Source organism: Homo sapiens, chromosome 2, assembly GCF_000001405.40.
Source record: "Homo sapiens chromosome 2, GRCh38.p14 Primary Assembly".
NCBI lineage: Eukaryota > Metazoa > Chordata > Mammalia > Primates > Hominidae > Homo > Homo sapiens.
The window spans coordinates 192,479,199-192,551,287 of record NC_000002.12 but is presented as its reverse complement, the minus strand read 5'-3'; the positions used below and the strand labels follow the sequence as shown (position 1 = coordinate 192,551,287).

The window sequence follows — 72,089 nt, the reverse complement described above, 5'->3', positions numbered from 1 at the left end:
AAACCCTGTCTCTACTAAAGATACAAAATTAGCCAGGCGCAGTGGCACATGCCTGTAACCCCAGCTACTCAGGAGGCTGAGGCAAGAGAATCATTTGAACCCAGGAGGCAGAGGTTGCAGTGAGCCGAGATCACACCATTGCACTTCAGCCTGGGCAACAGGATCAAAACTCCATCTCAAAAAAAAAAAAAAAAAAATTAAGGATTCTTTTTGTGTGTGTAGCTATAATATCGTTCAGCAGACATCTAAATAATTTCTATATATTAATTCATGTTTCTAGTAAAAGTCATTTTAAGTGAAAAACTCACAAATCCACATATTATATTTAAATAGTTACATGTTGAGAGGCAGTATAGACTAATGGCTAAGAACCCAGTGTCTCAAGCTAGATCACCTGGTTTCTAAGCCACCTTCAGAGTTTAGTAGCTGATGCCCCTTGACCTCAATTTTCTTTCTGTAAAATCAAGATCAATAATAGTACCTAATTCATAGATCACAGTGTACGTTAAACAAGTTAAATATATAAGCCACAAGACTAATATTTGTCTCATAATAAGCTTATATTAGTATACATTATTATATTTATCCATTAATACAAAGTATTTCTTCCCTGAGGACTCTTATTAACAAAAACAACAACACTAACCAGAAAGGCCCTCAGAAACTAATTTAAAAACAAAAGACAGTAATTGTTTCTTCAAATTTTCTGTATAAGTAAAAGAAAGTTGAAACACATAGTGTATTATGCATATTTTTTATATATCCTTAATTTTTTCTATTTCTCCAAACCATTTCCAAACACAATCTGCCCATACATTTTTAGATTTTTTTCATTTTCTTATTCTTTCCTAAAAAATATAAAAAAAGGTTGCATGAATAGTTTATTTCCATCTTACCCAGTACAGAAAATTCTAACAGAACAGGTCCTTGAAAGTTCAAAGAATAATTTGGCCAAATCTTGTTTGAACTTTCTGGCTCCAGGAAAGAATGACACTGTCAATCCTATAGGAGGTTTATTCAACCACTTTCTGTGCTAAACTACGACATAGCTTACATTTGTATGTGATGACATGGCTTGTATTATTTCAAAGCCCAGGCTCTGTATATTTTAAAATATATTTAAATGCTTTTTGTGCTGTCAAATAGAAGAGATGGATAGCAGTAAGAAAAATTTTTTTTCTTATCTCCTTTGTTGACATTTTAAGTGTTCTGAGTTTGGTGGATTTTAGAATATGACATTATGAGGTTCATTTAGCTATTTGAAATGGTAATTAGGAAATTGGAAGTTGTACCAAATCATGTTATTTAACTTTAATTATAATTCTCACTGTCTCAACTGATAAGTTATTAGACTAAAATATTCCTTAAAATACAAAATGGAAAATACTTATTACTCTAATCTGCTCTTCATATTCCCAACTTGTCATTTTGGGGGAGGTGGAATTATTTGTAAGAGCGTCAACTGAGTTAGGGATGTAAAAAGACTAGGAAAATTAAAACTGGGGCACATGACAGCTAAGATGAACAGGCCCAGAAAAATTTTATTTCAAATGTTACTTCTTGCAAAGTAATTGTGTAAGGAAAACATTGAATCTCAACAAAGAGATTAATTTTACACTCGGTTGTAATTCTATAAGTTGTAAACTATAAGGGCAATTGCCACCAATCAGGATAAAGATTAGAGAATAAAAGGCCCAGGCCAGGCACGGTGGCTCGTGCCTGTACTCCCAGCACTTTAGGAGGCTGGGGCAGGTGGATCTCCTGAGGTCAAGAGATCCAGACCATCCTGGCCAACACAGTGAAACCCCGTCTTTACTAAAAATAAAAAAATTAGCTGGGTGTGATGGCATGTCTGTAGTCCCAGCTACTTGGGAGGCTGAGGCAGGAGAATCGCTTGAACCCAGGAGGCGGAGGCTGCAGTGAGCTGATATTGCGCCAGTGCACTCCAGTCTTTATGACTTTAAATTATGACTTTAAAAACTCATAATTTAAAAACTTTAAAACTTTCATAACTTTACAAAGGCAGAGTTTCTGGAAAAATAGAAGATAAGAAGTTGCTATGTGAAAATTTCACTGGCCTGTCTCTTTTATCTCTCCCTCAGCACCAAAGAATAATCTACTCCATAAAATTTCAGATTATATTTAAGGAGCAATGAATGTTGGATTGGTAAATGCCATTTCATCATTAGAAAACAAATCTATTTCTTAATTGAATAAAACCAGCCATTTATTTATTTAATCTCTAGAGGAGGTATCACAAACAAAGTTTTCAAAAATCAAATTAAAAAATCAATAGTTGGTGGGATCTGGAATACTGTCTACTATTTGTTATATATGAAAAGTCAAAAATTAATACAAACCAATGAGAAAAAACAACAGGAAAACTGCTGATTAAAGGAATAAATGAAAAGAAAATTATATTTTCATATCTATACAATTTTATATAGTCATTGTAATTCTTTTAAGAGTCATGTCCCCATTTTGATTCTCTCCTCCAAAAAATTCAATTTGGCTTATGCACCCATTTGCATGAAACTTTAGGGATCTTCACGTATTAATAAACTCTAGGTTAAAAAGTTCTTGTTTTATTTAAATGAGATGAAGGTGTGTTTCTACCTTCATCAGGGATGATGAATAAGCCCAATTCTCTGAAGACAGAATGTCATGACTGTATAAAGCTAAATTCATTGCAATCTGCACTTTGTGATATTTCTGTTCATATATAATAGAGGAGTTAATGTGCCAGAACTTCTAGGACCTTTTGTAGGAGAGAAAATATTTGGATTCATAAAACCTCAGTTGCTAAGATTCCTATAATCTGCTTTAATTTAGTGAGAGTCAAGACAAAATAACCATATGATAGGTTTTTAATGGACATATTCCTTTTAGGCTGATCTGTACATTATTTTACTTTAATTCACTTGCATAAAACTATCTGGCATATCATTGTGAGGGCAATGTTATCACTAGTGTAAGGTCTACTGCCCAGAAATTTTATAAAATTTTATGGAGAACCACATGGCTCTCTTTTCTTCACATTAAAGTATGATGTGGCCGTCTGAGAATTTGTGTTAATAGATGGTAGTACATTTGCCTGGGTCTTCTATAGCAATCAGAAATTGTATTAAATCTAGTAAAAAGCAAAGTTTTAAAAATTAGTTACAATTTTAAATGCAGCCCATTTTAGGCACTTTAATATGATGTACATTTTCTCCTCTGGACTCTGGAATCCAGCCACATAATACTCTTTATTATGTGCCTTGCAGTCAAAATATAATCTGGTAAAACTGCAGCAATCACACCTGTGACACCTATAACATCGGACCAGAGCTAAACAGTATAAATTTTAGTTTATCCTTGGCACTGTCTTTTTTTCTATATCTTTTGCAGCATTTTTTCTTTCTATGTGTTTCTCTATGTGACCCATTTTTTCAAAAATCTGTTTCAGAGATATGTTTAGAAAAATAAAGCATAAAATATCTATAAAAATAACTTATGACATATTTTAATTTTTGGACAGTTTTATCAAGTTAAAATTACTTTTTGACCTATCCATTGACAACATTCAAAATGGATGCTTTGAGAAATGAGAAAAAAATATGGTTTGCAAAAATCATAACCTAGGAGAAAATAAAGAGAATAAAACATGTTCAACATATTGCATTAGGTTTGCAGAAGAAAATTTTCAAAGAAGAAAATGAGAGGAAACAATATAAAAGTATTGAAATATATAGTAATTTATAAATTTTACACCACTGTAACTGTAGCCAACTATTATGCTCACTGGCTCTGCCAATACAAAGGTTGCTTTTCAAAATGTACATTCTTATTTGTCTCATTCCAACAAAAGTGCTAGTTGTTCCAAATAGTTCTAGAAAATATAGATGTTCAGGTAACATAAAAAATGTAGGTAAAATTAGTTACTGTCTATAAACACAAATTAAAATATATCAGCAAACCGTAAAAATGATCTACACATTTTCAGTGAAATCTTCAGTATAAAAACCTCAATTAAATGCCTGAGTATTTTGAATGTGTCAAGGTATTAAACCCTGCAACTGTATGTCATAGACTGCATTGTTTATTTCAGATTTCACTATAATGAGGATAATGATGTGAAAACATTAAAGAAATGTACTTTGAAATAAAAAATATATACAGTAGCTTTATATTTACCTGTGAAAACTCATTTCTAATACCTTATTTCAGTAACGCTGTGAAATAGAAAAGGCAACAGCTCATGAGGCACATTTTCCATCATCTTGAAACACCCTTTACCCTACTAATTTATTTTCTAGCTCTGCATGCATTTTAAATAACTACTTTGCTAAAACGTGAAAGATGTTAAAAAGTAAAATGAACATATCATGCACTAAAGAAGAATGTGGAGGGAAATTGAGGTCATTTAAATTGTTGGTCATTAAATTATTGGCTTATAACTCATAATGGTGATCATGACAATGAAAAGATGGCAAGGAAACTGGCAGGCAATCTTGGACAAGGTGATTGTATAGGAATGACGTCATTTCCTTGATTGGGCAACATAAACCCTGAGGAAGCCCTTGTCATTTCTGTAAGTTATATTTTCCAATGTCAAGTCAAAACACAAACCAATCATAAATTATCATAACAAGTGGTCGGTAAGAGCAAATTAAAATAATAAGACTTTAATTGCTCAAAGATTTTTTTCTAAATTAATCCTTTTGATATCAAAGTACACAAGTTACATTTTCAGAGAATTTGAATTGCCTAAATTCAGCTGTTCAGATGAAATTTAACTTATCATCTCGATTCCAAATTATAGAGGAATTTTTACTTATTCCTTTCAAAGTCTACTATTTTTACTTCCGCCCCAGAAGACTTACATGGTTTAATATTTATCACAGTGGTGTTTGAGCTTAAGAATGCTCTATGCTGTAACTCTGGAAAATAAATAATAAAAACGATTGTAGGACACACTGCAAACAAGGATATTTTATTAACTTGGATTAAACCAGTTTCTCACTGGAGTTCAAGCCACAGTATCAAATAACTACCCCATAATATCTACCTGAATACAATAATTCCAATAAATGTCATTTTCCAGGCCACTTAAAATTGAGACACAGTATATTAAGCAGTTTTTGTAAGGTGTTAGAATAAAACTTCAATAATATCAGAAACAGAAATGTAGAGGATGCATGAGGAACTTACTGGATTTTATGACTTCATCATTATGTTATTTATTACTTCTGATAAATAGGCTTGCTTCATCTGAATGCAAAGTAATATATAACCTGGCATTTTTAAAGTTTTTTTTGTTTTTGGCACGAGAGTATCACAGGAAATTCAAAGGTAAATTTAACACTTAATCACAGTAATTATATTATTAACTAAAATTTTTGATGCATCATGTTTTGATACAGTATTTCATACTTATTTGTTTTTCATTTATATGTGTGTTATAGAATGCAATTATGAATCTCTTGGAAAATAAATGGAAGAAATTAATCCAATAGCATTGTTTACACAACTTTTTGCTGCTATAATCTGGAATAAATATTAGGCAATTGTTATCATCACTGCCTTCCACAAGTTTAGAATTCTAAACATATCATCTTTCTGTCCATTATTAAAGAATAGTTACTATATTTCATTAAATTTTCCTTTATATGTAATGTACGTTTTTGTATATGGGTAACAATTTCTTAATTTTAAATATAATATAGGTTCAAATTTCAAAGAGTTGTGATTGCTGAAATGAATCTGAAAACATTTTTAAAAATTATTTCTATGTATATCATGGATTTGGAGCCTGCTGTCCTATTTTCAGCCACTTACACTTAGCCAAGCTCTCTGTATTTATATTCTTTAATCTTTTGTAGTGAATTTGTACCTCTATTCCTTAATCATATTTAGAATCTTTTCATAATTCCCTCAAATTTGTCTGTTCCTGAATCTGCATTTGCAATCAACATCAAAATGAAGTATAACAAATTTCTTATATCACAAACCCAGGACAAGTTTTTCATTTATTGGATTGGTTTTAATCATTGCCTTTGAAAAATCTCTCCAAAATACTGTCCACTCTGGTTACTTAGGTTTCTTTCGATATTTTTACTTATCAGGTATTTCCATTTACTGCCTATCTTTGCTTCCATAAAGATGGTTTTTATTTCAGCCTTAAGACTAATCATTTTAACTGCACTTTATATATTTATACTGTTATCTACTTATTTCTTAGTTTAGTAGTATTGCGTATTTTTGCTCTGATTATTTCTCCTACTCTCTCCTTCTAAAGTGGAAGACAACTTTTAAAATCCTATACAAATTACTTTTTTAATCAGTTGAAAAATATTTTTTTCTCAGCATTATTGATATCGCATGCTATTTTTTTTCTAGGATTCTCTAAGTTACATTGCCAAGAAACATGTTTCAAACTTGTCCAGGCATGGCTGTGAGTGAAGGAATTCCTGCATGCAAGTCAAAATACTGGCTGACTTTTAGATGACTGTACTGTTTTCCTGATCTTACTGTTTAATTCGAATCAGATAAGAGAAAAATAAAGACCCTGACTATCTCCATCTCTATCATTTAGGTTTAACTGCGTAAGAAACAACTGCAAAACCAGTGGCTAAAAACAATAAAGAATTATTAGGTAATGATGTGGGTTGGAAATTTTCCTGGGATCTGCTGGACCTTGCTTTGCTGCTGTTGCCTTGACTCACTTGTGCAGCGCCACTCTGCTTGGAACTTCCCTGATAAGCTAGCAGATGGCTTGGGCATTCAGGAAACTGAGCCATGAGTATCCAAAAGCAATGAGAAAGGACATCTACCAATGAGCAATCACTGCCCAAGCCTCTTCCTGTCACATTTAGAAATCTCTTATTATATAAGCCAAAACAAGTTACATGGTCAAGATTTGAGATGGGGAGCTCAACTCCACTTCTTGCTGGGAAGAGTGGAAAAAGTCATGTTACAGAGAGCTAAATCCTAATGAATAGTAAATAATAATTTATTAAATTGTCTTTGCCTCTTTTTTTTACCTTCTCTTTATTAGTCACCATCAATTTAGAGGGTGGTAGCTTTCTTTAGTAATTCAGTATGCAAAAATTGTTTGAAATTATAGCCCTGGCAATGTTATAAATATATTTAATTCATGTTATCCCTATAGGATAATATATTTAATCATGTTATCCCTATAGGATTACCAAGTCAGAACACTGCTTTCTATTTTCATCACAAAAAGAATAAAATGCATAATAATTTTTATCATTGAAATGTTTTTATTGACACATATCAGTTTTGTGAATGGGAATTTTATGTAACTCAAAACTGCATACTAGAAAATTTCCTACGTACATTTTAAAAAGATATTGTGACTGCCTTTAAAATTATTTTAATTGATTCAATTTAGAAGACATTTATTGATTATCTGCTCTGTTCAAGCAATTGTTCAGGCCATGGGGATGAATATGGGAGGAACATACCTGTGTATGTGGAGGTTGTTTTTTGGTAGGAGATTCAATCAGTAACAAATATTGAAAGAAACAGCATCAGGTTCTTTCTAATTATCATGCTATCACAATTAGAAAGCTTACAAAGTGTCATTAGCCCTTACAATATGTCTGATTTTTTTAGCCCCAAACACAACCGTGTAAAGTCAATTAAGTTATTAGATAAGTGATTTATGATACGAACCCCTTCCATCCACAGGAAACATGTTGAAGTGAATTGAAAAAAGAAACTACTGTTTATATGCTAAATGTTCAAAAATGTATGTTTAGTAATCCATCTCAGTGATTTAATAACTGGTTTATATTTGGAAATGATTGATCTAGTATCTTTATGTTATAATTGTACATGAGGCATACCTTCGTGCATAATTGAACAACAATAAAGCAAAGAGTTTTATTTCTTTTATCTTTCTAAAATTCAAAATTTGGCAATATGTGAATGAGAAGATTCAACAAATATATGCCTATCTTTTGTTGAATATATACACTTTTCATATATATCATGTTGAATATAATATATATGATAGATTTATGATAAATTAAAGGTAATAATACCTTCCGTGTTGAAAACTGTGATTTTTTTATTGACCCCATTTGTAACTGATGTAGGAAAAGTTGTCCATATATTATTTTCCTCTGAATGTTCATATATAATTACTTTTTGATTTAAGGTGAACATGAAATAACAGCTAACTTTATGAAACTGGTTGCTCTAAATTAATTTACTTTATTTTTAAGAAAAAGTCAAATGTAGCATAAAATACATATATAAATATGTGTTAGAGAAATAGTAAGCAGAGTACGTAAAGGATAGAATATACTTAGCATGAGTGCAATTCTCTTGCTATTTTTTATAAGCACATGTGTGGGGAAAAGAAAGAGAGATCAGATTGTTACTGTGTCTGTGTAGAAAGAAGTAGACATAGGAGACTCCATTTTCCTCTGTACTAAGAAAAATTCTTCTGCCTTGAGATGCTGTTAATCTGTAACCTTACCCCCAACCCTGCGCTCCCTGAAACATGTGCTGTGTCAACTCTGGGTTAAATGGATTAAGGGCTGTGCAAGATGTGCTTTGTTAAACAAATGCTTGAAGGCAGCATGCTCGTTAAGAGTCACCACCACTCCCTAGTCTCAAACCACTCCCTAATCTCAAGTACCCAGAGACACAAAACACTGCGGAAGCCCGCAGGGACCTCTGCCTAGGAAAGCCAGGTATTGTCCAAGGTTTCTCCCCATGTGATAGTCTGAAATATGGCCTCATGGGAAGGGAAAGACCTGACCGTCCCCCAGCCCGACACCCGTAAAGGGTCTGTGCTGAGGAGGATTAGTAAAGGAGGAAGGAACGCCTTTTTGCAGTTGAGACAAGAGGAAGGCATCTGTCTCCTGCTCGTCCCTGGGCAATGGAATGTCTCGGTGTAAAACCCGATTGTATATTCCATCTACTGAGACAGGGGAAAACCGCCTTAGGGCTAGAGGTGGGACATGTGGGCAGCAATACTGCTGTTTAAGGCATTGAGATGTTTATGTTATACATATCTAAAGCACAGCACTTAATTCTTTACCTTGTTTATGATGCAGAGACCTTTGTTCACGTGTTTACCTGCTGACCTTCTCTCCACTATTATCCTATGACCTTGCCACATGCCCCTCTCTGAGAAACACCCAATAATGATCAATAAATACTAAGGGAACTCAGAGGCCGGCAGGATCCTCCGTATGCTGAACGCCGGTCCCCCGGGCCCCCTTTTTTCTTTCTCTATACTTTGTCTCTGTGTCTCTTTCTTTTGCAAGTCTCTCGTTCCACCTAAGGAGAAAAACCCACAGGTGTGGAGGTGCAACCCACCCCTTCACACATGCCATCTTTCTTAGAGACCAAACACAAATGAAGCTAGAATTTGTGTTCTTAACTCTTTGAATATGCTAGTTTTATCTCCTTTTTCCCTTCTTACAAAACATGTGCAACTACTATGAAAAGAAATGATTATCTAGATCAAGAAAGGTAGCTCATGGTCTTTTCAGAAGCCAATGGATATAATTTTTAACTCCTTACATTAGAGTTTATGTTAAAGTAGATAATTTTTCTTAATATTTTATACAAGATGAAAATTCTATATCTCAGAGGGAACATAATTTTCTAAACTTATGGATGTAACTAAAAAGAAAATAATAAAATACCATTATACAAGAAATAAAAATTGGAAATTATTCAAATAAACAAAAATAGCGATAGCTTTCAATATGCCAATATGTGGGAGTTTTCAGATTAATAATTTCTTATTGTAATGGAACATTTCAGGCGAGCCTAGGTTATCATTATCTCTGTTGTCAACGTTTTTTTTTCCTGCAAGTGCATGTCATTTTCCTTGACAATACAAATAAAATTCTAACATGAATATCTAGAATTCACATGCTTTGAAATAAATTATGGTGTGATTTGTAATAACTTTTAATCATAATATAAATTTTCCCTGGGTTTTAAGTTATAACTCAAAATTTATTTCAAAAGTTCTGTAATCAGACATGATTAAAACAGCTGTTTAGAATTTCATGTACTTTTAACTTTCACAGTTGTGATATTATTCCTATATGTCTGGTTAATTGAGATCATTGACAATTATGATATAAGAAAATCCAGAGCAGGGAAAAAAGAGCAATATTTTATGTCTTGGAAGGTACTGTCAAATATTTAAATTATAAACTGAATGTGCACTTAAGGCAAGGTGTGGGGTAAGAACATGGGATGGGGAAGCGTTGCACAGAAGCAGATAGTCTAGAGAAAATCAAACATCTAAATTTGTTCACCTGAAATAATAATGTGGTTTTGATTTTTTTTTTTTTTTAGACAGAGTCTCATTCTGTCGCCCAGGCTGGAGTGCAGTGGTGTGATCTCGGCTCACTGCAACCTCTGCCTCCTGAGTTCAAGTGATTCTCCTGCCTCAGCCTCCCAAGTAACTGGGATTAAAGGTGCCTGCCACTCCCGGCTAATTTTGTGTATTTTTAGTAGAGGCAGGGGTTTCACCATATTGGCCAGGCTGATCTCGAATGCCTGACCTCGTAATCCACCCACCTCGGCCTCCCAAAGTGCTGGGATTACAGGCATGAGCCACTGTGCCTGGGCTTGAAATTTGTTTTAAATGTAGTTTTTTTCTTAGAGAAGTGACTATGTGGAATGCTTTTATCATACGTTTTAAATCTAATTTAAACAAACATATAAGAAAAAAACTAAAGATAAATAGTGAAAGCATTATTAGACCTAGGCTGTGACAATTTTAATTATCTAGAGAAAAGTGAAATTGTCTCTTTGACTTGTTACAACAAATACACAGCAGGTTTCTCCAAAGGTGTTTAAAATATACAGAGACAAAATAACCTACACACTATAGACAATGATGACAACTATTGAAATAATGTTTTGAAAGATCTTTCATATTCTTTTATTGCCTGAAGTTTAAATTCTCTACCATTTAATATCAAATCAAGAAACTGATTTTAAAAATGTGTTTCTAACTTTACCTCTTGGCCGTATTTACCTCACCTTTTCAAAGACCTCTTGGTAGGAATCCAAGGAGTGGGATATGCTATACAATTATTCATTTAACATGTTTTCCAGTTTTATGCTGGTCTGAGTTCCAAAAAAAACCTATTTCCAATATTATGTAATGCAAGTTCTTTCTCCAAAATAGTTGGTCATGACAATACAAATAAAGAGTATAAATAGTGTTATAGTTATCTATGGGTATACACTTGGGGTTGGTTCAAAGATCCCCCACACATACCCAAATCTGCTAACATATACTCATCCCCCATATATACCTAAGTCTGCACATACTCAAATTCTGCATCAGCCTTAGGAGCCTGCATGGAGGAAAGGTGGCCCTCTGTACATGCAGGTTTGCATTCCGAAAATACTATATTTTTGGATGGCTTTTGGCTAAAAAACCACAGCTTTGTAAGAGGACCGGCACAGTTCAAACCACTATTGTTCATGGGTCAACTGTGTCTGGTTAATTGAGACCAATGACATTTGCCCTATGATATGAAACAATTTTGTACTACTATGGGTGTAAAATGTTTATGTTAAAATTATATTGTGACTTTAGTGTTACTTTTATCTCTCTAATTTAGTGAATATATGATTCTAATATCTTTACGAAAAATCGAACAAAGAATGCCCATTTTCATGCTTTTTTAAACTCTTTTCCTAATCTAAATGTTTTGAACAATATGTTTATAGTTCAGAATGCCAACAGGATAACTGGAATAATTGCATAACGTCCTTAGTCACTGGACAAGTTGTAAATTTTTTTGTGAAATGTCTCGATAATGTGCTTCTAAAAATATGTATAATTATACATTCTAAGTATGTAAAGGCAACCTGTAGATACACCTTGTATATTAAAATGGACCCATGTATTTAAAAGAGAACTATATATCAATAGTAAACCATGAAACAAAAGAAGTTTCCCATTATTCTTGGAATACGAAAAACCCCAACTTCCTAAAGCCACAATAGTGGAAGTATAACTCTTGTAACAAAAGTGTATAATAGGATTAAGTTTGATGTGACATATACTTTACAAGGGATTCAAAATGATGTTTACCAAGAAGTCTTTATATCCTTCAGTACTCCCATCCCTCTATGTTACTCATTAAAAATTTATTTCATATGACCAGAAGCAATTTTAAATAACCTCACAAGACTAAGGTTGTGAGGTTCAGTGGCATGATTTTAATTGCTTTAATTCAGAGATAAGTCCTATTTCCTAGGAGTGTACTTGTTTCTATTACTTGATAAAAATGATAAATCTCTTCTATTAATTTGTATCATTGCAAGCAGCTATTTTATCAGTAATGTATCAACATATTATATGCTGTGCAACACAATCCTGGAGGCAAAACAGAGTGAAAACATTTATTTAGCAAATTTTGTTCTTGCTCTGACTTTCACAGCAATATGTGACTTAAATAATCTTGTTCATCATCAAAACCCTTTGGCAAAACAGTAACTAAATCTCAATACCTTCAGAAACAAGATTTTCAATTCATCATATTTAAAGAAAATAAGAATGAAATCAGAGAAATATATTTAAAATATGGAACTCTTGGCAGTAAAAGAAAATGCTTAGGAACCTAAGTTTCTGATATTGTTAAAGCTACATGTGAAATAATAAGACATTGGAAAAAAATCCAAGATAATTTTTGGAATCTTGTCTACAGAATAAAAATAGAAGTTCAAAAAATGGTAATAATATAAATAAACCTAGAAAATTTCAAGAAGAAAAGTGGTAGGCACTTGGTCTAAAAAGAAAAAAGCAGTAGAATATGGGAAAACTGTGATGGGAAGATATTCTATTTTCTAAAGTCTTTGGTGACATCCTAAAACTTTCCAAGATAATGGCCATACCTCAAATGCCTAAAGGGCCAGAGAAAAGACATGAATGAATGAATCCATCCAGATATAAGAGAGAAACATGGTATTTGTCTCTTGGCCTCAGAATCAACACAATAGATAGTTGTGGGAAGAAACTGGAAAAATAACTTCTTTTCTCAAGGGAGGCAGTTGTTACATTGCAAAAACATGCACCCGTTGTAGTCATGTTTTCTGATTTGCCAATGGAATTTTGAAATATGGATTTTCATGTTGAATATTTTGATTTTCAATGTGAGTAAAGTTTACTGTGTATATCAATATGAAACATACCTTAAGATGGACAGTTCTTAACTTTTGGTTTACACACTAAAAGTGGTCTGGGGAAGGATTACATGGGTTACTATGAGATTTCCAAGAATTTATTCTGATAAATTTTGTATAATATACTATCTGAAAGTTACTCAACTCTTTGGCTATGAGAAAATGTTTTGGTTCAATTCAAGTAGAAATGTTGGCTCCTTTAGATTTTCCAAAATAAGTTTAGTTAGTGACTTTGTGTGTGTATGTGTGTGTCTAGAGAAGAGAGAGAGATCAGTATTGAAATGATACATATTTCTCTTGTAAGTGTTTATCTGATGAATTATGGTGATATACATAAGATTCTAGTTCTTTTTTGTCTCAAAGATAGGGAATAATAGATATGAAATTGCAATTCCTGGGAAATGTCACTAAGCAATACAGTAATACCTGTTCTCATAAAACGGCAAAATTGCATTTAAAACAAATGACTGAAGACAAGTTGATGATGCTATCTTTTTCTGTTTTGGGATTAATATTCTAGAACACTTATTCTATTTGAAAATAACAAAATTAAATTTCCTAAGAAAAAGTCCACTGTGTTCTTTATAATGTATTAAACTTACATAATTGGAATTCCACTGTAAGTCATTATTCAGAGGTTTGTCCTATGCCAAGTCAATATTTGAATGAAGACATTTGCACAAAGGGTTGGGTCACGTGTTACATGGTATTCACTAAAATTAAAGCTCCACCAAAGCAGAGATCCTATTTCCTGAGAGAATTATAGGATCCTGTTGTAATGAAACCTCAATGATACCTCTTAATAGAATTAAAATAATACTAACTAGTGAGATTGCAGTACTATATTTAGCAGGAATTAAAATATAGCTTTTAATGTCTGTGCTACTCACACGAGAGGATAGAAAGCTCTTGCCAACAGGACAGAGTATATGTTTTATTCATGTTTCATTGTAGTAGTGTCTACCCAGCATAGAGTGTCCACCAGGTTGTGTGTGTTCAGATATGTGCAAGAGGAACAAAGACATGAACCTGAGTGAAAAATTGAGTCAGCAGAATACAGCATAACCCAATGCTAACTGGATGTGTGCATATTGATAGAAAATAAAACTGCATTGGAATGTATTTTCTCAAGATTATTTATGAATTGTCTTGAGTTACACAAAATTTTTAAATATTTAAATTCAATAATAATGAATATTAATCATATGCTAATTACTGTGCAAGACAGTTTGGTAGAGAATACAAAATCGAAAGACAGGAAAAATAATTGCTATTTCTGACTCCACCAGCTTTTTGGCTGTAGACGTCCTAACAGTTAAATTATGTAAACTGAACTTAATCAGATACAGAATGTGAGTTCTAAGCTCTCTCTCAGAAAAGTGTATGGTTGATTTTGAAATAGAAATTTTGTCTTTGTAATCTTATAAAGGTGTTTAGACATATGTACTAATCATTATTACACAAAATAAAATTTATGATTTTAAGTTTTAATTCTCAAAATAAATATTTTAAACAATAAAAGGCTTTTGGCATACAGAACTTCTTATCTATTATGACTCAGAAATTGCTGGAGTAAGGAATTAACTTAATCTTTAAAGCTTATTAGATTTCAGTGAGAGCATATGTGAGGAAAGGCATTATACAAACAAGAAACAATGTGAGAATGAGTACAGGGAAGATAACATTACTTGGCATATTTGCAAGTCTATAAAAAGGAATTCAAAGTCCTAAGCATTAAACATATTAAATTGTCTCCCATTAAACATACATGAAAGAAAATAATAACCTTAAAATAAGTCTAAACATGTCCAAAAAGTTTTGATAATAAACCTGATGCTTGTCAAATGTAAATTATCAGCTGCTATGATGATGCCCTAAATATATGCTTAACGTTTGACTATTTGATACTCCAGAACTGCATATTTGTGGTGCACTAATCACAGAATTGAAACTGCTGGATGAGTTTTGTAAGTATACACTGTGGATTTTTTATAAATAAGACTCTAGTTATTACTGCAAGTAAAGGGACCAGGAGCCTCAGGGAAAGAAACAGATTTACAGAATTGGAAATGGATGTCCAAAGCATGCATTACATCAGAAGCATTCCACTACCAGAGCTATTGATTTATTTTTTCAAACTTCTAGTAGATGAAAAGTATCTCTGTCCCTGGATTCATCAATTTCACATTTGAGTGTGAAAATGCACAACTTGAACTAGAGGAAAAACTGGAAGAAATATGTTTACCACCAAAGTATGACCTTAATGATGGCAAATACATTATAAATTACTAAAATAGAAACTCTAATCATGACTGAAGCTAATCAATTCATTTTTTCTTACTGGGATGCTAATGTTTTGTTAAATGTGACCTTACTAATTTAGCTGTACTTGATTATAATACTGCTACAGTTAGCTTAGACTCATACAGGCTACTCTCCAGTTCATTCAAACTTCTTTCTCCCTTAAACAACAACAATGGTTCATGTAGCTCTGGGTATTCTACAAGTCCATGAGTGATGCCTTACTTGAAAGACATTCCTTATGATTTGAATTAGAAACAGGATGCACTCGTAAGAAAGCCTTCATTCCTTACATCCATGGAGTAACTGCAATCATTTGTTGATAGCTTCAATGAACATTTTTAAAACTTTATTTTTAATTGACAATAATTATACATTTATGGGACATAATGTGATGTTTTGATCTATGTATACACTGTGAAAAGACACTGTGAAAAGACAGGCTTATTAACATATTAGTCAATTCATGAATTTACCTTTTTTGTGATGAAAACAGTAAAAATGTATTATTTTAGCAATTTTGAAATATACAATATTTATTCACAATCACCAAGATAAGAAGGCAAACTAAGTGTCCATCAATGAATGAATGGATAAAGAAAATGTCATACATATGCATAATGGGATACTATCAGCCTTAAAAAAGGATAAAATTCTGTCATTTGTGACATGAATGGTATTAGAGGACATTATGCTAAATGAAATAAGCCAGGTAAAGAAAGACAAATACTGTATGATCTCACTTGCATGAGGAATCTAAAAAAGTTGATCTCATAGAAACCGTGGAAAGGTGATTACGGTTACACATAGCCTTGACGAAATTTTTCTTTAGGAAATATTATTTTAATCAACACCTGATGGATGAATAAAAACTAACTTGATGAAAATTCAGAGGAGATAAACATTCTAAACACAGGAAAGGGCATATGCAAAGACATTGTGGTAGAGAAGGAGCACGATCACTCCAAGAACTGACTACAAACAAAAAAACATCTGTTTGGCAACAGTATGGAGAGAAAACGGCAGAAAAAGAGAGAAATTGACAAGGCTGGAAGATTCAATGCAATTGCACAAGTATAGAGAGTACCATTTACTACAGTGAACATGATCATGTGATTGTTGCACTCTGGATATGGTACATGCAATCTCCTGCATAGCTGCAATTCAGGAGATGTATATCTTCCTGAGATTTTTCCATATTGTTGTTTTGTTTTGTTTGCTCCCCATCACCAACAAACACATTCCAGAAAATTGGATTTGCAAACATGAGAAAAATTTTCAGGATATCAAGAAGTTATTGATTTTATCACTTGTCATTGCTTCTGGACACGGAGGGTTTGTCCTCGGCTATAGGAATTGTGTTTAACTCAAAATGCCGCTTTTCCTTAAGGACTAATGCTTACTTACAGAACAGGACTGCCAAGCAGTGACAGGCATTTTTTTCAGCATGAGTCAAAAATTTCACAAAAAAAACTATGACTATATATATTTATTTTTATGGTGGACAAAATTCTAAGATTAGGTCTAGATATTTCCCAACTGTGTTCTTATCCCCATAATCTTTAGCTCCAGGCAAAACCTTGGCAATTCAGTGCTGAATGCTCCAGCTTTACATCATCCAAAAGGTTAGAATTCACCCTGTATAATAGTTTAAATATAAACTTCACATAACATACAGTGAATTTTTTTCTGGAAGATATCAAAACCTCTGTTAAGTTTCTATGTTGATTCAGAAGTATCATTCCCAAGAAAGCTACCATTATTTCCAATTATATTTTTTTCAAATTCCTTTCATTTCCAGCTCCAACATCTGTGTTATAGTAGGAGTTGTGTAGAAATTACCTAATTTTTTTATATCACCATTATCTAGCTCTGGTATTGATACAGAGTACTACATAATTCAAATAAAACTTGTTGAGTAGATGAATACATGAAAGAATGAATAATACTATTATTATTATTATTTGAATAGATATTATGACCATGGCATTATGCTAGGTTTTGATTATGTAAATGTGACTCCCCTGATCTCTTCCTTTGAGATGCTTACAGTTTATTGGTAGGGACAGAAACATTAGCAAGCATTTTCAGTACAATTTGATGAATATTATAAACCACTCGATATGGGTTCCTGGATATACTTAGTTCCACCTAGAAGAGGGACAAGCAGACTAATAATAAATAAATACAAGGAAACAAAAACGGTGACTAGAATGAATCTTGAAAGAGAAGTGGAATTTGGAAGGACAAAATACAGAAAACATGATCTAAGTAAAGAAAAAAGCAGGAACAAAGGCAGGTCAGTAATATATATTAATGGAGAGAGCAAACAATTTACTCATATGCGAGCTTAAGGAAGGAGGACATACTGTCAGAGGAATATAAAGTTATGTTTTATCCAACTCTAATGTTTTTAATAAGGGGCAGCTTTCGTTTCAGTTGAGTTTAAGGAAATTATAAAAATGTAAGAGTATAGGTGAAAGTAATTTTTGATCATTTATGACCCCAACATGAAAAAATAATGTCTATTAACATTTTGAAATATTTTCAGTTTTTTGTGAGGAAGATGTTCACTTTACAAGGATATCCCTGGGTGTACCTATAAATGTATATATAGAGATAGTTTACCCGTATTGAATTATACTATATATAATGATACTATGTATAATTCAGTATCTTTTTTTTTTTTTTTTTTTTTTTGAGATGGAGTCTTGCTGTGCCCCCCAGGCTGGAGTACAGTGGCATGATCTTGGCCCACTGCAAGCTCCGTCTGCCGGGTTCACGCCATTATCCTGCCTCAGCCTCCCTAGTAGCTGGGTCTACAGGCGCCCGCCACCACACCCGGCTAATTTTTTGTATTTTTAGTAGAGACGGGGTTTCACCGTGTTAGGCAGGATGGTCTCTATCTCCTGACCTTGTGATCCACCTGCCTCGGCCTCCCGAAGTGCTGGGATTACAGGCGTGAGCCACCGCGTCCAGCCAATTCAGTATCTTTCTTACTTTCCAAAATGATTCTAATTTCATTTCATTAAAATTATTCAAAATACAGTTTTAATACCATGACCTTCTATTATATAAAATGTTGTTATTTACTTAATTTAACTCATATTTAACCAATAAAATATATGTATTTTAAAAGTTACAAAATACGGCAGTAACCATTTTCCTTAGAAGTTTGTGAGAAGTCAACAATAAAACTTTCTGTCTTCCTGACCTCCAATCTTCTTTGAGGCCTTTGATAGGAAGCAAGGCATAAAGTGAATGTCACAGAGCTGTTGTCATAATGACCAAGACGGGAGGTAAGGAGGGGTTGTACTCCCATATTGTACAGTAGCTGGCATCATTTATTTCAGAAAACACTGGGAATTCTCCAAGGCCAGAAAGTGAATAAAACAAAAATGATTATTTGATTTCTGCATCTGCTAAAGTGGACTCACCTGGTATTTTTAAGCCTTCTCGTATGATTTGGAGACTTAATCTTTAAAATGTGTATCCTTACTTGTGAAAGATTATGCTAAGTAATTAGCAAAGAATGCTATGTGCATCAGAGTGCAGAGTTTAATATTAATTTTGTTTTGTTTTTTTTGATCCTCCTGAGTTCTTATAGCTATTGGCTGAAATCTTTTAGAAGTCGTATAATAAAAAGAAGGATTGTCTTCAGAAACCATGCTTATTCCCTGATCCGATGACCTATCATATTTTATTTTACTAAAGGCTGAAACAAGTACAAGGCAAAACACTATCATATTTTATTTTACTAAAGGCTCAAACAAGTACAAGGCAAAACACTAATATACTAAATATTTGTTTTTGCTAGTTTTTTAAGTTAAGAATGGAAAATTATTTTTATTCTGTAAACACAATTTGACCGCAAAAAGCTTAGTTTATTTATTTATTTTTTTTCACAGTCTCACTCTGTCTCCCAGGCTGAAATGCAGTGGCATGATCTCTCGTCTCACTTCACTGCAACTTCTGCATCCCAGATTCAAGCAATTTTCCTGCCTCGGCCCCCCAAGTAGCTGGGACTACGGGCACACCCCACCACACTTGACTAATCTTTTTTTTTTAATTTTTTTTTGTAGAAACAGGTTCTCACTATGCTGCCCAGTCTTGTCTCAAACTGCTGAGCTCAAGTGATCTGCTTGGCTCAGCTTCCCAAAGTGCTGGATTACAGGTGTGAGCCACCGCACTTGGCTTTAGTTTAAAATTAAACTCAGTTAAGCAAAACCTGTTTAGAGAAGGAATCTGTTAAGTCCTATACACCCTCCCTATCATTTTATCTGTTATCATTTGCTGCATTAAAAATCACTGCCAAAACTTAGCAGCTTAGAAAACCAGCCATTCATTACATTCATCACTACCAGCTTATGATGTTGTGGGTCAACTGGACAGTTATGTTATGGTCCAAGCTCAGCTTGTTTCAAATAGAATTGCTCATGAATATGTTTTCAACTGTGAATCAGTTTGCTGATTTTGGCTGGGCTCTCCCATCTCTAAGGCTTGGCTGAGACAAAATGCTTACTCTGCTTTCCTCCATAAAAACATCTCAACCTGCAACAAACTAACCTTGACTTGATGTTTAAATGGAGCTGAGAAAGGTCTCAAGAGAACAGGCTATTCACAAACTCAGCCGGACTTCCAGAGAGAGAAAAATAAACTCCATTTCTTGATGGGTGGAGCTGCGTGTACCACCGCAAAGTGCAAGAATACAGAGGGCATGTTTGCTATCTGCCCGTAGCACTGAATCATATTTATATTTTACCTAAAATCCCTGATAATTCTTAAAGACAATGATGATTTTAATATTCTCTTTTATCCAATTATCATGAGCAATGCCCTGAGTATAGAAGGACAATATAATAAATTGCACAGTTAATATTGTTTCCCTTTTGGAAAAAAAGAGTAGGAATCATTTAGACTAATTTTTCATAACCAGCAGCACATTTCTTCTACTTCTTTTGTACAATGCACTAGAAAAGATCACAAATATGACTAATACATTGTTTTACATCTCAGTGTAGGGTCAGTCTTAAAGACATTTTCCATAACGAAGATATACAACCACCATATTGCCAAGAGTCTATTGTTTTATGCATTAAGCTTGGTTAGTTCTACCAATAGCAATCACCTTTACAATGCGTCAGAAAAAATCTTTTTAATACTTTAAGTTCTGAGATACAGGTGCAGAATGTGCAGGTTTGTTACATAGTTATACACGTGCCATGGTGGTTCGCTGCACCCATCAACCCGTCATCTACATTAGATATTTCTCCTAATGTTATCCCTCCCCTAGCCCTCGACTCCCCAACAGGCCCTAGTGTGTGATGCTCCCCTCCCTGTGTCCATGTGTTCTCACTGTTCAACTCCCACTTATGAGTGAGAACATGTGGTGTTTGGTTTTCTGTTCCTGCGTTAGTTTGCTGAGAATGACGATTTCCAGCTTCATCCATGTCCCTGCCAAGGACATGAAATCATCCTTTTTATGGCTGCATAGTATTCCATGGTATATAGGTGCCACATATTATTTATCCAGTTTATAATTGATGGGCATTTGGGTTGGTTTCAAGTCTTTGCTATTGTGAACAGTGCTGCAATAACTATACGTGTGCATGGGTCTTTATAGTAGAATGATTTATAATCCTTTGGGTATATACCCAATAATAAGATTGCTGGGTCAAATGGTATTTCTATTTCTAGATACGTGAGGAATCGCCATACTATCTTTCACAATGGTTGAACTAATCTACACTCCCACCAACAGCGTAAAAGCATTCCTATTTCTCCACATCCTCTCCAGCATCTGTTGTTTTCTGAGTTTTTAATGATCACCATTATAACTGACATAAGATGCTATCTCATTGTGGTTTTGATTTGCATTTCCCTAATGACCAGTGATGATGAGCTTTTTTTCATATGTTTGTTGGCTCCATAAATGTCTTCTTTTGAGAAGTGTCTACTCATATACCTTGCCCACTTTTTGATGGAGTTGTTTGTTTTTTCCTTGTAAATTTGTTTAAGTTCCTTGTAGATTCTGGATATTAGCCCTTTGTCAGATGGATAGATTGTAAAAGTTTTCTCCCATTCTGTAGGTTGCCTGATCACTCTGATGATAGTTTCTTCTGCTGTGCAGAAGCTCTTTGGTTTAACGAGATCTGATTTGTCAATTTTGGCTTTTGTTGCCATTGCTTTTGGAGTTTTAGTCATGAAGTCTTTGCCCATGCCTATGTCCTGAATAGTATTGCCTAGGTTTTCTTCTAGAGGTTTTATGGCTTCAGGTCTTACATGTAAGTCTTTAATCAATCTTGAGTTAATTTTTGCCTAAAGTGTAAGGAAGGGGTTCTGTTTCAGTTTTCCGCATATGGCTAGCCAGTTTTCCCATCACCATTTATTAAATAGGGAATCCTTTCCCCATTGCTTGTTTTTGTCAGGTTTGTCAAAGATCAAATGGTTGTAGATGCGTAGCATTATTTCCGAGGCTTCTGTTCTGTTCCATTGGTCTGTATATCTGTCTTGGTACAGTGCCATGTTTTTTGGTTACTGTAACCTTTTAGTATAGTTTGAAGTCAAGTAGCATGATGCCTCCAGCTTTGTTCTTTTTGCTTAGGATTGTCTTGGCTATACAGTCTCTTTTTTGGTTCCATATGAAATTTAAAGGATTTTTTTCTAATTCTGTGAAGAAAGTCAATGGTAGCTTGATGGGGATAGCACTGAATCTATAAATTACCTTGGGCAGTATGGCCATTTTCATGATATTGATTCTTCCTATCCAAGAGAATGGAATGTTTTTTCATTTGTTTGTGTCCTCTCTTATTTCCTTGAGCAGTGGCTTGTAGTTCTCCTAGAAGAGGTCCTTCACATCCCTTCTAAGTTGGATTCCTAGGTATTTTATTCCCTTTGTGGTAATGGTGAATGGGAGTTCACTCATGATTTGACTCTCTGTTTGTCTATTATTGGTGTATAGGAAAGCTTGTAATTTCTGCACATTGATTTTGTATCCTGAGACTTTGCTGAAGTTGCTTATCAGCTTAAGGAGATTTTGGGCTGAGACAATGGGATTTTCTAAGTATACACTCATGTCATCTGCAAACAGAGACAGTTTGACTTCCTCTCTTCCTATTTAAAAACGCTTTATTTCTTTCTCTTGCCTGATTGCCCTGGCCAGAACTTCCAATACTATGTTGAATAGGAGTGGTGAGAGAGGGCATCCTTGTCTTGTGTCGGTTTTCAAAGGGAACGCTTCCAGCTTTTGTCCATTCAGTATGATATTGGCTGTGGGTTTGTCATAAATGGCTCTTATTATTTTGGGATACATTCCATCAATACCTAGTTTCTTGAGAGTTTTTACCATGAAGTGGTGCTAAATTTTGTCGAAGGGCTTTTCTGCATGTATTGAGATAATCATGTGGTTTTTGTCATTGGTTCTGTTTATGTGATGGATTATGTTTATTGTTTTGTGTATGTTGAATCAGCCTTGCATTGCAGGGATGAAGCCAACTTGATCATGGTGGATAAGCTTTTTGATGTGCTGCTGGATTCAGTTTGCCAGTATTTTATTGAGGATTTTCACATCGATGTTCATTGGAGATATTGGCCTGAAATTTTCTTTTTTTGTTGTGTCTCTGCCAGGTTTTGCTATCAGGATAATGCCGGCCTCATAAAATGCGTTAGGTAGGAGTCCCTCTTTTCATATTTTTTGGAATAGTTTCAGAAGAAATGGTACCAGCTCCTCTGTACCTCTGGTAGAATTCAGCTGTGAATCCATCTGGTCCTGGGCTTTTTTTGGTTGCTAGGCTATTAATTACTGCCTGAAATTCAGAATTTGTTATTGGTCTATTCAGGGATTCGACTTCTTCCTGGTTTAGTCTTGGGAGGGTATATGTGTCCAGGAATTTATCCATTTCTTCTAGATTTTCCAGTTTATTTGCATAGAGGTGTTTATAGTATTCTCTGATGGTAGTTTATATTTCTGAGGAATCAGTGGTGATATCCCCTTTATCATTTTTTATTGTGTCTATCTGATTCTTCCGTCTTTTCTTCTTTATTAGTCTGGCTAGCAATCTGTTTTGTTAATCTTTTAAAAAAACCCAGCTCCTGGATTCATTGATTTTTTGAAGCAATTTTTGTGCCTCTGTCTCCTTCAGTTGTGCTCCGATCTTAGTTATTTCTTGTCTTCTGCTAGCTTTTGAATTTGTTTGCTCATTTCTCTAGTTCTTCTAATTGTGATGTTACTTTGGGCTGTATGGCCATTTTCATCTTAGATCATTTAGATCTTTCCCACTTTCTCCTGTGGACATTTAGTGCTTTAAATTTCCCTCTAAACACTGCTTTAGCTGTGTCCCAGAGATTCTGGTACATTGTGTCTTTGTTCTCATTGGTTTCAAGGAACTTATTTATTCCTGCCTTAATTTCATTATTTACCCAGTAGTCATTCAGGAGTAGGTTGTTCAGTTTCCATGTAGTTGTGCAGTTTTGAAGGAATTTCTTAATCCTGAGTTTTAATTTGATTGCAATTTGGTCTGAGAGAATGTTTGTTATGATTTCTGTTATTTTGCATTTGCCGAGGAGTGTTTTACTTCCAGTTATGTGGTCAATTTTAGAATAAGTGTGATGTGGTGCTGAGAAGAATCTATATTCTGTTGATTTGGGGTGGAGAGTTCTGCAGATGTCTATTAGGTCCACTTGGTCCAAAGCTGAGTTTGAGTCCTGAATATCCTTGTTAATTTCCTGTTTTGTTGATCTGTCTAATATTGACAGTGAGGGGTTAAAGTCTCCCACTATTATTGTGTGGTAGTCTAAGTCTCTTTGTAGGTCTCTAAGAATTTGCTTGATGAATATGGGTGCTCCTGTATTGGATGCATATATATATTTAGGATAGTTAGCTCTTCTTGTTGAATTGATCCCTTTACCATTATGTAACAGCCTTCTTTGTCTCTTTTGATCTTTATTGGTTTAAAGTCTGTTTTATCAGAGACTAGGATTTCAACCCCTGCTTTTTTTTTGCTCTCATTTGCTTGGTAAATATTCCTCCATTCCTTTATTTTCAGCCTGTTTGTCTTTGCATGTGAGATGGGTCTCCTGAATACAGCACACCAATGGGTCTTGACTCTTTATCCAATTTGCAATCTGTGTGTTTTAATTGGGGCATTTAGCCCATTTACATTTAAGGTTAATATTGTTATATGTGAATTTGATCCTGTCATCATGCTGTTAGCTCGTTGTTTTGCACATTAGTTGAAGGAATTTCTTCATAGTATCATTGGCCCTTATATTTTGGTGTGCTTTTGCAGTGGCTGATATCAGTTTTTCCTATCTATATTTAATGCTGCCTTCAGGAGCTCTTGGAAGGCAGACCTGATGGTAACAAAATCCCTCAGTGTTTGCTTGTCTGGAAAGGATTTTATTTCTCCTTCTCTTATGAAGCTTAGTTTGGCTGGATATGAAATTCTGGGTTGAAAATTATTTTCTTTAGGAATGGTGAAAATTGGCTCCCACTCTCTTCTGGCTTATAGGGTTTCTTCAGAGAGATCTACTTTTAGTCTAATGGGCTTCTCATGGTAGGTAACCTGACATTTCTTTCTGGCTGCCCTTAACATTTTTTTCCTTTGTTTCCACCTTGGAGTATCTGATGATTATGTGTATTGGGGTTGTTCTTCTTAAGGAGTATCTTGGTGTTCTCTGTACTTCCTGAATTTGAATGTTGGCCTGTCTTGTTAGGTTGGGGAAGTTCTCCTGGATAATATCTTGAAGTGTGTTTTCCAACTTGGTTCCATTCTCCACATCACTTTCAGGTACACCAATCAATCGTAGGTTTGGTCTTTTCACATAGTTCCATATTTCTTGCAGGTTTTGTTCATTCCTTTTCATTCTTTTTTCTCTAATCTTGTCTTCATACCTTATTTCAGTAAGTTGATCTTCAATCTCTGATATCCTTTCTTCTGCTTAGTCTATTCAGCTTTTGATACTTGTGTATGCTTCAAAAAGTTCTCATACTGTGTTTTTCAGCTCCATCAGGTCATTTATGTTCTTCTCTAAACTGGTTATCTAGTTAGCAATTCCTCTAACCTTTTTTTCAAGGTTCTTAGCTTCCTAGCATTGGGTTAGAACATGCTCCTTTAGCTCAGAGGAGTTCATTATTACCCACCTTCTGAAGCCTACTTCTGTCAATTCATCAAACTCATTCTCCATCCAGTTTTGTTCCCTTGCTGGTGAGGAGTTGTGATACTTTGGAGGAGAAGCGGTATTTTGGATTTTGGAATTTTCAACCTTTTTGCACTGGTTTTTCCTCATCTTTGTGGATTTACATACCTTTGGTCTTTGATATTGGTGACCTTTGGATGGGGTTTCTGTATGGACGTCCTTTTTGTTGATGTTGATGCTATTCTTTTCTATTTGTTAGTTTTCCTTCTAACAGTCAGGCCCCTCTGCTGCAGGTCTGCTGGAGTTTGCTGGAGGTCCACTCCAGACCCCTTTTGCCTGGGTACCACCAGCGGAGGCTGCAGAACAGCAAAGATTGCTTTCTGTTCCTTCCTCTGGAAGCTTTGTCCCAGAGGGGCACCCACCAGATGCTGGCCAGAGCTCTCCTGTATGAGGTGTCTGTCGACCCCTGCTGGGAGGTGTCTCCCCTCAGGAGGCACGGGGGTCAGGAACCCATTTGAGGAGGCAGTTTGTCCCTTAGCAGAGCTAGAGCACTGTGCTGGGAGATCTGCTGCTCTCTTCAGAGCTGGCAGGAAGTAGCATTTAAGTCTGCTGAAGCAGCAGACACAGCTGCCCCTTCCCCCGGGTGCTCTGTGTCAGGGAGATGGGAGTTTTCTCTTTAAGCCCCTGACTGGGGCCGCTGCCTTTCTTTCAGAGATGCCCTGCCCAGAGAGGAGGAATCTAGAGAGGGAGTCTGGCTACAATGGCTTTGCAGAGCTGTGGTGGGCTCCGCCCAGTTTGAACTTCCTGGAGGCTTTGTTTACACTGTGAAGGGAAAACAGCTTACTCAAGCCTCAGTAATGGTGGATGCCCCTCCCCCCACCAAGCTCCAGCATCCGAGATCCACTTCAGCCTGCTGTGCTGGCAGCGAGAATTTCAAGCCAGTGGATCGTATCTTGCTGGGCTTTGTGGGGCTGGGATCCACTGAGCGAGACCACTTGGCTCCCTGGCTTCAGCCGCCTTTCCAGGGGAGTGAACAGTTCTGTCTCACTGGGGTTCCAGGTGCCACTGGGGTATGAAAAAAAAAACTCCTGCAGCTGGCTTGGTGTCTGCCCAAACAGCCACCCAGTTTTGTGCTTAAAACCCAGGGCCCTGTTGGTGTAGGCACCCGAGGGAATCCCCTGGTCTGAGGGCTGAGAAGACCTTGGGAAAAGCACAGTATCTGGGCTGGAGTGCACCGTACCTCATGGCACAGTCCCTCAAGGCTTCCTTTGGCTAGGGGAGGGAGTTCCCTGACCCCCTGTGCTTCCCAGTAGAGGTGACATACCACTCTGCTTCGGCTCACCCTCCATGGGCTGCACCCACTGTCTAACCAGTCCCAATGAGATAAGTCATGTACCTCAGTTGGAAATGCAGAAATCACCTGCCCTCTGCATTGATCTTGCTGAAAGCTGCAGACGAAGATGTTACTATTTGGCCATCTTGCAAGCCACCCCATCCAGAAGATACTTTTAAATGGCTTCCATTTTTCCTCTTTTCTAATACTTGCCCATTTGCTTGTGATAAATGTAAACTACTTGCTTCTCTGTAATATTGTTTTTTTATCCCTCTGTTTTTTATTTGATTCTATCATTCCTTTTATTTCTTTGATTAATTTTATTTATATTTACTTACTTCATTGTATTAAGCCATCACTAATTACTTTACAAATAAAAAGTGAAACACTTTCAAGAAGAAAAAGCAAAAGATATATGTTTGGTAATTAAACTATACACATTAAAACAGATGACATAAACCTCTACAGCTCTTGCAAATATCCATGTATAGAAGCTCCAGGGCGTATCCATCTAACTTCCCATTTTTCTATGATGAAGCTTGCTTTCACTCAGGCAAAAAATCACAGCCAATTAACATTTATACTTTAATTTCTCTTAAATGCATTTAAGTATTTTAGTGTATTGTTCCATATTACTTAGGGATTAAATATGAATTTTGAAAAACTGAGATGAACTAGTATTTATAACACTGTTTCTGAATGATTCATGTATTAACGGCTCCAGTCATGACACAGTATTTACAGGTGACCATATAATCTACAATTGAGTTTTTAATTTGGGAGTTACCATAGCAAATACATTTTTCATTCTAAATAGTATTAAATTTTTCTTGGTATTACAATCTAGTGCATTCAAAGGTTAAATAATCATTGGCAAGGGACTTTGGACAAATGAGATGGTGAAAATCTTTTTCTCTGACATTTAGCAATGACAAGCAAAACTCAGTTTCAATAATCATGATTCATTTAATACCATATTTAGAAGACTGGTACTTAGTGGTTTGTCAACTGGCATTTGCAAACAGACCAATTTTCCCTCTTTTTTAATGGTACAACTTGAAGTAATCAAATTTAATTAAGATAAAACAATGAGAATACAAAATAAAAAAATAACTTACTGATAATTGAGGAAAATATATCTTTCCATGGAATAATTTGGACATTTTTCCACTAAAGTTTTTAATACATATAACCAGTTGAACTTATTGCTAAAAATTTTATTGCTACAACATATGTGGTATCTAATTATTATAGAAATTCTTAATTATAGAAATCCTTGATAATTTTTACACAAAATATTATAGTAGTTTACTTGGTACAATACTTAATTTAATTTTGTTGTTGGTACTCTGTTGAATAGAACAAGATGAAAGAATAATAGTAAAAATATAAGTACTAGTTCTGATTACAACATCAAATAACTATGTGCTTTTAGATAATATTTTAGAAAAATTCTTATCACATAATAATACTGTATCACAGTCTCATGCAAATGATATGTGGTTAAATTCTCTGCGTTCATCATTGTCAATTAGTTCTCATGTTTTCTGTGACTTTGTACTGCCTTTAATTTTGGCCAATTGCCTCATATATGTGCCATTGGCAATTATAGGGACAAAACAAGAAATGGGTTTAAGGAAATCAATCAGCACTTTAGGAGAAATAGAAAGGGAAAAACATAAAAGGATTGCACATTAATGAGTTGTTATGTATAGTCTCTATATATTTTTCTCTTTCTATACATGACTTGTATTACTTTCACAATGATAAATCTTACTGTTATATCATTCCTGAATGGAATTAAATCCCTCTGCTCCCTGAATAAATTTTTGGACTTCTTTGATCTGATGATAACTTTGACAACTGAAGAAAGTATTACCCTGATCGTTATGATTTCTTAGTCATAAAAATCTTTCTAAAACATTTCTACAAAATAGCCAGAATACCATATCTATTTTCTAATATTACTTCCCAGTTTTTCACAGTTGTCTCACAGAGTGAGAACTTCTCACTCTGGCAAAGACTGATGGGGTCATTCACTACATGTAAAGGATTTGAAATTCTCTGAAAGAAAGTGGGATTTTTTTTTTTTTTGGTATTCAACTGCAGACTTGAATTTTGAAACAGAAAAAAAAAATAGTCTATTTATTTATCATTGCCAGTTGATAAGAAAACCAGATCCCCAAAATATAGTTTTCAATCTGATAGCCACTGAACATAACAAATGCAGTAAAATCACTCACTATGGAAAGAATTTTATCCATAAAATTGTATACCTAGAGGATGTGTAATGACATTAAGACTGGGATCCAGTTAGAGCAATATAAGGCTGCCTACTGATTGATTAACTTTTGATTTGTAATAATATTTGGAATTTCTCATATTTTATGATTAAATTATATTGAATCTCCTTTCTTAGGATTTCAGGGAGAGCCAAGCATGGAGAAATGAAAACAGAAGTTCTGATCTATGATCTTGTTTTATTTAGAATGTTTCCTTATGTATTTAACTCAAGTTAGTTCAAACACATTCAATTCAGTAAACATTAATTGAGGGATTATGACTTTCTAGGCACTGATTTGGGGATTCAAAGCTAAAAAATTATTTCATCACTACTCTTAAAAAATCTCCCACTACTTCAGCATTGCCAACAAGGTAAGATAAAGACTTATAGTCACATTTGGGCTGGGCGCGGTGGCTCACGCCTGTAATCCCACCACTTTGGGAGACCAAGGCAAGTGAATCACTTGAGACCAGGAGTTCAAGACCAGCCTGGCCAATGTGATGAAACCCCATTTCTACTAACAATACAAAAAAATTAGCCAGGCTTGGTGGCACAAGCCTGTAATCCCAGCTACTTGGGAGGCTGAGGCAGGAGAATCACTTGAACCTCGGAGGGAGAGGTTGCAGTGAGCCGAGATTGCACCACTGTGCTCCAGCCTGGGCAACAAAGCGAGACATTGTCTCAACAACAACAACAGAAAGAACTGTAGTCACATTTGAATTAAGTGGTTATATCACAGGAAGTATATTTCAGATCAAGAAAATAGCATAAACAAAGGCACAGAGGTGTGAAGTTCCATGGCATGCTGAGAGAATAGTAAATAATCAGGGAGGCTGAATTGTTTCAGAAAATTAACAGAAGAAATATAATCCTAAATATGTGTTGTTTTCCTACCCTTGTTCTAGAGTAAGAAAGGTTAAAAAAATCTTTTAAATTAGTGGGTTAGATTTGTCATCAATATGATTGTTGAAGTGCCCATACTGTACAAAGTAATTTGAGGAAACTGGAAGCCAGGCACTAAAATAGGCAGTGAATATGGATTAATAAAACACAGAAATGCAAAAAGAATGTCAAAACCATATTTAACAGTTTCCACGGAGGAAAGACTGAACAGAGAAGTAATGAAGTGGAACCAGAAGTAAGCCACTTCTGGCAAGGAGTGTGTGAGATTTAAAGGACAGTGTCTTAGTTCTTTTGGCCAGGTTTCTAGGAATCAAGGCAAGAAGGTAAAGGAATCATTCTCTGCTTATGTAATTCACTGTGAGTACTAAAAATGCAATGGAGTGAGTTTAGAATGGAGATTAGCAAAAGTGGGAAAAAGTTCTGTGAGGAGTGATGGCTCCCTAAAATTAAATAAGAGAATCCAAAGCACAGCTAAAAGTGAGATTGCTCTTTTTGTGGGAGATTAAGAATCCTGGGGTAGTGGAGTAGAGAAGTGAGAGGCAAACAGAAAAGTGAGAGGAAATTGAGAGACAGCAGTGCATAGAAGACAGTAGTCTCAAATAATATTTTGGTTATTATTTCTCTTGAAGAAATGTGTTAACATTAGATGCCACTCAATTTGTCAGCCCTGGGTGAGTAATCTGAGCAAGATTATGGAAAGTGTACACTATTAGATTTTAGTAGAGAAATGATAGCTTCTGTAAATGACATAATAATCTAGGCAGGACAAACCCAAGGTAATTTAGAAATTGTACATATCTAAACTCATTCAATTAAAGGGGTATTAATATTTTTAAGGGCTGGCACTGAGCATCGGTCATGCACTGACAAGATGTTACAGTGTGAAACCAACTGACTAAACTGCTTATGAAGGGGTTACATCTCAAAATAAAATAACGTATCATGTAATTCATGAATGGAAGTTTAATGGGATGACACTCATTTACTATTATATATAGTTTTGTGATTTTTATGAACATGTGACTTTTATGGTATAAGCATAGCTTCTGAAATTGTTTTATTTTTTAAGTTTTGCTTCCCAGACTAGGCAACTTATTAGATGTTATTCTTTGACTAAAGTTTTTAGTCACTGAAAAATAGCAATACTAAGTAACTAAGTTATTTTTTTATGAGAATTTAAATATCTAGTTAAGAATTACCTCAACCTTTTAAGCTGTTACAATAAATAACTAAAAACCTATAATCCCAGATAACTTTTCTGCACTTTATAGTCAGAATGAACTGTTGGCATGGAGCAAGGGTATAATCCCAAAGGGATTTTTTAAATCATCTTGTGTTTTTCATTCTCCTTTAGTGTGAATAATAAAGTGCACTTTAGTTAGCTGGTTAGTCATCTTTGGGATGCATCTAAGAATGAGGAACATGATAGCACCAAATACGTTTCTCTCTCTCATAGAGGTAGGGTCCCATTGTGTTATACAGGCTGGTGTCTAACTGGTGGGCTCAAGTGATCCTCCTGTATCATGCCTCAACCTCCCAAAGTGCTGGGATTAGAGTGAACCACTGTTCATGGCCCCAAATAAATTTCTTGCAGAGATATATATGAGGTTATATGTATATACATGCTCATGCTGGTGTTTCTGTTTTTATTCACATTAGCAAAAAAAAAAAAAAAAAAAAGAATCAATGGGGCTGACATTTTAATTTGTTTCAGCTGTGATAACCAGCAATTATCCATTGCATTTTAATATTCCCAATATAGATTAAATGGTTTTGAATTAACTAGTAAACATTCAATTCAGTTATGTTCCACAAGCAGTTAATTACAGATAAGCTTAAAAAACGAATATTATAAGAAAGGGACTGAATATCTTTGTTTGCTTACACATCATCAGCTGTTTCCTTTCTTTCTTTCTTCCTTCCCTTTTTCTTCTTTTATTTCTTGCTTTCTTTCTTTTCAGTGTAATAATCAGTAATAAAACGAGTAGTAAAGCATTAAAATAATAGTTTTTGCAGAAATCAATTATGGTTTCAGATCCACTGAAAGTAGTAGAGAAAGTATCTGAGTTTGATTTTGTGTGTGTGTGTGTGTGTGTGTGTGTGTGTGTGTGTGTGTGTGGCCAGGCTGCCTGGGTTGAGTTAAAGGAACTTCAGTTTGTTTAGTTTGTTTTATAAAAATTATGCTTGCTCCTGGTAGAGTTAGAAATAAAATTTACTTAAGATATGGAAAGCTGTATTTCCAGAGACTAGAATAAAAGCTCTCCTAATACCCTGAATATTGAAAATACACACATTCATTCATATTAGAAGATTTCTACTACTAGTGTACTAATAAGCAACTGTGATATTGAGTTTACCATAGCATTGTAAAGGTCATGTGTGTACAATAAGTATGTAAGCCTCAAATTGCTATTATATCCCCAGCAAGCTAAGCAGCCAGATATAACTTCTGTTCATATTTTCTAATCCTTGTTTTGCCTATCAAAATTTACTTTTGCGTTAACATTCTGGGATTTGGGGGAAAGGGAAAATGATACAAATAATGGTTCAAAAGCATTTCAGTTATTTGACAGAGAAGCCTAAATCTCCAAAATATATTTAGAAAGAGAAAAAAATTCTTTCAGGACAATTTGTGATTTTATTAGGAAAAAATGCCACTTTTATGTCAATGCTTTTACCTTTTTTATAATAGTAATAAACATTTAAGCAACATGTTTAAATATCTTATAGTGTCCTATTGGTAGATTTTTGCATATGTTACGTAACTAACAGCACACCTAAGATGCATGAATGACATAAGGAAAGAACAAAGCAATAGTTCCACTGCCTGGTCAAAAGCACAGAACAGGAGTGATCTAGAAGAGAAGTGGGGAAAAGACTGGTAACCTAAAATGAGGGAGAAAATATTGCTCATTGTTTTCTTCATTGCTTCCTCCTTCTCTTCCTTCTTGTCTTTCTTTCCTCCCATGAAATGGTTAGATACATGTCTCTGGTGGCAGAAGAAGGGGGGATGAGTTGAGTACATTAGATTAAGGTGAATTGACAAATAGCCAAGGAAGCCAGAGATGACCAATGAGGAGGACAGATGCTAGACAGGCAGAAAGCAAAGCACCATAAGGAATGTTGGTACCAGCACCACAAATAATACGGGGAGGCAGTTGACACTCACATGAGTCTCCCAGTTCTTTTCAATAGCTCCCATATACCCTCAACCTCTTTCCTATCACAGCTTTTTGCTGGAACTAAAATTTGACTATCTCCTGAGACACTACATCCCTAGCACAGCCTTTTTCATTAGAAGCTGCTGATTCTCAAACACTCTTGATATGCCAAGATTGGGTAGTAAGTTGATGGGTTTCCTGCGCACTAATCGATGTAACTTCCGTTTCAAAATTCTATCTATCTCACTTCTTAAAATGAAGCAAAAAATTATTTTCCTTTTAGCCTTGTGCAATTTGACCCCATTACCTCTCCCACTTCCTGTTCCTGTTCATCACCAACCTAGTGATATTCCCCATTACTTATTAATAACTTTAGCAAATGCATTTCATTCTTCCACTCCACTGAAACTTCTGTATCATTCACGTTGCCCCTACCATCTACATGTTTGATCCATCCTTCACCATGACTGATCAGTTGCTTGGACTTTTTATTTTCACCAATTTTTAAACTATTCTATAGCCAGACCTAGAATTTCTCACTAGTAGAAACTGCATCATCTGTGAAATCATAATTTTCAAACATCCACCTGACCATCACTGGCTTCCTTCAGGCTCACTGGCTCGATGAGTTTCATCGATGAAATTCTTTTTTCTCATTGAGGTCCTTGACCCCACCATTTTTATACCACTCATCAATTCCTTCTTCGATTAACTTTCCTCTTAGATCAGCCTTGATTCTATGGTATAGGACACCCACACTTTGCAATTTCTTTTGACTCCTTCAACTCTCTCTCCTTCCATTTTACTGACACTGAATGAAAATTTGTATGCAGTTCAATTCTCACATAAAAACTGTTGAAATTTTCTGGAGACAATCATAAAACTAACATATATAATTTAATTTGTTAAAGTCAGGTATGTTGAGCTACAATTAACATATTTCCCTCCTGCTCTTTTCAACTTATCATTTTCCCCCACCTCAAAGTTCTTAGCAAGTGCCTGAAATATTGAATATACTAAGGGACAATAGTCAAACCATATATAAAAATACCATATATAAAAATAGAACTCTGACCCACAATCTGTAGCAAACAGTCCAGAAAGGTAAACCACAAACTCTGCAGCAATTGGCCCAAAACAGACAGAACTCAATTAATAACAAACATTTTTCTCTAATTCCCATCTCCACTGTAAAGATAGGAGCAGACAGAGCCAAATATGCTCCCTTAACCAATCATATAGGATACCCACTTCTAGTTACCCCATCTCCAATTTCTACATGCCCCAAACCTCCAATCAGGGATTACCTGAAGGCTTCCCTGTGTTCCCCTGTCTGCCTTTGAGTCTCTGCCAAAATCAAGTGATGATGGCTGACTCTCTTGCTGTGGTGAAATCTGAATAAATGGGCTCTTACATTTTCCGTTGGGTCATCTCCATTTATTTCAAGTGTTTTCCTGGAGGTCCGATGGAGACAGCATGGTAGCAGAGCCCAGCCTTCAATCAGGTGCATACTCTCCAAGGCCCCTTGTGTCTTTCTGCTGGAGTCTGCACTGATATTGTAACTCAGCACTGCGTCTGAACTCTGCTTTCTTTGTATTGATATACTTGACTATTTTTTAAGTTTAGAACCTGGGTTTTGTTATTGGCTGCCATTTGTTTGGCATCTTTGGTAGAATCAGGCTACTCCTTTATACCTCATTTGCTGTCTTTTGTGTTATCGTTTTGTGTTGGGGTATCCAATCATGTGTTTGTCATAATAGGGAATATTATAGGGTAGAAAGTACGTATCAGCCCATTGTTCAAGCTAGCTTGACAGATGGTTACATTTGGACTGGCATTCACTTGACAAACTTTTGTATGAGTCATCAATGAAACTGGATGAGGTTCTCCTTCATCCACAATTTGTGTCCTGAGAGCTGAGTTTTCATCGGCAGAGAGGTTTCTACCTGCTGGTGGGGTGTAAAAATTGTTGGGTTGGGGGCCTGAGACACAAAGTGCATAAGCCTTACATTCCTATTGACCTTTGCCAGCTCTCATGGGGTTGTATACATCTAAATCTTTTCCTCTTCCAGAAAAAAACAAACAAACAAACAAAAAAAAAAACCCTGCTCTTACTTGGACATTCATTACAATCCTAAATTTTGTGCTTCTCTTTCTAAATGGCATAATTCTACCAAGGATGATTTGGGCCTACACTAGCAACTCCGGGGAACACTTGATTTGAACAAAATTGCTCATTCCAGAGAATCTTTAGAAAAGAAAGAAAATAATTTGCCAGGCCCAATGGGCAGCATTTTCTGCAGTATGTATGCAGAGGCCTCCAAATAAAATTCTGAATCAAAGATAGCTTCTGCTAAATTTTTTCTAGTCTCCACACTTGACCTCATGGTTTCTCATGCAGTGGAAATATTGCTAGTGACTGAGAACGCACAACGCTTTTCGGCCAGCTGATCACCCTTTTACAGGATGCAGTTACTCTCTCTCTTTAACGTTTGTATTCATCAACACAACACCCTGAATCCTGCCCCTCTCCTGCCCCTACCAGAAGGAGAGGACCATTATGGTTGTCTTACCTCAGTTATAAAACTTTCTGTACCTCACTCAGATTTATTAGAGATGCCCATTAAGAACTCCGACAATATTATCTGCCACTGGATCATAGCTCAAAGTGGACTTTATCAATCAATTATAGAGTTGAAACTAATCTAGTCTTTCCTTTAAAAGTCCTCTACCTGAAATAGAATTCATATACGATAGCTTTTATTTGTAGCCCTTTTCTCTTAACATAAAATGCTTAAAATTTATTTAAAGTTTTGGAGGTATCAGGAGTCCTTTTATTCTTATTACTAAGTAGTATTCCATTGTATGGATATGAAACAATTTGTTTATCCATTTATCAATCAATGAATATTGGTTATTTTCATTTTGAGATAATTATGAAAACTTATTTTCCCACAAACTCTTGTACACGAATGTTCATAATAACCTTATTTATAATAGCTGAAAACTGGAAACAACCCAAATTTCCTTCAAGTTGATACATCTTTACGATATAATACTACTCAGCAACAAAAGAAATTCTCAATACAATTGTTAATGCCATAATTTGGATGACTCTCAAAGAGGAGAGTAAGGGACAGGGCAATCTTAAGGAGTTACGTAAGGTAGAATTCCACAATCCCTAAATTGTTGGGGATGGAGGGATGGAGAAAATATTTGTTGTTGCTGGGAATCAGGGTTGGGGGAAGAGTGGGTGATTATTAAGAAATAATATGACAGAGTTTCCCTGTGATGCTAGAATGGTTCTACATTCCAATTGTATTGATGGTTACTTAGATCCGTACATGTGATAAGAATTTTCTGAAACTAAACGCATGCACACACACACACACACACACAAAGTACAGGTGTACACTGGTGAAATCTGAATTAAGCCTATGTCTTACTCTTTTTGCGCTGCTATAACAAAATATCAACACTGGATAATTTGTAAACAATAGAAATTAATTTATTATATTTGTGGAGGTTGGAAAGTCCAAGATCGAGATGCCAGCAGGTTTATTGTTTCATGGGGCTACTGTCTACCTCCAAGAAGACATCTTGCCTCCAGAGGGGAAGAACACTTTCCTCACATGGTGAAACGGACAGAAGAAACAAAAAGGGGGTGAACTTCCTCTGCTAAGCCCTTTTATAAGGGCATCAGATGCCATTAATGAAAATGAAGCCCTTATGACTTAATCAGCTCCTAAAAACTACACATCTTAATACTGTTCCATAGGGGATTAACTTTCAACATGAATTTTGGACCGGACACCCTCATTCAAACAATAGCAGTCTGCATTTGATAGTATTGTACCACTGTCAATTTCCCGGGTTTAATATTGGGTTATGATTTCATATAATATTATCATGGGAAGCTGGGTAAAGAGTAGATTGTATCTCTGTACTATCTCTGCAACTACATATGACTATTAAAATATTTCAAAATCAAGCATCATTTTAAAATAATAACTTTATCATTTAAATATTTATTATTTTCAATTTGAAATGTAAATACTGTAAGCTATATTATTTATAATATATAGCTGCTTAGGAAGGATTTTCTTCCCAGCTGTGGGGAGTTTCGTCGTCAGACAGCCTCCACCTGTCAATTGCTTCAGAATGTGAATCAGCTGCAGAGAGCTGCCTTATTCGAAAACACACTCTTTCCGTGAAGGCCACTCCCAGTGGCTGAGAGAAGTGGAAATATGAAGGAGTCACCATTTGCACCATTTGTGGGACAACTCTAACAAAGAATACACACTTCAGATAAACTCACTCAGTTGAATGAGGTTTTGTGGGACTGCATTAGGGTGTGACTTCTCCTTCCCAGGCTTAATGGCTCCTCTTTTTGTTCACATCTTACAACCCAAACATCATCTGTCTGCTCCTAAAGTACTCAATCTGTAACAGTATTTTTGTGTCATTTTAAAAACTTACCTCCCCGTAACTCACCAATAAAGTTATATACAGTTTTGGTTATTTCAATAGGTATTGCTTATACAATATTGAATATAGAAATGTACACATAAGCTATATAGAATGATAAAATTACATCTGCATTTGCTTGATCTTTTTATGTATTGTTATTGAATAAGTCAGGGTCCTCCAGAGAAAAAGAACTGGTAGAACCATATGTATATATATATATATATATATTTGAAAACATAGAATATATTACTCTTTAGTATTCTTATGATAGTATATGATTATAGTATTATAGTATATATTATACTATATTATTCTTATAATATTATTTTCATGTGCGTCCCTGTGAAGAGACCACCAAACAGGCTTTGTGTGAGCAACATGGCTGTTTATTTCACCTGGGTGCAGGCGGGCTGAGTCCGAAAAGAGAGTCAGCGAAGGGAGATAAGGGTGGGGCTGTTTTATAGGATTTGGGTAGATAAAGGAAAATTACAGTCAAAGGGGGCTTCTTCTCTGGCGGGCAGAGTGGGGGGGTCACAAGGTGCTCAGTAGGGGAGCTTTTGAGCCAGAATGAGCCAGGAGAAGGAATTTCACAAGACAATGTCATCAGTTAAGGCAGGAACAGGCCATTTTCATTTCTTTTGTGGTGGAATGTCATCAGTTAAGGTAGGAACCGGCCATCAGGATGTGTATGTGCAGGTCACAGGCGATATGATGGCTTAGCTTGGGCTCAGAGGCCTGACATTCCTGTCTTCTTGTATTAATAGGAAAAATAAAACGAAATAGTGGTAAAGTGTTGGGACGGCAAAAATTTTTGGGGGGTAGTATGGAGAGATAATGGGCGATGTTTCTCAGGGCTGCTTCGGGTGAGATTAGGGGTGGCGTGGGAACTTACAGTAGGAGAGATTAAGCCGAAGGAAGATTTTTTGGTAAGGGGTGATATTGTGGGGTTGTTAGAAGAAACATTTGTCTTGTAGAATTATTGGTGATGGCCTGGATACAGTTTTGTATGAATTGAAAAACTAAACAGAATAAGAGAAGGAGAAAAACAGGCATTAAAGGACTAAGAATTGGGAGGACCTAGGACATCTAATTAGAGAGTGCCCAAGGAGATTCAGCATAGCCTTGCCAGTAAAGATTATTTATTTACTTTAAGAGTTGAGAGTGGTGGTTTGGGGATAGCACCAGGAGATATCAGCTGTGATGACTTGGAGAAACAGTGTAAACTGGCAGTGTAAACAAGAGCAGGGCACGTATGAGTAGTTGAGAACGATGAATAGGAGTATGACTAGACAGAAGATAGTAGGGATGACAAGTTTTTTGGGGCACAGTCTAAATTGGTCTGGTGTGTGGAATGAGACTGGGGCCTAATAAAAAGGAGCATCTATACAGGAGCTTAAATGGGCTGTACCTTGTAGCATTCCGAGGACAGGCCTGAATTCTGAGAAGTGAAAGTGGTAAAAGTATTGTCTAGTCTTTTTTAAGTTGGTGGCTGAGCTTGGTGAGGTGTGTTTTTAATAGACTATTGGTCTGTTCTACTTTTCCTGAAGACTGAGGACTGTAAGGGATATAAAGGTTTCACTGAATACTAAGAGCCTGAAAAAATGCTTGGCTGATTTGACTAATAAAGGCTGATCTGTTATCAGACTGTATAGGGGTGGAAAGGCTCAACTGAGGAATTATGTCTGACAGAAGGGAAGAAATGGCTGCGGTGGCATTCTCAGACCCTGTAGGAAAGGCCTCTACTTATCTAGTGAAAGTGTCTACCTGGACTAAGAGGTATTTTAGTTATCTGACTCGGGGCATGTTGAGTAAAGCTAATTTGCCAGTCCTGGGTGGGGGCAAATCCTCAAGCCTGATGTGTAGGGAAGGGAGGGGGCCTGAATAATCCTTGATAAGTAGTAGAATAGCAGATGGAACACTGAGAAGTTATTTCCTTGAGGATAGATTTCTACCATGGAAAGGAAATGAGAGGTTTTAAGAGGCAGGCTAGTGGCTTGTACTATACATAGCCTGCCTTTGCTGGTGTGTGGCGATTAGGCCTGGTGGAACTGCCATCAATAAATCAAGTGTGACCAGGGTGAGGAACAGGAAAGAAGGAAATATGGGGAAATGGGGTGAATGTCAGGTGGATCAGAGAGATAGAGTCATGGAGGTCAGGTGTGGTATCAGGAATAATGTGGGAGGCCGGATTGAAGTCCGGGCCAGGAACAGTGGTAATTGTGGGACTTAACAAAGAGTGAGTACAGCTGAAGGAGCCGGGGAGCAGAAAGTATATGTGTCAGGTATGAGGAAGAAAATAGATTTTGGAAGTTATGAGAAATGTAGAGAGCGAGTTGAGCATAGTTTGTGATTTTGAGGGCCTTTAAAAGTATTAGGGTGGCAGCAGCCACTCCACGGAGACATGACGGCTAGGCTAAAACAGTAAGCTCAAGTTGTTTGGACAGAAAGGCTACAGGGTGCGGTACTGGCTCTTGTGTAAGAATTCTGACCACACTAACCATGCCTAGGAAGGAAAGGAGTTATTTTGTAAGGGATTGAGGTTTCGGGAGATTAATCGGACACGATCAGTAGGGAGAGCACGTGTGTTTTTATGAGAATTATGCCGAGATAGGTAACAGATGAGGATGAAATTTGGGCTTGACTGAAGTAATGGGGGCTGTCTGTGAAGCCTTGCGGCAGTACAGCCCAGGTAATTTGCTGAGCCTAATGGGTGTCAGGGTCAGTCTAAGCGAAAGCAAAGAGAGGCTGGGGTGAAGGGTGCAAAGGAATAGTAAAGACAGCATGTTTGAGATCCAGAACAGAATAATGGATTGTGGAGGGAGGTATTGAGGATAGGAGAGTATATGGGTTTGGCACCACGGGGTGGATAGGCAAAACAATTTGGTTGATAAGGCGCAGATCCTGAACTAACCTGTAAGGCTTGTCTGGTTTTAGGACAGCTAAAATGGGGGAATTGTAAGGAGAGTTTATAGGCTTTAAAAGGCCATGCTGTAACAGGCAAGTGATAACAGGCTTTAATCTTTTCAAAGCATGCTGTGGGATGGGATATTGGCATTGAGCGGGGTAAGAGTGATTAGGTTTTAATGGGATGGTAAGGGGTGCATGATCGGTCACCAAGGAAGGAGTAGAGGTGTCTTATACTTGTGGGTTAAGGTCGGGGGATACAAAGGGAGGATGTGAAGGAGGCTTTGAACTGGGGGAAAAGGTGGCAATGAGGTGTTGCTGTAGTCCAGGAATAGTCAGGGAAGCAGATAATTTAGTTAAAGTGTCTCGGCCTAATAAGGGAACTGGGCAGGTGGGGATAATTAAAGGAGTGCTTAAGAGAGTATTGTCTAAGTTGGCACCAGAGTTGGGGAGTTTTAAGAGGTTTAGAAGCCTGGCCGTCAATACCCACAACAGTTATGGAGGCAAGAGAAACAGGCCTTTGAAAATAAGGTAATGTGGAGTGGGTAGCCTCCGTATTAAGAAGGGGACGGATTTACTTTCCACTGTGAGAGTTACCAAGAGTATCTCTGATGGTCCTGTAGGCTTCTGAGGTGATCGGGCAGTGTCAGTCTTCAGCTGCTAAGCCGAGAAGATCTGGGAAGGAGTCAGTCAGAGAGCTTTGGGCCAGAGTTCCAGGGACTCTGGAAGTGGCTGAAAGGTGAGTTGAACAGTCCAATTTTCAGTGGGGTCCTACACAGATGGGACATGGCTTAGGAGGAATCCTGGGCTGTGGGCATTCCTTGGCCTAGTGGCCAGATTTCCAGCACTTGTAGCAAGCTCCTGGGGGAGGAGGTTCTGGAGGAACCCTTGGCAGCTGCGGTTCAGGCGTTTGGAGTTCTTGTGTGCTGGAGATGTGGCTGGGGTTTGTCTCACAGTGGAGGCAAAGAATTGCAACTCAGAAATATGTTGCTACTTGGCTGCCTGTATTATTGTACACCTTGAAGGTTAGGTTAATTAAGTCCTGTTGTGGGGTTTGAGGGCCAGAATCTATTTTTTGGAGTTTTATTTAATGTCAGGAGCAGATTGGGTAATAAAATGTATATTGAGAATAAGATGGCCTTTTGACCTTTTAGGGTCTAGGGCTGTAAAGCGTCTCAGGGTTGCTGCCGAACGAGCCATGAACTGGGCTGGATTTTTTATATTTGATGAAAAAGAGTCTGAATGCTAACTAATTTGGGAGAGGTTGGATAAAGAAAAAGGAGCATTAACCTTGACTGTGCCTTTTGCTCCAGCCACCTTTTTAAGAGGAAATTGCTGGGCAGGTGGGGGAGGGCTAGTCGCGGAACAAAACTGTAAACTGGACCAGCTGTGAGGATGTGTCCGGAATTGGTGGGTTCTTGGTCTCACTGACTTCAAGAATGAAGCCGTGGACCCTCGCGGTGAGTGTTACACGTCTTAAGGTGGCGCGTCTGGAGTCTGTCCCTTCTGATGTTCAGATGTGTTCGGAGTTTCTTCCTTCTGGTGGGTTTGTGGTCTCGCTGGCTCAGGAGTGAAGCTGCAGACGTTTGCGGTGAGTAGCTCTTAAGGCAGCGCGTCTGGAGTTGTTCATTCCTCCCGGTGAGCTCGTGGTCTTGCTGGGCTCAGGAGTGAAGCTGCAGATCTTCGCGGTGAGTGTTACAGCTCATTAAAGCAGTGTGGACCCAAAGAGTGAGCAGTAGCAAGATTTATTGCAAAGAGCAAAAGAACAAAGCTTCCACAGTGTGGAAGGGGACCCGAGCGGGTTGCCAATGCTGGCTCAGGCAGCCTGCTTTTATTCTCTTATCTGGCCCCACCCACATCCTGCTGATTGGTAGAGCCCAGTGGCCTGTTTTGACAGGGTGCTGATTGGTGCATTTACAATCCCTGAGCTAGATACAAAGGTTCTCCACGTCCCCATCAGATTAGTTAGATACGGAGTATCGACACAAAGGTTCTCCAAGGCCCCACCAGAGCAGCTAGATACAGAGTGTCGATCGGTGCACTCACAAACCTTGAGCTAAACACAGGGTGCTGATTGGTGTGTTTACAAACCTTGAGCTAGATACAGAGTGCTGATTGGCGTATTTACAATCCCTGAGCTAGACATAAAGTCTTTCCACGTCCCCACCAGACTCAGGAGCCCAGCTGGCTTCACCTAGTGGATCCCGCACTGGGGCTGCAGGTGGAGCTGCCTGCCAGTCTCGTGCCGTGCGCTCGCACTCCTCAGCCCTTGGATGGTCGATGGGACTGGGCGCCATGGAGCAGGGGGTGGCGCTTGTCAAGGAGGCTCAGGCCGCACAGGAGCCCACGGAGGGGGTGGGAGGCTCAGGCATGGCGGGCTGCAGATCCTGAGCCCTGCCCCGCGGGAAGGCAGCTAAGGCCCGGTGAGAAATCGAGTGCAGCGCTGGTGGGCTGGCACTGCTGGGGGACCCAGTACACCCTCCGCAGCCGCTGTTCTGGGTGCTAAGCCCCTCAATGCCCGGGGCCAGCAGGGCCAGCTGGCCGCTCCGAGTGCGGGGCCCGCCAAGCCCATGCCCACCTGGAACTCCAGCTGGCCCACAAGCACTGCGTGTAGCCCCGGTTCCCGCTCGTGCCTATCCCTCCACACCTCCCTGCAAGCTGAGGGAGCTGGCTCTGGCCTTGGCCAGCCCAGGAAGGGGCTCCCACAGTGCAGCGGTGGGCTGAAGGGCTCAAGTGTCGCCAAAGTGGGAACCCAGGCAGAGGACGCGCCGAGAGCAAGCGAGGGCTCTGAGGACTGCCAGCACGCTGTCACCTCTCAAGGAGGGGAGGTGATAAAAGGATTATAGGGTGGAGGAGCAGAGGCTGAGGAAGAATTGGGACCTAGCTCAGCCTGGCAAGGAGGGGAGAGGTCAGATGGGTCTGTAGAAAAGGAAGATTAGAAAGGGTCAGTGATGCTTGGGGTTGGGACTGAGGGGACAGGCAGGAGGGAAAGAAGGAAGATTTGGGACTAGTTGCATTGGGAAGAGAGACTAGGGAGTGACTGATGTGTAAAAGAGTGCCTGGACGTCAGGCACCTGAGACCATTTGCCTATTTTTTGACAAAAATTATTTAGGTCTTGTAGGATGGAGAAATCGAAAGTGCCATTTTCTGGCCATTTAGAACCACTGTCGAGTTTGTACTGGGGTCAAGTGGCATTGTAGAAGAAAATAAGACATTTAGGTTTTAGGTCAGGCGAGAGTTGAAGAGGTTTTATGTTCTTTAGAACACAGGCTAAGGGAGAAGAAGGAGGAATGGAGGGTAGAAGGTTGCCTATAGTGAAGGAGGCAAGTTTAAAGAAAAGGGAGAGTAGACACACGGAAGGAAGCGTTTCAGGGGTTCTTACCCTCCAGAAAAGCGGGAAAGGGTTCGGGGCGCAGAGATACGAGGTCGGGACATGGAAATAAGGGATCAGGGTGCAGAGCTATAAGAGGTGGGGGCATGGAAATAAGGGATCGGGGCACAGAGATACGAGGTTGGGGTACTTGCCCCTCCCCCAGAAAAGCGGGACTTGCCGCTAAGGGTGAAGGAGAAGGGGTTGGGGGTTTCTTGCCCCCTAGAAACGCGGAGAAGGGGTAGAGACATGGAGAGAAGGGTTTGGGGTACTTGCCTCTCCCGCAGAAAAGCGGGACTTGCTGCTAAGGGTGAAGGACTAAGGCAGGCGTCCCTGAGTGGTCTGACACCTCTGAAACGTGGGTGAATAATCAGAGAGGCATCCCTGCAATGATTAAACACCAAGGGAAGGCTGCCTTCCCAGTCAGTGACCGGCACCGGAGTTTTGGGTCCACGGATAAAACGTGTCTCCTTTGTCTCTACCAGAACATGAAAGGAATTGAAATTAAGAGAAGGGAGAGATTGAAGAGTGGAAAGGAGAAAGTGGTTGAGGGATGGTGAGAGAGGTTGGAGAAGAGAGGAAGAAGAGGCTGCTTACCCGATTTAAAATTGGTGAGATGTTTCTTGGGCTGTTGGGTCTGAGGACCTGAGGTTGTAGGTGGATCTTTTTCACAGAGCAAAGAGCAGGAGGACAGGGGATTGATCTCCCAAGGGAGGTCCCACAATCCGAGTCACAGCACCAAATTTCATGTGTGTCCATGTGAAGAGACTACCAAACAGGCTTTGTGTGAGCAATATGGCTGTTTATTTCACATGGGTGCAGCTGGGCTGAGTCCAAAAAGAGAATCAGCAAAGGGAGATAAGGGTGGGGCTGTTTTATAGGATTTAGGTAGATAAAGGAAAATTACAGTCAAAGGGGGCTTGTTTTCTGGCAGGCAGCGTGGAGGGTCACAAGGTGCTCAGTGGGGGAGCTTTTGAGCCAGGATGAGCCAGGAGAAGGAATTTCACAAGACAATGTCATCAGTTAAGGCAGCAACAGGCCATTTTCACTTCTTTTGTGGTGGAATGTCATCAGTTAAGGCAAGAACCGGCCATCTGGATATGTATGTGCAGGTCACAGGGGATATGATGGCTTAGCTTAGGCTCAGAGGCCTGACAATTATAATCTTATATGTATATAAGATTATGTATATAATACACACACCTATCTATAGCCCAATAAAGTTGAAACCTAAAATTAACCATCACACTCACTGTGGCTTGATTTTCTATGTGCTTATCACTAGTTCATGCCCAAACACTATAGAATAATTACCCAGCCACATTAACGATGTTTAACTATAAGGAGCAACCATGACATTTCTATAAATGTCATCTATCCTTATATTTGAGTGATAACCAAGTATAGAATACTAGTTTGGAAATTATGTATTTCAGAATTGGAAAGGCATATCTTATTTTCTTCTAACACCTGCTGTTATTGTTAAGAAGTTAATGTCATTTAGATACTTAATCCTCTTGATGTGCTTATTTGTTTTTCTTTGTGGAAGACTTTGGCATCTTTATTTCTAGTGGCTACAATTTCATAATGTATCTTTGTGTGGATAAGTCTTTTTAAAATAATTGTGTAAGGTATGCACTAGATGCTTTCATTTTAAAAAATAGTTTTATTAGCTTTTACATAATTTTCTTCTATTCTCTCTTGTAAACTAATATTATTCATCCCCAAGATTCCATTTTTATTTCTTCATTTTTTTCTGCTGTGAGCCAATTTTTTACCTTTTATTTTCTGGGAGTTTTCTCAAATTTATCATCTAACCTTGCAAAGGACTTTTTATTTATACTGTCATATTTTAGATTTCCAAGAGAATTATTACACTTGGGTGTTTTTTATAGTACTAGAAATACATGAATGCATTGCCTTCTCCTATCTCCTAGGGGATATTGATTATAGTTATAGTTGTTTTGAGATTTTTCTTCTGATCTCTGAATTGTTTATATTTTATCTGTGATAACTTTTTTCATTGTTTTAGTCAATATATTTGATTGAAGTTTTTCTTAAATATCTTGTGGTCTTATTTTTTAAATTTGTATTTACATTTAAGAAGGAGCTAATTGAAATCTCTCAGTTCTTGGATGGAGTATGTTGAAGGTTAGGCTTCAAAGCAAATTGATAAGACAGTGAACTAGAATTTTCACTGAACAACTGACTTAATATCCCCACAGAGGGATACTATAATGTCCTGCATCGTAGGAGGGGCAGGGAAGAATCTCCATGTCAGCTTTATGGGACCTACTGGGGCGCAGAGGTAGTCTCATTGATGAATATGTACACTTTAACATTCTGAATCTGTGTTTACACACCTCACAAGTTTTCTCAGTTATGCAAACGTTTTCAAAAAATAAACTTCCTAGCTTCTATTAAGGGATCAGCAATCTTCTGCTATGTTAGGTTTGAAAAGAGATTCAGTCACTTAACACATATTTACTTAATTCTGATTATATGCCAAACACTGTTATAGGTAATTGAGATAAAACAGTAAAGATAACAGACAATATCTCTAACCTAATATAGCTTACATTCAAAAGGATCCAGGGGCTAAATACTCTTCAATCAAATTTTGAAACAAACTTTGTTTTCGGCCTCAACCTAAACCCCCAACTTTGGTGATTTTGATCCAAGTCATGAGCCTCTGGGAGTTTCTGCACTGAGTCCATTTGCTTCACTTTGACTTTCCTTCCTATAGGCTTAAGTATCAGCTTTCACTTGCGAACTATGGCAGGTCACATTTTCATCTATTTACATGTTCCATGAAATTTGGCTAAAATTCTTGTTGTGGTTATCCCTAAACACTTCTATGTTGTTTGATTTTCTAATTAAAATCTGTTTAAAATATTATTTGAACTAACAATTTATATACAATACATCTCTAATTGTATGTCTCCTTTTTACTGATGGATGATATATAACTAGTTCATAGATAAGTGATGACTTTTTCAAAGGGCTAATTGCAATTTCTCTGGATTTACAAAGCTTGTAATTTTAAGAGCCAAGTTTTAATTTCTGCATATGATTATATTAATGGGATTGTCCAGTGAAGAGATGAATGCTAAATCAGACTGATTTGAATTAGTTTTCAAAAGGAGAGTGGAGGCAAACTTACACTCCAATCTCATTTAGAATACAAACACAGAATTCATTTTCAGATTGATTGTACCAGTTGCAACATTGATAACTTTACAAATTTACTAACATAGATTTCTCTCTCCATGAAGAGTTTTGTGAGTTGCTTTTCTCCCCTGAAATCCATTTTCATTGTAATGCATTCTTCAGAATGAATAATTTTAACTTAATACAAAAAAATGGTGACACTTCTGCCATCTCAGGACTTGAGTCAACCAGCTATAGTCAGAGGCTCTGAATCAGTAGCACAGCAAATGGATATGGTGAATTCATTACCTTTGATATTAATTTATAAATAGTAAACCTTTAATATAAATTACATTTTTACCAATTTCTAAAATTAGGATAATTAGAAATAAAAAAATGAAATATATGAAGTAGATTAGATAATTGTTCACAGATGTCCTTCTTCCTCCCTTATCTCCAGTATGTATGTATTTCCCCATTTTTCGACTTTGGGTTTAACAGTGTGACTTGCCTGGACCAAGTGGATATTAGAAGCTATGTACTAAGCAAGATCTTGAAATATGTTTATACAGTAAACTTAGTCTCTTATATTTCTGCAATATCCATAAGGAGATGATCCCATAGATAGTTGCTAATACCTCATGTACACCCCAGATGGAAATGCATCCTGCAGTGTGAAGCGTTGCCAACTCAACATCACAACTGGAAGCAGACCTACAGTTTTTGGTATAAAACAAACACATATTTTGTGTCACTAAGATTTTAAAGATATTTGTTATCAAATTGGAAGGAAGATGTGTGGCACAGCTGTAACAAAAATAAAATATGTAGCATTGGTTTGTGATTGACCAATGAGTAAAGAGGGCATTCCTATAGGAAGCAGGAGAAAATGACAAGAGAGCTGTTACAAAAAATTGTGACCTGAATTGTAATATATTGGTAAAGCATTTGACAGACTAAACACTGCTGTACCTTGTGAGGCACAAAATGTGCCTTTTGAACTTGTAGACTTGGACAAGATGGTTTACAGAAAGGATATTAAAAGTGTGTACTGGATCTTGTTATCTGTATTTTGATAATGTACTTCCCAAAGGACAAGCCAAATTAAGTGTGAATATAGTAAGTCCAGATATTCTAGGATTTTTGAAATTGGAAACAAAGTAGTTTCTCATCTCCAAAAATGGATTTTCAAACCAAAGGCAAGGGGACAAAGCTGGAGGACAGAGACCATTTCCATGACGCTATCCAGTAAATACAGTCTGAAGAGTTAAGAACAATTTTTTAAAATGTGAATATGACACTTTTTATGAAGATCTAAAAGTAAAACAGTTGGTTTCTGGTACACCCTTTTAGCCATACAAAAGGACTCCTACTAAAAAATACCAATAAAAGAGAAAGGCATGAGGCATGCCTAAATAGCAATTGGAAACATAGCTTATGGCACATTGACTTGATGAAACCAAACAGACTGAAGAACCGCATAGCACTAAGAAAGCTTCATCAGAAAAAGTTTGGTCAGCCTGTACTGAATTAGACCGACATGTATTTAAGAGAAGACAAGACATCTTGGCCTACAACTTTATATGGGCAACTTTCAATGGGCAAGTGGGCTTGGAAAGCTGCTCAACATCACACTAAAAAGTAAATTTTATAATGCCCTCTTCAGGAGCAGCCAAGGATGAATATGAAAAATGAAAAAGCTTTCAGAGAGCAAAGCCAAGAGTCACGGAGAATAATCTACTACTGGGTTACTCCCACAGAGCAGAACCAGGGTAGAAAGACCTAATAATACATGGTTAATGAGATTTCAGAATTGGTATGGACCATTCTCTTCCTTATAGCTCCTGCTTTTCTCTTTTTCTGATTTTCTGATTTTTTTTCCCTAATTCTATCCATGTTTCACCATTTTATGTTGAGTATGTGGGAAAACAAGTAAGGACAAATAACTAGATTTGGGGTTCAAAGTACTCCAGAACCAAAAAGGGCCACATTTGGAATTCCTATAAACCATAAGATTCTAGAATTTGAGTCAGATGACATCACTGGCTGAGACTTTGGGGAATCTTAGGATGGAGGTAGCATGTTTTTTGCATTGAAGGAATGTGAATATTTATGAAACGTGTTAAGACTAGATTATTGTTGAAAAGTATTTATTCTTCCCCATCTCCCCAACTTCATGGGAGTTATATGCTTCCTGTCTTTTGATTTGGGGCTAATTCATATGACTTGATTAGCCAATGAAATGTTAGCAGACAAGAAAATAGCTAAGGCTTGAATTATACCTTAATGTTGAGATTTGTTCTTTTGTGCAGCTGCCATTACCGTGAGATGTCCTAGAAACGACAATGCTGCCTCAACTATGGCCCTGGGAATAAACACCATGGGGCAGGATTCCTCAGCCATGGTAACTTAAAGCAGAAGCACTGTAAACAAATTAAATGTGCAGGCATGAACAAAATAAATGCTTATTGCCTGCCTCCAAAATGATATGAATATTGGTCATATAGCAATAGTTTGTGATCTAACTTTAATTCAAATGAAAAATTTTTAAAAACACACAACTCATGTAAATGGAGAAAACAAAAAATAAGTAAATTGCCAAGCTATTAATGATGCTCATATTTAGGTATAAGGGCATGAATCATATTTTTCTTTGATATAGTTTACATATATTTTACAGACTAGCATCTGCATAGTGTTTAAAAGTATAAACATTCTCATACAAATCTTATTATTTGTGTGTGTGCTCCACTATCCAAAAGTTCTATTTAACTGGTAATACATCTTTTGCAGTAAACCAAATACTGATATTATTCACATGAAGAAATTTTGTTTTACAATTTTAATTATGTTTATGGGATATTTATTTAATGACCTTGAGGAAAATATTAAACTATTACACAAACAATGACTATAAAATCCTATGATCTTGTGATTTTTATTTACTTTGAAGCAGGATATTTCTCTGACTCCTTGGCATGACTCATGACAAGGGTGCCTCATTTACCCAGCCCACAGCTTTCAACTCCTCATGCGTGGGAGGGAATGTGTGAGAGAATGAGGCAAGAACTGGAGTGCACGAACACTGGAACCAGCCAGCTGCTTTAGCACTGGCAGGAGTGAACTCCACTCACTCAGACCCTCTGTGCTCCACCCCTTATGGGGTGGAGCAGGCAGCTGAATGGGTGCAGGAGCTGGGGCAAGTGCTTTTGGGTGTTAGCAGGAGCATACTCTGTGCAGACCTCACTGTGGTTTCTGGCAGTGGGCAGGGGATGCCCACAGCCCTTGAAGCCCCAGAGGGCATGTTACAGCATTCTTTTAGCTCTGCCATCCATGAATGGCTTATGTGTTAACAGCTCACATGGGACCTTTTGTATCTGCACTGGTGGGTACCAAGCTGTTGTCCAGCATCCAGGAGAAGTGAGGTCCTACGAACTAATTGAAGAATAATAAATGTGGGAGATTGTATTGCTGATGAAAGTGGCTCTCAGTGGGAAGGGGAGCTGAAAAGGAGATGGGGCAGGAAGGTAATCTTCCCCTGAAGTCCAGTGGTCTCCAGGCGAATTTTTGTCCAAAGTTATATCATCAAGCTGTCCCTCTGAAGTCAAGCGGCTTCTCTCTGATGTCCAGCCATAGTCTCCATCATCCAGCTGCTTCTCCTCTCTGCTGACTGAGTCTGGGGTCTTTATAGGCCTAGGGTGGTGGGGTGGGATGGGGTGGGCCATGGGTAGTTTAGGAAAAGGCAACATTCAAGCAGGAAAACAGGGACAGAAGTTCTGAATTTGGGCCGTGGTTTCAGGCTTTTCAGTCTGAGGGTGTGGTTTCGCCAGGGAACCCATCCTTCTCTGCCTACAATTTCTCTGCCTCCTGTCCCTATCAATTCAATTCTATGCCACAAGCTGACCTACTGCCTGTTAGAGCTTTTCATGTTGTTGTTGTTGTTGTTGTTGTTGTTGTTGTTGTTTAGTTTGGCTATAGTCTTCAAAAATATAATTACTCAAAAATTATTTTTGATAATGTTTGAAACATTCAATTGAGGCATGCTCCAAAAGGTATAAAAAATGTGATTTTGCTAAGAAGAGGATTTCAAAAAAGAAAGCAAAACAAAACAAAAAACAGATACTGTTTTAATCAATAGTACTTCTCACAGAGTATATTTGGGACTCCATTTTCCAAGTATATGATAAGATTTTACTTTTAAGCTCCCTGGGCTTGGGTGGAACTGTGCAAGTGATTCTGGCCAATGAGATTTGTGCACAGTGATATGTGTCATTATTAGGAAAGACATTCACATGCTGCCTTCAGAGCTCCCTCTTTTATCACTCACATGGCAACTGGGAATATTTGAGATGGGGTCTGGTCTGCAAGCCTGTTGCTCTGTGTGATTACCATAAGCAGATTTCCCTGATGACTCATGATTGTGTAGTGTGAGTAAAAAACATAAACACTTTGTAACTTTGTAACAATTGTGGTTTTGTTCTTGCAGCATAACCTGGATTATTATGATTTATGTCCCCTATTTGATACCACCCTCCCCCCAAAAAGAGTGATAAGAAAGGCAATTAGTGGTTGACCATAAATATGTGGAATTGCATAAAAGGTAGTACATTTATTAAAGGTAGTACATTTATTTAAAAAACAAAACTAGTTTCAAGACACCATTCCATAAAAGAAGTCAACTAACCAGGTTATCCACTTTTAGCCTTTAAATCCCTGAAGTAACATCTTACCTCAGAGAAGGCTTTCCTGATAGCCCAATTCCATCATATCAAGTTATTTCCTCCAAGTTATAATAACCAAGTTATAATTGTCCTTTTATTTTCTATTTTCCCTTTACTACTGCAATATCCAGTTGGGCAAGTGCCATTTCTGCTTATCCATGCGTGTATTCTAGCGTCTAACAAGTTCCTAGTGTTGTGGGACTTTTTCCTTATTTCAGCTAAAGACGTGGGTCCTTACCACACGGCCACAAAAAATTAGGCTCATAGATGATTTGAATAGTGAGTAAGGCAGGGTTTTATTGGGTGAAAAGGGAAAAAACAGGAAACAGGGACCCTCAAGAAGCCAGAGTCCTTGCTCGTGTGCTTCCCGCTTTGCAGTTTGAATCCCAGGTTCCACACAGGAAGAGGAGGGGCCAGGCTCCTCCCCATTGCAAATGGTGTGAACTTCTGTGGCTCCACCCCAGTGTGCATTCTTCCCGGTGCAAAGCCCAGCTGGAGTTTTGCCGGGGAGCCGTTTCAACGTGGTCGTCTCACTAACACATAATACATTCTTCGTGTGTGAGTGTGTGTGTGTGTGTGTGTGTGTGTGTGTGCATGCGCAGGCATGTGCAATTGATTTCTATATTGTCAATGGGTGCTTTTACCTCATAACTGCAGAGCTGTGTAGCTGTGTTAAAAACTGTATGACCCTGCAAGGCCTAAAATATTTGTTATCTGGCTTTTTTACGGAAATGGTTACCTGACCTCAGCTCTAAACAGTCTGAAACAAGACAACTAAGAAGGATGAGCTGAAACAAAATCTTTAGGAAAGGCTATGAGTGAAAGACTGGGAAACCAAATAAAAACACCATGTTTAAAAATCTAGGGATGGATGTGAATCTTTAATTCAGTAAAAGATAGGGGCAGCATTAAATGCAATCAGAGCAAAAAAGACAGAAGACATGTCCAATATAATTGCCTTAATTAGTTCTGAAGAAATGAATCCATGGTGGATAGATAAGAAAGGATGAAGGATGATTTAAGAGACAAAACTGTTTGAAAATGATAGTATACTACTTGTTGTCTCTTTTTGGGGATGAAAACAAGAAGAAATAAACACCTTCCATATTAATTATCCTTTCGATACCTATAATAAATGCCTTCTGTCTCCTAGACTCAATATCATTGAATCATTGATCTTTATTATTTCCTCTTTGTTCTAACAAACACATGGTGTGTGTATGTGGGTGTGTATGTGTGTGTGAGAGACAGAGAGAGAGAAAGAAAGAGAGAAAGAAATGTTACAAACATACAGTGTTCCTTTTGTTTTAATATTGATAGTGCCTCATGTTTGCTCCAGTAAATTAACATCTCCACCTTTACTTACTTGACAGGAAATACAAGTAACAATAGCAATATGACAAGAGAAGATGGAGGCAGACATGTGCTAACAAGGAAGAGAGGGGTGGAAAGATTTATAACTCATCAAAATATGCACACTCTTTCTACTCTATAAGACGTGCTAAGACCACCTGTCTGAGTTATGCAAGTTAACAGCTTTCCAGAAATATAGTTTTACAAATGCTGAATAACATTTTCCTAGCCCTTTAGAAATGATGAGTGGGAAATCTTAAAAACTTATTTTTATTTTTATATAAGTAGTAAGCTTTCTGTGAATTTGCTAATTTGAAGGATTTTGCTAAATTCCAGCACAGACCATGATAAATTACAGTTTTTGCCATTACAGCAACCTAATACAGTATAGGTATGTATTAATTGTAACCCACACATATGTTACAAAGGTATACTGTAACTTCATGTAATATAATTACATGTGTCAATTGAAAAAAATATTTTTAGCAAAGAAAGAATTATGTTTAGGTGCTAGTATAGAATTAAGACACAAAGAAAAGATTGAACAATACCAATAGAGTTAGGGGGTAAGGAAAGAAAGAATATATTGAAAGATTAAGTCAAGTTTCTTTAAAGAAGTACAAATCCAATTTCTGAAACTCTCATTGTGTTCACAATCTTCTATTCTGCTGAACTCTTAGAGTTGGTTCCTAAACTATCTATTCAGAATTTTTCTGTACAAATGTGTTATGTGCATCCACTTAAAGTTGTGTATAAATGAGCCTGGTAACTCCAACATCATTGAAAATTTTGAGTTTATATTCAGTTTCCCACACTCAAGGGTGGGAGAAGAAGTCTCTATTGACTAGAAGTTCAAGTCACTGTTCTCTAAGGCTATACTGAGTAAGAAGTTCAATTGCTCTTCTGTACATTTCCCAAAGATACAGCTTAGCGATTTTCTAATCTGAAATGTATATAAGAGTGATCATTATCAAACTGTTTTACACATCTATTTTGAACTCTCAATATGTTCAGAGGAGAAACTGTAAATTATGTTTATTTTAACATTAAGAAGGTTTAATGTCTAAACCTTCAATCAATCCAAATGCCTTCAGTTTTGGTAGGAATGCTTCAATAACAAAATTCGAAAGAAAAGTCTGGGAGAACATAACTAAACTGTGATATCAAACCATGTTTCTTACTATAGGGATAAATAGAAATGCTTTAATCAATTTGCAACTTGAGGTAGCTATGAGGGTTTTTTTTGTTTGCTTGTTTTTTCCAAATAGTCTGAATCATGTCATATTGGGTAGTTTGGAAGACATTCAGAAATTCTGAAAACCTCCCAAAACATTATTGGAAAACATAAGTTGGTTAAATTTGTGTTTTAAATATGTCGAATGCTAATAGGACCTTAGAGCCTCCCTCTGCTTGTGAGTAAAACTAATTCCAAAGAATCGCATATGTTTATTCAAAAGATGTATGCAATTTGGCAATATTGCTTATATTATTTCTTCATGTAACACTCATGGAAATATTGGTTCAGAAAAGTGACATATCAGTGTTTATCAAAAACATATCTAACATTCAGTATGCCTAATAATCATTACCAGAAAACTACTAAGTATGATGATGCTTTAAAGCATAAAACATAACATTTTCATTTCCTTTAAGTGATAGAAAATATAAAGGGCAGATGCAGCCAGTGTTTGAATAAATAATTACCCAACAAAGGATTTTAAATATTTGTATTCTCTTTGCCTTAGTCAGTTCAGGTTGCTATAACAAAATATCATAGATTAGGTAGCATATAAACAACAGAAATGTATTTCTCACATTTCTGGGAGCTGGGAAGTCCAAGATCAAAGCACCAGCAGATTCAGTGCCTGGTGAGAACCCGCTTCCTGAGTTATAGATGGTGGCCTTCTCTCTGTGTCCTCATGTGGTAGAAGGGCCAAGAAAGCTCTCACAGGTCTCCTTTTTTAAGGTTATTAATCCCATTTATGAAGGCAGAATCCTCATGACCTAATCACCTCCCAAATACCCCACCTACTAATACTATTACATTGGGGTTTAGGTCAACATATGAATTTTGAAGGAACATAAACTTTCAGTACATAGCACTCTTATTGTGGAGCAAAAAAAAAGAAAAAAGAAGAATGCATTTAAGAGACGGGAGAATAGAAGATGTGGGTAGCAAAGCTAAGGTGATGTTTTTTGATGTCCAACCTTTGAAAAATTTGAACTGAGTAAAATCAAAAGAATTGTATCAAAAACTGCTCAGTCTCAAAACTGAATCCTACCTGCTAGGAAGATTTGGCACAATGTAGGTCCAGGGATTGATTCAGGTCAGAGTGCCTTGGTAGATAGGTTCCGGGGGGACGCCCCCAGTAGGAGGAGAGTGCCATTAAAAGCCCTAGATTTCACTTAAACTTTATAACCCTTCATTCTGGGGAGAAGGAAAGCAGGAACTTTTTATGCACAAGAAGGCGATTTCTTTCAATATGGAATTCAAAGCAAAGATTACCCAGTGTTGTTTTTTGTTTGTTTCTGTTTTTGTTCCTGTTGCTTATCAGAAGCTTCAGAAACAAAGGAAGACAGGAGCAAAGTTCTTAGATTTCAGACACTGTATGATTCAGATCGGATTTTGCTTTTCTTTACACCTTCAATATTAATTGAGGGCGTATTAGGTTTTGTATATAATGATAATGAGAATAGGAAGAGGATTATGAAGTTACCATATTTAAGCAGTTTCTATTTTACAACTTTGATTTCTATGTTTACCAATCATTTATTTTAACCATTACCTTATTTTTCATTTGCTATAATGTGATTTGAAATGAGAGATTTAAAACACTCATGTGAACATTATATTTAATTATTTGAATGTAAATGAAATTCCTCATTTCCATCTAGAAGGGGAAAGGAATTTAAAAGAGGAAAATATTGTCCCCTTTTACAAAAACAATATGACACATTCATATAAAACTTATGAATATAAATTGGTGAGGCTATGTTAATTAGCTTGATCAAATCTATCTATAATGTATACATAGATCAAAATATAATATTGTAACTCATAAATATATACAATTATTATTTGTCAATTAAAAATAAATAAAGTTATGACTATAAGCTATATAGTTTAAAAATCTTCACTACCATATATTGGCAATGGAATTTTAATTGATTTTTGACACATAAAATTTGAACATGGAGGAAAAAAAGAATGAGAGGGTCAATTACTATAATATGATTCTCTCGGTTGGAACCAAAAATATTTATTTAAAGAGCCACTAAACAATATCATCCTTGCCAATCAATATATGATGACAGTTCTATTGGCATCAATACACTTAGTATTGAAAGTGTGCCTAATAATTTACATAGTTAATTTACACTAGCAGTTAGCCCTCTGACTTATTAATGTACAGAACATCTCCTTAGTGATTAAAATCAATTGGTATATGAACAAATGGATTAGGAAAGTACATTTTCATATAGATTAAAATATCTGGTTAAAGGCAAATTTTTATAGTTTCAGTTGAAAGTATTTTTAAGAACAATTATTTTTCCTAGTAAGTAAATTTGAACTGGTAAGAAGCCCAGAGCTACAAACATACATTATGTTGTTTCAGTGACCTCTATATGATGATAAATTCTTTGCACCTTTGTGTGTCTTTCTTTGAAACTCCTTGAAATCTTCTAGGAAATTGTTCCAAAATAAAATGAGGCTATGTGGTAGAAAGCTAAAATATTGCCTGTTTTAGTTTCTCACCTCTAACATAAAAAACATTTTATGTGACCTTTTATTGTTTCCCATAGGAACCATGGACCCAAATTCAGTGTTGTTTTTAAAATATGGTTGGATAGTATAGCATGGAAATATTCAAATACAATGCAAAATATGCTGCAAATATTTTGAAAGAAATATGTTTTTTCTTATGATTGTAAATTCATATAGTAGCTTCATTAGGCAGCACTATTTTTTTTTTTTTTTTTGAGACAGACTCTCACTCTTGTCACCTGGGCTGTATTACAATGGCGCGATCTTGGCTCACTGCAACCTCCACCTCCGGGTTCAAGCAATTATCCTGCCTCACCCTCCTGAGTAGCTGGAATTACAGGCCCACCACCAACGCCCAGCTACTTTTTGTATTTTTAGTAGAGACAGAGTTTCGCCATGTTGGCCAGGCTGGTCTCAAACTCTTGACCTCAGGTGATCCACCTGCCTCAGCCTCCCAAAGTGCTGGGATCACAGACATGAGCCACCACGCTGGGCCAGGCAGCACTTATTTTTTAAAAAGTCTAACATTGGGCTAGCCACTGAATGATTTATATTAACAGATTGAAATTTTGAACACCCTTTGTGTTAAGGATTTTTTATTGCTTTTCTAACTATTGTCCTTGTTTCTCTGCTGAATGCCACATGGCAATTGAATTTATTTGAAGATATATTTTATCCAATTTAAAAAATCTGCAGAAGATAACTTACACTAAGTATTAAGTTGCTTTCTAAATATAATAAAACTGGAATGAATTGTAATTGTGTTTTAATGTACAATCTATAATTCTGTTTTAACACCAACAGATACAAGAGATATGATTTTGTTGACTCAAAAAATGGGGCTCGGCCAGATGCGGTGGGTCACACCTGTAATCCTAACACTTTGGGAGGCTGAGGAGGCAGATTGCCTGAGCTCAGGAGTTTGAGACCAGCCTGGGCAACATGGTGAAACCCTGTCTCTACTAAAATTTTAAAAAATAAATAAATAAATAAATAAAATTAGCTGGATGTGGCAGCTGGCGCCTGTAGTCCCAGCTACTCGGGAGGCTGAGGCAGGAGAATCGTTTGAACCCAGGAGGCAGAAGTTGCAGTGAGCCAAGATCGCGCCACTGCATTCCAGCCTGGGCGACAGAGCAAGACTGTCTTCCAAAAAAAAAAAAAGTGGGGCTCAGTGCTTAGAGCTTCAACAAATACAATGACAGATCAAATAAATTACCTTTCTATCTACCAGTAACCTATTGTCTAAAAGGAAATATCAGACACATACCCATATATTTGAATTTGTTAGATATTTATAAATTCAAATCAAACTATATTAACATTATTTACAGTAAATCAGAGAACAAAAAAATTTCTAGTAAATACTTCCAGTAATGAAGTAAAGATTTAGGAAGAAGGTTGTATTTTATACTTATCAACGAGAGACAGGTAAGGATGGACAAACGAAACATGGTGAGGAGATAGAAAGAATTACTTCAGTCAAGTAATAGAAAGAAGGGGGCCAGAAATTACAAGATTTAAATAAGACTCCAGATTTCAATAAGCCACACAATGAACTGGACGGATGGCAAGGAAGATCAACGATATTTAAGAGAAAATTGAAGCGCAATGCAAAGAAGCCAGTAAAATGATCTAAGAGTTGAATGATGACACAGCCATTTGAAGAAAGGAAAACACTGAATGCCTGGAATTGAAAAATTTACTACAGGAAATTAAAAATACAGTTGTAAGCAGTAATAACACACTAGTCCAACCTGAGGAAAGAATTTCAGATCTCAAAGACCATTCCTTTGAATCAACCCAGTGAGACAAAAATAAAGAAAAAAAGAGCAGTGAAACGAGTGTCAAATTCACTTATTTTGCATAACTCTTTAAAAAGGTCATGCCAAGGACTATCAGTGTTCTTTATACTATTAGAAGTAGAGTCCTTTGCATTTTTGGGTCTAATCACATTAAGCAGTCAACTCCAGAAACCCCCAAACCAACAAAAGAACTCCATCCTTAATATTCCGTTCCTCTAAAGCCACTCCTGGTACCAAAATCTGTATTATTCAGGGTTCTCTAGAGAAACAGAACTAACTAACTAACTATATATATATATATATATATATATATATATATATATAGAGAGAGAGAGAGAGAGAGAGAGAGAGAGAGAGAGAGTTTATTAACAAGTATTAACTCACACGATCACAAGGTTCCACAAGAGGCCATCTGCAAGCTGAGGAACAAGGAAGCCAGTCTGAGTCACAAAGCTGAGGAACTTGTAGTCCTATATTTGAGGACAGGAAGCATCCAGTACGGAAAAAAGATGTAGGCTGAGAGGCTAAGCCAGTCTAGTCTTTTCACATTTCTCTGCCTGCTTTATATTCTGGTCCCACTGGCAGCTGACAAGATGGTGCCCACCCAGATTAAGGGTGGATCTGTCTTTCCCAGCTCACTGACTCAAATGTTAATCTCCTTTGGCAACACCCTCACAGACACACCCAGAATCAATACTTTGCATCCTTCAATCCAATCAAGTTGACACTCAGTATTAACCATCACAATTACCATTATATAGTTCTTACATCTTTTAATACCCAAGTTAAATATTTCTTTCAACTTTTTTTTTTTTTTTTTAGATTAAGGGATTACCTGTGCAGGTTTGTTACAATGGTATATTGTGTGATGTTGAAGTTTGGGATACAATTAAACCCATCACCTAGGTAGTAAGAATAGCATACAATAGGTATTTTTTCAACATTTCCCCTGCCCCCTCCTGGAGTCCCCAGTGTCTATTGTTCCCATCTTTATGTCCATGTGTACCCAATGATTAGCTCCTGCTTACAGGTGAGAACATGTGGTATTTGGTTTTCTGTTTCTTTGTTAGTTTGCTTAGAATAATGGCCTCCAGCTCCATCCATGTTGCTGCACTAGACATGACATCATTCTTTTTAATGGTTGCATAGTATTCCTTGTTATATGTGTACGACATTTTCTTTATTGAATCCACCATTGATCAGCACCTAGGTTGAATCTATGTCCTTGCTATTGCAAATAGTACTGTAATGAACATATGGATACATGTGGGTCTTTTTGATAGAATGATTTACTTCCCTTTGGGTATATACTCAGTAATAAGATTTGCTGTTTTGAATGGTAGTTCTATTTTTAGTTCCTTGAGAAATCCCCAAACTGCTTTCTGCAGTGGCTACACTAATTTACATTCCCACCAGCAGTCTATAGGCATTCCCTTTTTCCTGCAGCCCTGTCAAGATTTGCTTTTTTTTTTTTTTTTTTTTTTTTGAGACGGAGTCTTGCTCTGTCGCCCAGGCTGGAGTGCAGTGGCGCAATCTCGGCTCACTGCAAGCTCCGCCTCCCGGGTTCACGCCATTCTCCTGCCTCAGCCTCCCAAGTAGCTGGGACTACAGGCGCCCGCCACTACGCCCGGCTAATTTTTTGTATTTTTAGTAGAGACGGGGTTTCACCGTTTTAGCCGGGATGGTCTCGATCTCCTGACCTCGTGATCCGCCCGCCTCGGCCTCCCAAAGTGCTGGGATTACAGGCGTGAGCCATCAAGATTTGTTTTTATCATTACTATTTGCATGGAAGGAGAAATGGCCAGATATACGATTGTATACTGATTCATGGGCTATAGCCAATGGTTTGGCTGGATGGTCAGGAACTTGGAAGAAGCATGATTGGAAAATTGGTGACAAACAAATTTGGGGAAGAGGTATGTGGATGGACCTCTCTGAGTGGTCAAAAACTCTGAAGATATCTGTATCCCATGTGAGTACTCACCAATGGATGACCTCAGCAGAGGAGGATTTTAATAATCTGGTGAACAGGATGATCCTTTCTGTGGACACCACTCAGCCTCTTTCCCCAGCCACCCCTATCATCACCCAGTGGGCTCATGAACAAAGTGGCCATGGTGTCAGGGAGGGAGGTTATTCATGGGCTCAGCAACATGGACTTCCACACATCAAGACTGATCTGGCTGTGGCCCCAATTTGCTAGCAGCAGAGACCAACACTGAGCCCTTGATATGGCACCATTTCTCAGGGTGATCAGACAGCTACCTGGTGGCAGATTGATTACATTGGACCTCTTCCATCATGGAAAGGGCAGAGATTTGTCCTCACTGGAATAGACACTTACTCTGGGTATGGGTTTGCCTATCCTGCATGCAATGCTTCTGCCAAGACTACCCTTTGTGGACTTATCCACCATCATGGTATTCCACACAGCATTGCCTCTGACCAAGGCACTCACTTTACAGCTAAAGAAGTGTGGCAGTGGGCTCATGCTCATGGAATTTGCCAGTCTTACCATGTTCCCCATCATCCTGAAGCAGCTGAATTGGTGCTCATGCCATTCACTAGTTTTACCATGTTCCCCATTATCCTGAAGCAGCTGGATAGACAGAATGATGGAATGGACTTTTGAAGTCACAATTATAATGCCAACTAGGTGACAATATTTTGCAGGGCTGAGGCAAAGTTCTCCGGATGCTCTGAATCAGCATCCAATATATGGTACTGTTTCTGCCATAGCCAGAAATCAAGGGGTGCAAGCGGAAGTGGCACCACTCACCATCACCCGTAGTGATCCACTAGCAAAATTTTTGCTTTCTGATCCTGCCAGACTATGTTCTGCTTGCCTAGAGGTCGGTCTTAGTTGCAGAAGGAGGAACACTGCCCAGAGGAGACGAAACAACGATTCCACTAAACTGGAAGTTAAGATTGGCACCTGGACACTTTGGGTTCCTTCTACCGTTAAGTCAACAGGCTAAGAAGGGAGGTACAGTGTTGACCGGGGTCATTGATCCAGACTACCAAGATGAAATCAGGCTACTACTCCACAACGGAGGTAAGGAAGAGTAAGCATGGAGTACAGGTGATCCATTAGGGTGTCTTTTAGTATTGCCATGCCCTATGATTAAGGTCAATGGGAAACTACAACAACCCAATCCAGGCAGGACTACAAATGGCCCAGACCCTTCAGGAATGATTTGGGTCACTCCGCCAGAAAAAAATTAAAAAAAAAAAAAAAATACCAAGACCTTCTGAGGTGCTTACTGAAGGCAAAGGGAATACAAAAGTAGTCATCAATACCAGCTATGACCACATGACCAGTTGCAGAAACAAGGATTGTTATTGTCATGAATACTTCCACCTTCTTTGGTTAAAAAGATGTCTGTGCATGTATACACTTGTACTAAGAAAATATCTTAATTTTATTTCCTTTTTCCTTTGTCATGTAACATAAGATTTAGTGACTTCATATCAGCATTGAAGTATTGCTAACTTTATGTAATAGTATTTTGGCTGGGGATTGGTTCATTTCCAGTTGTCTGAAGGATAGTTGTATCATGTTAGGCATAATTATGACCTTATTATTGTCTTTATTTGAAGATTATATATGATCTCAGGAGATGTGTATGGGTTTAAGTTGACAAAGGGTGGACTTGTGATGGTTAATATTGAGTGTTAACTTGATTGGATTGAAGGATGCAAAGTATTCATCCTGGGTGTGTCTGTGAGGGTGTTGCCAAAGGAGATTAACATTTGAGTCAGTGGGCTGGGAAAGGCAGATCCACCCTTAATCTCGGTGGGCAGTGTCTAATCAGCTGCCAGTGGGACCACGATATAAAGCAGGCAGGAAAACATGAAAAGATTAGACTGGCTTAGCCTCCCAGCCTACATCTTTTTCCTATGCTGGATGCTTCCTACCCTCAAACATAGGACTCCAAGTTTTTCAGATTTGTGACTCAGACTGGCTTCCTTGTTCCTCAGCTTGCAGATGGCTTATTGTGGGACCTTGTGATTGTGTAAGTTAATACACCCTAATAAACTCCATATTATGAAGTCCATGTCCAAAGTCTCATCTGAGACAAGGCAAGTTTCTTCCTCCTATGAGCCTGTAAAATCAAAAGCAAGTTAGTCTCAGCAAGGAGTCTTAGCCTGGACTTTAAACTCTCGAGGAAGTTCCAGGCATTACCACATTTTCCTGTGTTATTCTGAGCCCTCCAAATTGTTCCAACCTCTGCCTGTTACCCAGTTTCAAAGTGGCTTTCACATTTTCTGGTATTTTTACAGCAGCCCCTCACTTTCTCCATTACCAATTTACTGTCTGTTCTCGTGCTGCTAATAAAGACATACCCAAAGCTGGGTAATTTAAAAGGAAAGAGGTTTACTTGACTCAAAGTTCCATGTGGCTGCAGAGGTCTCAGGAAACATACACAGAAGGGAAAGCAAACACGTCCTTCACATCGTGGCAGGAAGAATAAGCAAAGTTGTGGAGGGGGGAGAGTTGGGGAAACCAGCCCCACACCACCCAGCGGGTACCCCGAGTCCGGTGGAGACAAAAGAGTTAGAAAGAGACAGAATAAACATTTAAAAGGTGGGTCCAGGGAACCGGAGCATCGGAGGCTTGCTCACGGCCCAGAGCTCTCGGGCTCCACCCAATTTATTGGTTTACAAGCTCTTTGGAAGGGATAAGGAAAACGATTAATCAGTGAAGGAGAGCTAGTGAGTCATTCGATAAGATGTATAGCAGTGGTGGTTCCTGTGAATTTCCTTGAGCAAAGGCATGTGTCTAAACTACTTAAGATCTTTAAGTTATTGGGACTGAAACAGGTGGGAGCAGGTTTCAGGAGGAGCCAAGATGTTTGATTATACTCCACTGCTTCAAGGGAGTTTTATCTTCCTGAGCAACGTGTAGAATGCCGTGGAGTGGTTATGCGCTCAGGGCATAAAGACAGGAGGGCAATAAGGAGACTTTTCTCCTCAGAGGCCACCCATCACTTCCCATGGTTGTCTCACACAGGGGAGACCAACTCAACGGGCACCTCTGAAACTCTCTTTCCAACCGGGGAGCCCTAATAAAACTGTCAGATCTCTTGAGAACTAACTCACTATTATGAGAACAGGATGGCGGTAACTGCCCCTCATGATTCAATTACTTCCCACTGGGTCCTTCCCACAACACTTGGGGATTATGAGACCTACAATTCGGGATGAGATTTGGGTTGGGACACAGCTAAGTCATATTTAGAATCATATTCATGAAATCATTTCCAAGTCTGAAGCCATGAAGCACTTTCCCTGTTTTTTTCTAGCAGTTTTACAGTTTCAGATCTTATATGTACCTTTTAATTCCTTTGAGTTGATTTTTGTGTTTGGTGTAAGGGTCCAATTTTATTATTTTGCCTGGGGATATTTAGTTTTACCAACATCATTTATTGAAGTTTTCCCATTGTGTAATCTTGGTGCCCTTGTTGAAAATCAGTAGACAATATACACATAGACTTATTTCTGGGCTATCTATTCTGTTTCATTGGTGTATATGTTTGCCTTTATCTAGTACCATACTTTTTAAAGCACTATAGCTTTGAGATATGTATTGAAATCAGAAAGTGTGATGCCTCCAACTTTGTTATTTTTTTCAATATTGTTTGACTCTTCAGGGTAATTTTATATAAAGTTTTATATAATTCTGTCATTTAATATAAATTTTAGAATGTTTTTATATTTGTGTAAATAATATCAATAGAACTTAGGTAGTAATTGCATTGAATCTATAGATTGTTCTAAGCACTTTAAGACTCTATCATCAATTACAATCATTCTGAGGTACTGTAGGATAGAACTTAAACATAAAGTTTGAGAAAAACCAACTTAAGCAATAACTGAACAGAACCCCTTTGGGATAATACATTTAGACTCTCATTTTCTTATAGCTAATTTCCATATTTATTCAACCCTTAAGTTGAGACCATAAAATTAATCAATTAATATTAAAATGACACAATACTAAATAATAAAAGCATTTGAAACAAAATAAATCAATAAATCTATGTGACTGACAAGTATCTAAAATAATTCATTGCCCTTTAATAATGTATTAGTCCGTTTTCATGCTGCTGGTAAAGACATACCCAAGACTGGGAAGGAAATAAAGTTAATTGGACTTACAGTTCTACATGGCTGGGAAGGCCTCAGAATGATGGCCATAGGTGAAAGGCACTTCTTACACGGTGATGGCAAGAGAAAATGAGGAAGATGCAAAAGCAGACACCCCTGATAAAATCATCAGATCTTGTGAGACTTATTCACTACCATGAGAACAGCATGGGAAAAACCACCCCCATGAATCATATTATCTTCCACCATGTCCCTCCCACAATATGTGGGAATTATGGGAGTAGAATTCAAGATGAGATTTGGGTAGGGACACAGAGCCAAACCATATATTCCACCCCTGGCCCCTCCAAATCCATGTCTTCACATTTCAACACCAATCATGCCTTCCCAACAGTCCCCTAAAGTCTTAACTCATTTCAGCATTAACCCAAAAGCCTCATCTGAGACAAGGCAAATCCCTTCCACCTATGAGCCTGTAAAATCAAAAGCAAACTAGTTACTTCCTAGATACAATGTGGGTACAGGTATTGGGTAAATACAGCTTTTCCAAATGGGAGAAATTGCCCAAAACAAAGGGGTTACAGGGATTGGCCAAAACAGTAGGGTTACAGGGCCCAAGCAAGTCCAAAATCCAGCAGGACAGTCAAATTTTAAAGCTCCAAAATGATCTCCTTGACTCCGGGTCTCACATCTAGGTCACACTGATTCAAGAGGTGGGTTTTCGTGGTCTTGGGCAGCTTCGCCCCTGTGGCTTTGCAGTGTATAGGCCCCCCTCCTGGCTGCTTTCACAGGCTGGTGATGAATGTCTTTGGCTTTTCCAGGTGCAAGCTGTTGGTGGATCTACCATTCTGGGGTCTGGAGGATAATGGCCTTTTCTCACAGCTCCATTAGGTGGTTCCCCAGTAGGGACTCTGTGTGGGGATCTGACCCCACATTTCCCTTCCACACTGCCCTAGCAGAAGTTCTGCATGAGAGCCCTGCCCCTCCAGCAAACTTCTAGCGGGAATCCAGGCATTTCCATACATCTTCCGAAATTTAGGAGGAGGTTCCCAAACCTCAGTTCTTGACTTCTGTGCAGCCACAAGCTCAACACTACTTGGAAGCTGCCAAGGTTTAGGGCTTGAATCCTCTGAAGCCATGGCCTGAGCTCTATGTTGACCCTTTTGAGCCACTGCTAGAGCAGCTGGGAGGCAGGGCACCAAATCCCTACACTGCACACGGCACAGGGACTCTGGGCCCTACCCATGAAACCATTTTTTTCCTTCTAGATCTCTGGGTTTGTGATGGGAGAGGCTGCTGCAAAGGTTTCTGACATACCCTGGAGACATTTCCCCCATTGACTTGTAGATTAACATTTAGCTCCTTGTTAATTATGCAAATATCTGCAGCCAGCTTGAATTTCTCCTCAGGAAATGGGGTTTTCTTTTCTATCACATTATCAGCCTGCAAATTTTCTGAACTTTTATGCTCCCCTTACCTTTTAAAACTGAATACCTTTAAAAGCACCCAAATGACCTCTTCAATGCACTGCTGCTTAGAAATTTCTTCTGTCAGATACCCTAAATCATCTCTCTCAAGTTCAAAGTTTGGCAAATCTCTGGGCTGGAGCAAAATGCCTCTAATCTCTTTGCTAAAACATAACAAGAGTCACCTTTGCTCCATTTCCAAACAAGTTTCTCATCTCCATCTGAGACCACCTCAGCCTGGTGGTACTGATATCAAGGTCCATATCATTATCAGTATTTTTGTCAAAGCCATTCAACAAGTCTCTAGGAAGTTCCAAACTTTCCCACATTTTTCTATCCTCTTCCAAGTGTTCCAAACCATTCCAGCCTCTGCCTGCTACCAAGTTCCAAAGCTGCTTCCACATTTTTGGGTATCTTTTCAGCAATGTCCCACTCTACCGCTACCAACTTACAGTATTAGTCCATTTTTATGCTGCTGATAAAGACATATCTGAGACAGAAGAAAAAGAGGTTTAATTGGACTTACAGTTCCACATGGCTGGGGAGACTTCAGAATGGTGGTGGGAAGTAAAAGGCACTTTCTTACATGGTGGTGGCAAAAGAAAATGAGGAAGATGCAAAAGCAGAAACCCCTGATAAAGCCAACAAATCTCATATGACTTATTCACTACCATGAGAATAGTATGGGGGAAAACCACCCCCATGATTCAAATTATCTTCCACTGGGTCCCTCTCACAACATATGGGAATTATGGGAATACAATTCAAGATGAGATTTGGGTGCAGACACAGAGACAAACCATACCAAATAGAAGATGGATTAAATATGGCATACCCACAAAAGGCATCCTATAAAAAGTGTGTAAAATATTTCTATGTGTTCATGTTGATGAAGCTGCAAGATTTTTGTGATAAAAACAAAAACTGTACATTAAATTATGTTACACTTTTATAAGAAATAAGGAAAACAATGTATGTATATATGTATGTAGTAGTTCCTACTGGAAGCACTAAAATCATTCTAAAAAGTAACTAATAATAAATACCAAATATCACCTAATAGTTTTATTTTTTGTGGAATAAGTATTATAGGGTTTTTGTTTTTGTTTTTGTTTTTGTTTTGAGATGGAGTCTTGCTCTGTCGCCCAGGCTGGAGTGCAGTGGCGCGATCTCGGCTCACTGCAAGCTCCGCCTCCCACGTTCACACCATTCTCCTGCCTCAGCCTCCCAAGTAGCTGGGACTACAGGAGCCTGCCACCACACCTGGCTAAATTTTTGTATTTGTAGTAGAGACGGGGTTTCACCATGTTAGCCAGGATGGTGTAGATCTCCTGACCTCATGATCTGCCCGCCTCAGCCTCCCAAAATGCCGGGATTACAGGTGTGAGCCACCGTGCTCGGCCAAGTATTATAGTTTTAAGACTATTTTATGCATATTATAGGGTAAATCAAAAAATAGTTGTATTACCATCACTGTTACTATAAAAGAAAAGAGATAAGAATATAAATCATAAAAGTTGAGAGAAAAGCTAAAGCTAATTTTGATTTTTGAAATAGCAATGTGAATGCATAATTTAATATCTAGTTTTGTCCTCAGAAAAGTCCTAAAAGCAATGGCATGCCAGTGACAGAAATCATGCTTAATCTCCAGGTGTTTATTTCTAAACATTATTTGAGACTAAAATGAATCAAGCTTCCTTTGAGGAATGGCTGATTCTAGACTAGGTCCAGAGCAGAGAAAATAACAGGGATATTTTGTATTTTTAGAAATGTCACAGACACATAGAATTTTTTTGGAAAGGCACATAAATATTAAAAAGCTAACACAAAGAATGTCAACAAGATGCAGGAGCCAACTTAGTAATTCCATTCTCCATATTTGTCAGCATTTGAACATTGAAAAGAATAATGATTACAATGGATTGTAACACACTGAATAGATACATATCCATGGGTTTTTAGAGATATTAAGAAAGCAGGGAAAACACACTAAATTACAAACATTGAAAGTGACTCTTACATGGACTCCTTACTCTAAAAATTGGTAATAGAGTAGCAAATTAAATACTTATGCTGTATTTTTAGGTGAAATTGTTATTCACCTATTGTCACTCAGGAAGTGCCCTTCATTAAAGAAAAACTTTGGCTAATAAATGTAAAATGAATATCTTTCCATCTCCAATAAAGATAATTAATTGAGCAAAAGATTATCAGTGGATGCTAGACTCAAAAAGTAAAATGTTGGGAAATGCAGTTTTCACATAAAGTCTAAATACCACCATATGAATTATAATTTCAAATATAATTTATAATTTCAAATATTTCAACTTTTGAAATATACACATATTGATACAGATATCTGTATAAATATATATATTTTAAACCTATATTTATATCTATTTAAATAAATATATTTTAAAATGGGGATATCTGGTTGCTATCACCTTAATTGAGTAATTAAAGTGAATACCACAAATAGTAGGACAACCAGAATTTATACGCCTTCTCATCTGATGCAACATGAAATATAAAAGCATCACTTATGTGGCTTTCTAATAAATAATATTCAACTTAAATCTAATAAATATATAGAATTTGCTGTGTATGAGATACTCAGAGGATACAGAACTGCTTGAATAACATCACAAAGAAACACTAATACAAATGCAGCATGTGAGGCATTCTACAAGCATCTAGTTTAATCTTCTCACCATGTTAATGAGGGGAAACAAAGAGGCAGAACATTTCAGGAAAAATATATAGCAACCAAAAGCAATTTGGTTTGAATCTTTGTTTGAACCACTGAGTTTCAAAGTATGAATGGCTCAGAGCCCTCACACATGAAAATTTGGGTCATTCCAACAGGTAAAAATCCACAGCTAGCATAGATGCTTGCTGCAGGAAAAAGGCCAGACTGGTAGAAGAAGGTGATTGGAAGCTAGGAACATATGACCAGTTACAGATCACATGTTAAAAATACATTTGTGTCTGTATGAACATATTAAGCAAATATCTTTGTTTTCTTTCCTCTCTTATTCCTTGTTATATAAGAGAAGGTATGTTGAAATTGTATCAATATGTCTCTCCCTGACTCTAGAAAACTCTAAATAAAACAATAACCAAGTATAGTTAAAGGAAACAAGTACAGAAAAATTAAAAAATCCATACCTGGTTGGAACCTAGGGAATCTGGGTTCATTTTGTTTCTAGCTCTAACTTGTTATATGCTTTTATATTATTAATGTCATTATTAATGTCATTCCTTTCACTGGAAAAATGAGAACTCTAAGGTCAGCCATATTTACTGACTCACTACATCTTGAAAGCCTGATCTCTTCATATAATAAACTGAGGGATAAGTATGTAGTTGTGAACAAAATAGATGTGTCCCTTACCCACAATAGATTTAAAGTATATTGGGAAAATAATCATATTAATTAAATAAGCACTCAAATATGTGAAATCCAATTCAAATTGAAATAAGAGATACGGAGTAGAATAACAGGATGAATAGAAACAATTTTAGGTAAGTGAATGACAATTGCTTTTCTGAATCATTAAATTTTCACTTGGGATAGAAGAATAAGAAGAAATCAACCAGACAAAGAAAGGAAAGCAGACGCCAAGCAAAGTAAACAGCATGACAGCATGTAAATGGTCCTGAAAAACAAACCTGAAACTGAAAAAAGACCAAGATGTCTTGCTTTTTTTCAGTGAGAGAACAAGTAAAAAAAAGTTGTTGTTTTTTTAGAAGTTGGCAGGATAAGATCGTGCAGGAAACTGTAGGCCATGGTAAGCAGTTTGAATTTTATTCTGAAAAGGTAAGATCCATTGAAGGGTTTTAACATGTTCAAATTTACACACACACACACACACACACACAGATGGTTACACACACAGAAATCAGTTCTAAACCAATTTGATCATATGATGTATCGACACACATATGTGTGTGTGTGTGTCTGTGTGTGTATCCACACACACGCAATTGACTCTTCAGCCACATGAGGGTTAAGGGCGCTAACACCTGGCATACTAAAATATTTTTCTATAACTCAAAAGAAATTTTAAATGTTTATGGGTATGCATTAGGTGTATGTATTTATGGTGCACATGACATATTTTGATACAAGCTTCAATGTGTACTAACAACATCAGGGTAAATGTGGTATCTATCACCTCAAGCAGTCATCCTTTCTTTGTGTTACACACAATCCAATTATATCAGTTTAGTTATTTTTAAGTGTACAATAAACTATTATTGACTGTAGTCACCCTGTTGTGTTATCAAGTATTAGATCTTACTCATTCCTACTTGCCCCCCACCAAAACCCTTCACAGCCTCTGGTGAACATCGTTCTACTTTCTATATCCATGACTTCAATTGTTTTAAATTTTTAGCACCCACAAATAAATGAGAACATGCAAAGTTTGTCTTTGTGTTTGCAGCTTATTTTACTTAATATAATGATGTCCGGTTTCATCCATTTTGTTGCAAATGACAGGATCTGACTCACTTTTATGACTGAATAATACTCCATGGTGTATATTATCACATTTTTAAAATTAATTCATCTGATGATGGACACATAAGTTGCTTCCAAATCTTAGCTATTGTGAACAGTGCTGCAGTAAACATGAGAAGGCAGATATCACTTCCATATACTGATTTTCTTTCTTTTGGGTATATACCTAGCAGTGGAATTGTTGGATCATATGGTAGCTCTGTTTTTAGTTTTTTTTTTTTGTTGCTGTTTGTTTTGGCAACTGCCAAACTGTTCTCCATAGTGGTTTACTAATTTACATTATCACCAATAATGTAGGAGGGTTCCTTCTTATCCACATCCTCACCAGCATTCATTATTGCCTGGCTTTTGGGTTAAAAGCATTTTAACTGGACTGAGATGATAACTCATTGTAGTTTTGATTTGAATTTCTCTGATGATCAATGATGTTGAGTACCTTTTTCATATATGTGTTTGTCATCCATGTGCCTTCTTTTGTCCATTTTTTAAATTAAATTATTTTTAAAATTATTCATTTTTAAATTGAATTGATTTTTTCTATAGAGTTGTTGAAGCTTCTTATATATTCTGATTATTAATCTTCTGTCAGGTGGATAGTGAATTAGTCTGTTCTTGCATTGCAATAAAGAAATACATTAAACTGAGTAATTTTTAAGAAAAGAAGTTTAATTGGCTCACAGTTCTGAGGCTGTACAGGAAGCATGGCGGCATCTGCTTCTGGGAAGGCCTCAGGGAGCTTTTACTCATTGCAGAAGGCAAAGTGGGAGCAGGTAGTTCACATGGCAAAAGCAGAAGCAAGACAGAGAGAGTAGAGGTACCACACACTTTTAACAACTACATCTAGTGAGAACTCACTCACTATCACAGGAACAGCACCAAGAGAATGATTCTAAACCATTCATGAAAAATCCACTATTGTGCTACATTCACCTTCCACCAGTCACCACCTTCAACATGGGATTACAATTAAACCTGAGATTTGTATGGGGACACATACTTAAACGAGATCATTCTGCCCCTGGCCCCTCCCAAATCTCATGTCCTTCTTACATTTCAAAATACAATCATTCCTTCCCAATAGTCCCACAATGTCTTAACTCATTCCAGCATGAATTCAATAGTATAAAGTACAAAGGCTGATGA

General features: G+C 37.3%; 3 annotated features.

Moving 5' to 3' along the window:
• Positions 8,308 to 9,128: an enhancer, noted in NCBI's record as "OCT4-NANOG-H3K27ac hESC enhancer chr2:193406886-193407706 (GRCh37/hg19 assembly coordinates)". NCBI's record gives its function as "activates a minimal SCP1, AML or CMV promoter by ChIP-STARR-seq in naive H9 embryonic stem cells {active_cell/tissue: H9 hESC(naive)}" and the evidence as "EXISTENCE:reporter gene assay evidence [ECO:0000049][PMID:30033119]".
• Positions 42,551 to 43,141: an enhancer, noted in NCBI's record as "H3K4me1 hESC enhancer chr2:193372873-193373463 (GRCh37/hg19 assembly coordinates)". NCBI's record gives its function as "activates a minimal SCP1, AML or CMV promoter by ChIP-STARR-seq in naive H9 embryonic stem cells {active_cell/tissue: H9 hESC(naive)}" and the evidence as "EXISTENCE:reporter gene assay evidence [ECO:0000049][PMID:30033119]".
• Positions 43,142 to 43,733: an enhancer, noted in NCBI's record as "H3K4me1 hESC enhancer chr2:193372281-193372872 (GRCh37/hg19 assembly coordinates)". NCBI's record gives its function as "activates a minimal SCP1, AML or CMV promoter by ChIP-STARR-seq in naive H9 embryonic stem cells {active_cell/tissue: H9 hESC(naive)}" and the evidence as "EXISTENCE:reporter gene assay evidence [ECO:0000049][PMID:30033119]".